The following is a 52,827-nucleotide window of genomic DNA, read 5'->3' on the forward strand; positions in this document are numbered from 1 at the left end:
ACAAGGAAGAGAGAGAAGGGCAAAAACTCAAAGTGAGGAGAACAACTTTGGGAAATGTACTACTATTACACTACTATACTAGTACTATTACACTATTATACCACTACTATTACACTATTATACCACTACTATTACACTACTACTAGACTATTATAGTTTATACTAATATTAGACTACTACTACTACTACTACTATTATTACTACACTATTATACTACTACCACTACACGATTATACTATTATTACTACTACTATTACACTATTATACTACTACCGTATTACTACACTATTAGTGAAGGTCTGGACAGTCAAATGGAAATACGATTAATAAGGCGACAATAAACAGGGAAGAGTCATTGGGGTTTGGCTTTATTCATTTGGAAGGCATTAATCACCAACAGCTTCAATACCCAATTTGTGGTCTATTATCAGTAGACAACGCATTGACATCACAAGTAACAAAAACACATTTCTCACCCACATGTGTAGCATCTTTCAAATAACAGCGAACTTTTGTGTACATGCTCAAAAGGTAGGGATTCAGTTAACCCCCGCCTTGGACTTCATTCCATTACCAGGTTTCTCTCTTAGTATGTTGTACTATACTGGTAATGGAATGAAGTCCAAGGCGGGGGTTAACTGAATCCCTACGTAGTTTTTGAATAGAGATGTTTTTAGACAGTGAATGTTATGTCTATAAAGCATACCTAAACTACTACGAGAATCTAATGATTTCACTATCCTTTCTCACATTTCCAGCACACGGTCACAATTTAATTTTCTATTTGTAGATGTACCAGCCAACTGTCTGTAAGCGAACTGGAAATAGTACTCAATAGTAAAAATAAGAATCCCCATCTCTGTTATCAGCCGTTTTCACCACTATATTACTTATGCTTAACTACTCATTCAGTGCTTGTCTTTCCTCCTCACTTAAATTACCCTGCTTAATTTTCGTAATATTTAATAGGGCAATTTAGCATCAGGCCCACAGCTTTCTACGTGATGACATAGGCGACCAGTGACACGCTGATGATGGCTCAGGATGTCCCCTCTATGGGATCCAAATCTCTTCGTCCATCTTTTGTAGGCGCCCAGAATGCTTGATGGGTTAGAGTGTCAACGTATCACGGTGCTTGAGAGCCCTAGAAGCCAGAATAACTTTGATAGAAACTAAATAAAGCATGTTTATAAATTAAACCGCGTAAATAACATTACTCTGTTAATACCTTTAATACAGTCACGTAAAAATAACGCCCTACAACCTAGCTACACCTGGTGACGTATTCACCTTGGGCACTGACCCAGGGCAGCGACTGCTCCACGCTCGCATATGACATCATATCTGGCGCTCCGCTACGTAAAAGTGTAAACACGCCAGTTGAGGAGAGCAGAGATCTCCCTTGTAACCGGTCCATTGAGCGGCGGCACCCCAGGCAACCCGACTGTCCAGGAGGGCGACCTGCTCTGTGCTTTTACGGTGGGGGGTTTGCCAGAATACGTCGCCGGCTACACCTCTAATCACATCTTAACCAAAAGTTTCCACAGTTCGATGAATAGTTTGATTAGTTGACCTGACAAACCCATTACATGCCAAACAATAAATAACTATTAATAAATACTATTATAAAAGTATAATGAATCCAATATAAACAATACAGCGGATACAAAACAAATACTTCAAACTCCATAGCGATTGCTTCGTTTGCTGTCCTCTAAAACCCACCAAATAAATCCCCCCCACCCACAATGCACTAAAGGGCGTTAATCCAGACCCTATTAACTCATTAAAATAACACAACTTTTCTTTTGCACTATTAATACTTTGTTAACGCTCCCGAGTAACAATAAGAGCGATCAGATATGAAAACCAGTCTAACTACACCCAGCAGACGGACGCATCACCTTCCCGTGGGGCAGACATCACTTCCCCGCTGATCGCTTTATCAGTCAGGTCCAGCGAAGCAGCAGATGCGGGCAATCTACACACCGCAGAGCGCTCTCTCAGCAAGGCGCCCCCTGCATGCAATTCAATCCCACGCACTTACTGCCGCCATCTTGAAAAAGGGCAAAGTGCCCTGCCTTGGCAAAGATTGGAGGTCCTTGTTTTTGTTCTGCCTAAATACCATTACTTTAAAACTTTAACGAATCTGTCGATTAAAATAATGTGAATAACAGAGAAATTTAGTGTCCGTTGTCTTTAAGATTACGTAGACATCACTAAATGACCAAATCAAATATGGCGGGTTCGAGCGCCGTGTTAGACCATGTGACCCGAGTTCTACTACCTGCCAACCATGTAAGCAGAGTGAGTAGCGAGTGTTGGGCCTCCGGTTTCTCATACACGGCTGTCGCAAAAAACAATTTTCAGCAAGCCGGCAGGCGAGGGAGGTGAGTCTGCGCGCCAAGACCCCGGCGTACTTTTTGAGGGAAAAAGGGGGTGAATATAACATTAAAACATTAAGCATGACTTTCGAAATCTCGTAGTTGAGACCACATGGCGGTGGTGGCATATATACTATTTGTAAAGTTCCGGTATCTGTAAGGAGCCCCTTGCGGCGTCACTGGGCGCTTATATGTGACACCCTCAAGTCCTTGGGGGCTTCTCCCCGGTCATACGGTGTTGCCCTCCGGGTCTTGGCAGTCCCGACATGCTCCGGATGTGCAGCACCCACTCGAGTCGCTGCCCACCGTCCATTGTTTACTTCTCACACATGACACCTCAGAGGCGCAGAGTTCAGTCATATGGGTGAGTGCCCGGGACATCCATGTACCCCGTACCACCAGCCAGGTAGAGGTATTAACCGTTTCCTGAATTACCCGCCTCGGGGTTAAGCTGGAGCACCGTGAGGTGCGTAGAGCTTCCCTTTAACGCAGGACACTCGTGTTTTCGTGCTCTCCGGGTTGGGATGCGGACACTTCCCACGCTGCACATAATGGACAGCATTGTAACGAATTCAAGTGAAACTATGGACACGCCCACTGCAGCCTTATTGTAATGTGCCAAATGCATGTGCATTCGTGTTGTAAAGGGTTAATACTCTGAGCGTTGTCCTTTAAACTTCACAAGTCACACTGCTTTTAAATACGGTACAACTATTTTAATGGTGCTTTTTTTTTTTAGGGCTCACGTATTTCCCCCAATATTATTACTTTAAGACGCAAAGTGTACCTTTTTTTTTTTTCCTGGATGTTTTTAGTTTTCCTTAAGCCGTGTGTATCACACGGGTTATTATGAGTCTCGGGCAACATACGCGTAACTCAATGAGCTTTATTCCGACCAAAACACCTTTTGGAGAAAGAAACAGAATAGGAAAAACTATAAAAGGAACACAGAAAGAACCCATCCATGGTGCAAGTGTGGCTTAAAGTAATTTAGAGACCCTGGTGGCTATATTTGGAATTGCAAGTAAAATGTGAACACACTACATGTAGTGTTGCCAAATCAAAAGCAGCCCAGGGGGTAATTGACCTCTCCTGTGCGTGTTATACCCGGGATTTTACAATATTTTAGTTACGGCAGTTCGGACCTATAATTACCTGCTTCTGGAGTTTGAATTCACTTTGATGACATTTTTGTCGCGCGCAGCTGTCGGCTATTAGGAGCAGGGCGCACTGACCTTTTGTTGTGTAGAAATTGTATATTGATGTGATTGTTGCCACTTTATAAATACCGTATTTGCTCGATTATAAGATGACCCCGCAAACCTTTGATCTTAAAGGAAAAAAGGCCTATTGGGAAGAAAAAATAAAACCACTTTTCTTGCTTTCATTGAGCTTCGCTTCTTCACTTGCCTCTTCTTTCTTCGTCCGCTTCTCCCCGCGTCTACTCCGTTATCCAGGTACTTCTGCGAAAAGGTGGAGCATCTGCGCTCACCCTCTCCTCCGATTGGAGGAACGGGGAGAGGCTGTCCCCGTGGAGAGCACTGTGGCTCCGCCCTTTTGTGGCAGTGCTCCAAGAGGCCGCAGTAATGCAGACAGATATTTGGAGAAAGAGAAGCGTTTCTGCACCTCTTTCTCCGCAAATCTGTCTGCGTTATTCTGGCCTCTTGGCTCACTTCCGCAAAAGGGCGGAGCCTCTGCGTACATACTCTGCGCCGATTGGAGGAACAAATGTGTGTTCTTCAGCTTTTTTCACCTAGCAATTGTACCTTTTTTTATATCCAAGGCCTGGTCATAGAACATTTTATTATTATTTTTTTTTATTTTAAACAAAATCTATGCTCTAAAAAAATATTCAGGAAAATTGTAAATAACGCTAGTGTTTTTTGTTTTTTTTTCTTCTCAGGCTTTGGAAACGTTATTTTTTTATGCATGGATCGTGACAGGATATATTATGGGTAAGGACTTTCTAAATACTGAATTTCCTCAGTAGAGAGCGCAAAGTCGATGTTGCTTTTCAACACCCTGGTCGCAAGGTATTACTGCTCTTTACCGGTTAGACAATTTGTTTGACAATTATTTTCTTTCCTTCCAGATGATGATATGAAAGAAATGATATGGGAAAGCGAACACAACTCCACGGTCAAAGCACATCGTAAAGATTCTTCTCGGGATTCCTCATGCGCTTATTCGTTTCAGGTTCGACTATACTTACGTACAACTCAAGCAAAATTGTACTTTTGTCAAGAGATGTGAAAGCCAGCTAAGCTTTTCCTGCAGCAAGCGCTTTCTGGTCTTGGACCTTCACAATGTAGCGTGAAGTCAGGGAGTTTGAATACAACTGTCCTGGAAACTCCCTTTGGTGATTTGAACCCCAAGGTTGCATCAGCATATGTGGCTTTACTTGACAATGAATAGCCTTATTTATTGTTATTATATTTTATTTAGAAAGCCCCGACAGATTCTGCAGCGCTGTACAAGATGAAAATGTTACAGATAACAAGTACAATACAGCAATTGACATACAGATACAAGAGGAATGAAGGGCCCTGTTCCCGCAAACATATATTTCCTAGCCCCATGAACATTGAGTACAGCTTATACCACTCATAAGATGCAAAATTAGTTAACATTAAAGTAAAAATACAAAAATCTGTTGGCAAATGTACAGTTAAAATAAGTCAAAAGAATAGTTATGACAAGTGATAGATATTCGATTATATTCATGCAACGTAAAAAAAAAAAAAAAAACTATATACAATAAAAAGTACAAAATCCTTAAAGTAAAAAAAAATGCAGAAACACCAAGAACTATAATTTCAGAAATTGTGCCACAATTCAGTTAAAATAATAAAACAAATCTTAAGACACGATGAACTAGAACATCTTTTCTACACCGTGAGACCTTGCAATCGGCTGCATGTGAGGGTCCATCAGCTGAGATTCGCTTAGCAGTGTCTGGTTTTTTAAATAAGTTCCTGACAATGTCTTGTTGAGCCTATATGAATGATGATGATTTCCACTTTTTTGTTACCTTTTAGCTTACTCCATTGAGATACAGACCTATGGAGAGACCAGCAATAAATTCTCTTTCAAAACCACATTTTTATAAAGGTGACGTATTAAATGCTGCCGCTGAAATCAGCTGAAGGTAAAATGATTACGGTGATAATACACAAAAAAAGGTGTTGCATATGAGAGTCGAGTGTTGCCTTTACATCACCCTTTCCCCCACCTTGCAAATGCATGGAAGGGACCTTTCAGACGCCCAGCTATGCATTTGCCTCTTTCCTCACCTCCCAGTTCCTGAGCTTGCAGGATATGTGTCCAGCTGAACGCATGCGCGATACTCTCTGCCAGCCAACTCAGGCCTGCAGGTGACTTCCAGGCCCCCAACCTGTATGAATGCAGGTGCTTTCCTATCACTGATTGGCTGCCAAAGTGCTATGAAAGCCAGACCGATAAAAGAGAGGTACCCTGGAGCTTTAGGGTCTCTTAATTGTAAGTGATTCATTTCCCCTAAAGGTACAAAATACTCATTACTTTGTTTTTCTCATCGGTGGCGCTGTAGGTGACTCTTGCACCGTTTGCTCTAAACAAACAATACACAATATAATAGGTGTTTGTAATACATTTACAGGGGATAAAGTAATATAAAAACATAGTTGATGAGAGAAGTACTCATTAAACTTGTAAACTATAATACTACATGATATTAAGATACTAGGAACTATCCCAAAACGTACTGAAATATAGCACACCAAGACTCTTCATTGGGCCGCGGGGTGTTTGACTCCCATATTTACAAAGTGTGATGTTTAAGATGTGAAAAACATACCGTTTTTTGTAAGCTGTATTCTTCCCTTTTCTCTCTTAGAGATATCAAAGCCTGGGAAGTCCATCGCTGCAGTGGACAAATCGATGTTCACGCCGTCTTTTGATCTCACGAAAGCGAAACAGAATGGCAGCAGTCATTCCTCTATATTTACAGCACAAAGCACGTCCTCTCGGAGTCCGAGACCCCCCAGGAATATTTACACAGACTCCACAAAAGTCAGGTAAGGCAGGATATATGGGAATGGCCACATTTCAGCAAATTCATAACCCTAATCTTTATTTTTCCTTTTCATTTTAAGGTTACTGTCCCAATTAGACAAAAACATTTTTTGGGCACAAGACAAGTGTTTCCAGCAAAAAAAAACAAAAAACGAGCGAGACAAAGCTTTACTTTTTTTTTTTTTAGTTTGTAAAAGGTTTAGGCAGCCAAGAGTAGTTGTGAATGATGTTTCTAATGATGCATTTAGTATTAAATGCAGGGCTTTCACTCATTTGACATTGAATTTAAAGTTAAAACCTGCTGTGCCATCTCTGTGGCATTAGCAAGGAAGCCCGTTAGGCTAGAGAGTCGGTAAGGATATAGTGAGGTGAAATCTGTCTTGATATTTTGAGGCAATAATATTTTTCCTAGCGTTAGTGTCTGCTTTAGATTGAGTCTCTTTGTGGTTGCCTTCATGTTTTGCTTCTATTTTGTAGCGGGCCCTTAAATACCGTTACTGGAAAGTGTTCTCCCACTTCTGGTTTCGAAAAGTTGTTTCCCATCAAAAGTGCTTCAGCTTCTTGGAGCGGAACGTGTCGGAGAAGTCCCAAAAAAGCTCATCGAAGACATGTCAGTACGGTGGAAGAAGTAAGTTTAAACAAATGAGACGCCCGCCGCAGTAAAGGCCTGAAGATCAGCCTAGAGGTCTATTAAGGAATGTCTCAGCTTGGTTCCTCAGCTGCAGATCTCCAAGTCAAGCAGCAGTTGAATTGGTCAACGTATTGCTGAGACTTTGACCGGTTCACCCTCAGGAGCCGAGTTCTTTTTGCCAATAACCATCAATGGCCAACTAATATTTATGAATAGAACAGATGGTTAGCTTTCTGGTACTTTTCACACCAAGTTGGCGGATGCGAGTTCCTTCAACTGCCCACTTGATCTCACACAACCTTTAGGGACTCCTGCTTCTCATTTTCTCCCATTTTTTAGTTTATAGAATATTCTGAAATAGTTTTAGCTTGTAGAAAAGCGAAGTTAAGCCTACAGTTCTGTCTGATTGTCCTGCCTATTGTTTGAATTACCTTCAACTCCATTTCAGACTGTCCGCGAGGAAGAAAAAGAAATTTATAGACAATTACTTCAAGTGGTGACGGGGAAAACGTATTTGTCCACAAAATCAACCTTCCTCCCTCCGCAAATGTAAGTCGCGATGCAATATTAACAGCTGCCTTCTTAAATATGTACCTGTAATCTGCTTTCAGCTTGTGTTAAGCACACAATCCATTTAAATATGTAACTAATGCTTTTTTAAAAGGCCGTTTTATCAAAGCAGTGCAGCATTTTTACTGTAAATGCGTTTTGTTGCAGATCGCGGTGCCTGAGTTCAAGTAACAGTATTTCAGGGCCGCCCGGCGCTTCGAGTCTCAGTTCTCTAGAACCTTCCAGTTTTGAGACAGAATCTGTATACCAGCCGTCGTTTAGTTTTTTGCAGCCACCAGCTATAGAACCACTGTTACACAGCAGCACAGACTTAATTCCTGCCTGTGAATCCGAAGCCTTTACTAATCATCAGCACTACGAAGAATACAATAACACCAGTCAACCGCAATCTGAAGGTGAATCAAACATTTACAATCCGCTTTACTTTAAATGGCAGAAGGCTACACCTTGGGGGTGACTCGTCTTCTCTCTGCCATGTCCTTGAAAGCTACTTCATCTAAGTTATGTTCTTTGAAACAATACAGGAGTATGATGTGCCAATCATGGCTTTGTGTTTGTTTTTAGGTTCTGGTTCCGATTCAGTGATTATAATTGATTCTGTTTCTCAAGAGAGAGACACTCCAAAGTAAGTTTGAAAGAAATACTCCATCGCTTTATATTCTGTGAGAAATGGCTCATCGCGGGTGTCTCGGTGACATGAAGGTTATTTATCTAATGCATCTCTTTGTCTGTCTGTCCGTTCTGGATTTGTCATACCCTTCGACTGTACGCGCTGTAAACTGTCAGATCATTAAAAGCTTTTACGGCATTGTGTGGTTAGTTACATTGTTTTATGGCTAAATTCTTGTTATGAAATTGTAGTTTTTTTTTTTTCTATACAAATAATTAAATGTACTGCAGTTTATAGCGTAAAAAAATGTTGGGTTCTTATGGAACAATCTACAGCTTTGTCAAATTCACACTTTTTTTTTTCTTTTTAATAGTCCATCAATTTTCCAAACATTACTCTGGATCAAAGAAATGTAAGTTAAAAACAACTATTTGTATACATATGTGCTTTATACAGATAGATAATGTATTCCTCTCTTGGTAATGGTCAATTTTTTGTCCATTAGCTCGAGCAACTATGATTCCAGAGCAAGGGAAAGAAGGCGACAGATAGAAAAGGAAAAGGCACGTGCGTTACAGTTGCAGAGTGAGGTGATTTTCTTTATTTTTTCATACAATTATACAGCACGTATATTATATATAAGTTTTTCTTAATATTTTTAACATCACTCTGCTGACTGGAGATTATGGTTTGGGTACTAGCATTGTTCCTGGTGAGTGGAACATGAGTGACTTGGACGCACCTAGAATTACTGTGGGGTATCTGCACGTTGCAGGGTTTGGTATCCGCACGTTGCAGCGTGTATTGCTGAACCCAGCAGCGCTGGTCTGAGACCTCCACAGTACCCTTGTTAGTCCCACGGGGCTGTCGGGGTCAGTAAAGTGGAGCGGTGTAATCTCAAAGGAGTGTGCTAGACCCCTCTACAGCAATAACTTCATAATGACTCCTAAAATGAGTTCTATAGTACATGATTCCCACTCTTCTCACATGAAGTATAAGCCATCATTTTAAAATTGACCTTGGCTTCCCAAATGACAGGGTGTCGCTTTAGTGGCCCCCCATCGGTCATCTTTACCAGTCCATATAGATATCATTCAATTTGTTTGCTGTCGTAGAGCTTGGGACCATGTCCGTGCTTGACTGGTCCTGGTGGGGTAACACGCTTTTCTTATACAGCACCTGTTTTACGTACTGTTATATTTTGCAGCAATCTATCTGAAGATTTGATATTTTATTTGCTGTTTGCTACTGTTTTCTTGAACATAGAGGTTGCAGGACAGCTCTGTACAACAGTCCATAGACTTACATCTGCGTGTGCCCCTTGAAAAAGAAATACCGGTCACGTTGCCTCCAAAGCAAGACGATGAGCAAGAAGTGGAATTTCCAGAACTCACGGAGGTAATTTAATAAAGGGCCATACCGCTAACCTTTGGGACGCGTCTGAAGCGTTCTCCAGAATCTTGCAGCAGAAAAGTGAACATGAGGTTCAACAAGGCAAAATAATATTGCCTTTTTCACATGCAACAAAATAATACACATCCGCTATTTTGCTTGCCTACCACATCAAATGGTTCAGTAAACCCACACACCCACGGGGCAGTTTTCCAGGGGTATTAAAACATATAAGATTGTGGAGTAATTTAAAGTTGGCTTGAGATGGGTCAATCCATTAAAATGGTACGGCTGTTCAGTATGCGACCAAACACTGCACAGCTGCCTGCACTTCTGCAGCAAGCCTTTTAAGTAATATGGTGTTTTCAAAATCTTTATTTTATTTTTTATTTTTTTCCAGAAATTGTTTTTTTTTTTTTTTTTTTCTTAACTGTATTTTTCCTTTCTAAGGAGATGGAGAAAGAAATTAAACGTGCCCTTTTTGGAGGCAGCCAAGATCAAATCTTAAGTGAGGGATTTCGTTTGACTATTACCCGTAAAGATATTATGACTCTCCATAATCTGAACTGGCTAAATGATGAGGTATGGATGATCGTGCGAGATGTAAGACCAGTAGATGTGTACCACATATAATATGAAAAGAGCGGTGGCTATTTCCCGGCTGCAGGAGAGAAGTTCTAACATGTTGAGAATTCCTTCTATTCTATTGCGATCGTTCTGTCTTTAAATGTGAATATAACTAAAGAATTACACTTGGCACTTTCGTTGCCAGAGGGAGTTGGTGCATGGAGCATGTTCAGATGTTTATTTTGGTCTAAGGCTCCCCTCTGCTTCAAAATGGGGTCAGGCTCCCCAGTGCAGCGATCAGTAGGCATGTTACAAGGGACACTGCCGATAAGGCCGCGGACATGGAAGCTTATATCCTGACGCTCAGCAGCACTATGCTCACTGCAAGGATACCCAACATGTTGGCAGCCAACGTGTGTATATGTATGTCGTAACAAAATAAGCACTATATATATATATATATATATATATATATAATATACACGCACTGTTTTGCATTTAATTGCTAGTTAACTAAAATAGGCGACTTTATTTGCTGAATTAACCTCACACCTGTTGTTTTTCTTCTCAATTCCTTGCTACAGGTTATTAATTTTTATATGAATCTCTTGGTGGAAAGGAGTAAGCGGAAGGGCTTGCCGAAAGTTCACACATTCAACACTTTCTTCTTCCCCAAGCTCAAAAGTACTGGCTACCAAGCAGTGAAACGATGGACAAAAAAAGTGGATATATTCTCTGTGGATATGTTGCTGGTGCCGATTCACCTCGGTGTGCACTGGTGTTTATCAGTAAGTAGATTTAACTATATATTAAAATGATCTATAATTGCTTCCGCTAGCACACACCTTTTATGCGATTTGTATTAGGGTTTACACAGTCATTGATCACTTTCATAAATCGCTGTCAGAATTTTCTCCATGAAGGTATTTGTATTAGGATGAGGATTTGTCTAAAAATGTTTTTATTTCTAGGTTATAGACTTCAGGAAAAAGTCCATCGCGTATTATGATTCCATGGGAGGTTTAAACAATGAAGCATGCAGGTTATTACAGTAAGTAATCAAGTAATATTGTCAAATATTCCCATTGGTTTTTTTAATATGATCTTATTTTTGTGATTTTATTTTTTCTGCTTAATTACTTTATGATCTAAGAATTTCCCAATTCCATTTTTGTTGTGGAACATTGCTGGATATTAAGCTGCGCTTAAAATAAGTGCTAACCGTATGTAGTTCCTTTCATGAATATATTACCTGGATGTTTAATAGATGTGCTAGCTTTCGGCAGCTCTGATGTCATTTGCTAACACTGCAAATTGAATTTAAATGCTAAGTATATTCACATGTTTTTCCCCAGTGGTTCATAAATGTGTTTGGTGTGTATGTGAATATTCCGACAACTAATGCAAAATTTGCCTCCATATAGACAGTATCTAAAACAAGAAAGTTTGGACAAAAAGGGAGTCAGTTTTGATACAAACGGCTGGGTTTTGACCAGCAAGAATAGTGAGGTATGTTTTTATGTGAACTCTGAATATATGTTCCTATGAAGAAGCGTGTGTGTATAAGCATCGTTTCCTACTGAAGAAGCTTTATTTTATTTTTAATTCAGGAAATCCCACAACAGATGAACGGCAGTGACTGTGGAATGTTTGCCTGCAAGTATGCGGATTACATTACCAAAGACAAATCAATCACCTTTACTCAGGTAATTAAAGATATCATGGGCAAAATTGTTTACCTTCACCTGGTTCAAGTGAAAAGAGGTGCTTTTTTGAAGGGAATAAGCTTGATGGACTAATTATTTGCGTGTTTACTCTCCTACACAAAGTGCCCCTTGGGACTTGATAAAGCTCCCTAAACATTTGTTTCATGGTAAGATGAACTTTGGATATGTGGTGGTTCTTGCGTCAGAAAATTGTTTATCCGTAGTAAGATCTTGTTACATCGTAAATACTTAGCTGTATGGTTGGATATATGTATATTCGATAAAAAAATAATTGCGATAAATTTAAAATCCTCCTAAGTATGGACCTCATTTCCCCAAATGTATGTATTGCAGCCGATAATCCTAAATTACCACGCCTGCTGTATCTGATTTATATTTCCAAAGACATTTAAATTGGGTCACTGCCACATTCTGGTCAATCTGCTAAGTATTTGTAGTACATTTCTTTCCATTCTATTTGGACCAGGATTGTCTTATGGCTCGTTCCGAAATGGGTTATTTGTGTAATTAGAGACTAGTCGTGGGCATTGCCACCGATGGGTCCACACTGCGTCAGGTAGCATCAGCAGGCCAACATGTATTTTTATGACCCTGTAATGTTAGATGAGTCGGTAATCTATCTGTTCCTCGCTGTCGTGGAAGTGGCACACTGAAGCAAAACTATTCCTGAGCTGATCTTGTTTTAAGTAGATTGCATTCAGAGTAGAACCCACATGGAATGGATTGAATTTGTGGTTAAACTAAAACATAAGAATATGTGCTAATGACATACAGCACTGTTCCAACACTTTAGGCAGGTGCAAAAACACCTACTGATGAAAAATCTAAATCAAATCAATATTTAACGTGACTGCTCTTTGCCTTCAAAACAGCGTCAGTTCTTCTAGGTACACTTGCGCAAAGCCAGGGATTTTGTTTGTATATACTTTGGTATGATTACTTAATTATACACCTAACAGAAACGAGGTACAGGGTGGTTATACTGCATCAGCGAGGTCTCTCCCAGGTGGAAATTTCAGGGCAGGCAGGCAGGCCTACAGGTTTTCTATCCAAGCTGTTTTGCCACCTGTTGTGTGGAGACAAGGCCAAGCGACTCAACTGTTCATGAAAACACAAGAAATGGAGTGCAGAAAATGGCAAGCTGACATATTGGGCTGTAGCAGAAGGCAGTTTATTCGCCGAAGGGCTGGAGAGCGACACAGGAATGAGTGTTTGCAGGCAACGTGGTGGAGGCTCCTTGCAAGTTTGGGGCTAAACCTGCAAATGGATTTGGTCACAATTAATGGTATCCTCAATGCTGAGAAGTGCAGACAGATCATGCAATACCATCATGGAGGCGCGTGACTGGCCCCAAATTTAATCTGCAGCCTGACAACGACCCCAAACATACAGCCAAAGTCACTATCTTCAGTGTAAAAAAAAACAAAACAAAAAAAAAAACCATGGAGCTCTTTATGTGATAGTATGGCCCCCACAGAGCCCTGATTTCAACATCATTGAGTCTGTCTGAGATTAAATTAACTGATGCTGCTTAAATCCACAAAAGAACCGTGGGTTTGGAACAACCTACCTGCCCAGATTCCTCACACTGTGTGCATTAGTACCTAGAAGAATTGATGATGTTTTGAAGTTAAAGGTGCTCACACCAATATTGATTTGATTTAGATCTTTATCATTTAACAAAATGCAAGCCATTAACGTTAAACATTCTTACTTTACTGCATTTGCACCATACTGCATGTTTTTAAATATATTTTTTTTGTAGATGTAAAAACAGTACACTGTACTTGCTGCTTTATTGGAGAAACCATTAACATGTTTTGTATGTTAACCCACACATTTATTACATAAAATTAATTAGGTGCCATCAAGGAAATATTCTCATAAGAATGTCTTTCTCCACAGCGTCACATGCCATACTTCAGAAAAAGAATGGTTTGGGAAATCATTCACCAGAAACTGCTTTAAAATGTCATAGGATTCAAGCAAGAATGGGGACAAATTGATGACGTTTCAGAACAGAATGTTAATTGGACCAAGAAATGTTTGATATTTTTCTCCACAAGTTTACAATTGTAAAGTAAATGAGAAATATTTATGGCTAGTCTCCATATTTTTAATCATGTTGCCAAATTTTCTGACCTTGTCTTTTTTTTGTAAATTCCTGTGTGAATATTGGCGGAGAACCGGTTTTTGTTTTGAGGAACATCAACGCCTACTAAAGGAATCCTTTTAGACCTGTCCTTCGGTGTTAATAAGTACATCTATTGGGATCCGAAGATGATAATTGACAGAATTACTATTCAAAGACTTGCCTTACAATTGTATTTCATGGTTATTGCAAAAGATATATTATTTAATTCGAAGGGTTCCATGTTTAAGTTAAAGGTTTCCAGCACTATTTGCTCTGTTAATGAGCATTCATTATTTGTATTTTGTATAAAAAAAGTTTATATTTCCACGATTGTAAACTACTACTGTTTTATAAAGTATTGTACTTAAGTGTTGTGGCGCAAACCGTTTTCTTATTTTTTGTATAAGGTTACATATACAGGATGTTGAGGGTTTTTTCGACTTGGTTTACTAAAGTAAAGTTTTACTACTTGGAACATGATTGTACTTATGTATATTACTAGTCAACTTTCTTTCGTAGTTTAGTTATAAAGTACCTGTAAACTTTATTTTTAACACTTAAGAAAATGATTAAACAATGCTTACCTGTGTAAAAAGCAACGTCTGCACACTTAAGTTTGAAGAAAAAAAATCTTACGCACAGTCAGTCACTTCCGATTACCATTTTTTTTCCTCTTGTCAGAGAAAGAAGATGGCAGGAAGTAATTGGTGGGGTAAGGGTTTTTTTTAATTATTATTTGTGTTTCTTAATATCACAATTGTGTAAACCTTCTTTTTCATGTGTTAAAAATAAAGTTACATGGTAGTTTAAGTTTCTGGCCTACCTCAATTCTGCTATCTGGAAAATTGCTGATTACCAAGTATAAACAGTAGGATAAACGTTTTGCTAGGTTATTTGGTGATATCAACTTGACATTGAGTGTGAGAGAGGAGCTGAAGGCTAAAGAGCATCTTTTGGGAAGAAAGTTATTTTTCTAATACTTTTTTTCCCCTGTGCGGGAAGTGTTTATTCTTTTTCATTATCAAAAACTTGTATAGCAACAATTTTGTGGTTTTGATCCCCAACGATCAGGATTTTTTTTTTTTTATACCTTTTCTTGTGATAATATTGGATGGCTATTTTATAACTTAATAAAACGTGAAACCTGTGTGCTTAAGTGTGTCAATGTTTTTAAATCGTGACAAACCAGGTAAGTACAAAGAGTAACAAACTAGAAAGGAACGACATGTTGCTGTGAGTAAATAAAATCAAATCAAAGGAACTTTATTATCCCAATATTTCTCGCAGACCTCTGTAGTGGATTTTTTCTGCCTATCCACCTGTATATTTATGAAATCTGTCAGAATGTGTTTTATATACGAGGACAAAAAGGCACAAATTCGTTTTTTATTGGCAAAGATTTCTACGGTCTCTGTTTTTTTCACCTTCAACACAGATGAGAACTGCAAGAGTTTTTCAGAGGCTTCTACTGCAATAAAATTATATAAAATGGTACATATTTTCAATATTTTATCCAATATCTGTGATGGAATTCTCAATAAAATCAACAAATTAGATTTTGTATCTTGATACAACTAGCATAAAGCTGCTTTTTAGCTTTAGTTATTTAATACAGAGGTATAGATACTTAGTCACAATAGTAGTAGTTTTGGGATAAAAGGTATTTTATATTTCCATTAGTACAGGCGAACATTTTGAAGTCCAGGCCGTTTTGCATTCACCAGTTCTCGGATTAACCTTAATAATAAAGAAACTATAGACTAGAGCTCTTTGTGTGTGGGTATGTGCATTACTCTCTGCATGAAACCGCTGTAAAAGAGCGATAATGTCTTACTGCTTGTTCTTGTACTTTTATATGCCCATTGTAATGTGTAAATCCAATAAAGGTGGCTCTTATACTTTTTAAGTGATTGTGTGCGCTGTTTTTACATTTGCTATTGGAATATGCGTGGGACTAATAGGAAAGGGGTATTAAATATATTTATCCTACTTTGGGTTGATTATATTACAGGTGTATTGTTTCTGAGAGATGAGTATGCTCCTTTTTTTTATATCACCCATGTGATCTTTAGCACTCTTAATATGGCACAAATCAGCACTTGGTATTTATGTTCTACACCCCATTATCATAGTCCTTCGGTGCACTTATATCAGATATAATTGTTTAGGGAGTCCTGAGCATCATTTATTACAACTAAATAAAGGTTTAGCAGCTAGTTTCCTAGACCCTTCGCATGTTATTGTTATTACGCGTTATTTAAAAAATGCCAGCAAATTAAGTAGCGCTGTTACATCATACCTAAATCATTTTGTCTGGCTTTCCTCAGAATGATTGGTATGAGTGTATCACAGGGTTTAACAACCCCGAGAGTCACAATAATGTGTTTATAAAGTAAGTGGAATACATTAATTTTATTTCAGATGCCCTGCTCAGATTCTAAATCCTCTCTTTTAAGTGCGCTTTTCATCTTGTACAGTAGGAGGCGATCACTACTGTTTGTCATAACCAAATCTGGTTTTGAAACGGAGCTGCTCCCCAGTCATCACATCTACACAGTCCACCCTGATGTAACCACTTGTAACAAGAATTCTAGAAGGTCTCATATGAGGTACGTCGAAGGTTCAAGAAGGATCTGTGAGTGTACATATGGACTTAAATAGCTGATCCTCCTAAATATCTCCTGCAGTCAGAATGCAGGATGAGTTATCCATGTTATCCAACTGGATCATACCATCCGATGCTGGTCCTGATTCAGCTAATTTGTCCTCATTTTGAGCCTTGGGAAGCCGTGCTAGGTGACGTTTAATTTCCAGCACCTTAGTGTCCACAACATGTCCTGTGCTAATAATGGGCACTCATAGGGCACATCTGTAGCTTGGAACTAATATAATTTGAAATATAATATTGTGAAAACTGTGAAACCATGTGCGATTGTCTCAAAACCCTTTCTGACCTCTGGGAATTTGAAAGTTTTTCAAATCATCAACTGCAAGACCGCTTACTTTAACCATATAATGTATAGATCAACAATTTAGCCACAGCTTCTCAAGGCAGATATCAAACACATTCAATTAGTTTCTTTTGAATTTTTTTCATAGCAATAAAGAATAATAGGTATGTGGCATCCATGTGCCAGAATACAAAGAAGGGATATCCATGGCTTAGTTTCGCCTGTTAAAACACAACTAAATTAGGCTATATTAAGGAAACACAGGATAGAGATATTGGGTTTGTAATTGTCTTAGTTCTTAAAACACAACTAAATTAGGCTATATTAAGGAAACGCAGGATAGAGATATTGGGTTTGTAATTGTCTTAGTTCTTACATTTTGTATTTTAGTTTACTCAATAATCTTTATAGATCGGGATCTCTTATAGAGATTGTAGTGTGACATCTTGTTTTCTTGCTTTGTATCGTGAACTTGTCTATTAATTTGTCCCTACCTTGTTGAATCAGAGATAACATTACAAGGAGCAGAGTGGAGAAGGTGGCTTGTTCAGCTAGATGTGCCAGTTTTCCCATTATCTGTGTCATGGCTGCAGGTACCAGGTCAGGTTGGAATCACTCTGCAGATACACATGGTTGTTTCCAACCCTGAGCTGAGCTGGTGACTCCCTGACTGCAGATGGGGTCTGACACATAGTCTTCTGGGAAAAGTTTAGAGAGTTGAGGTAGGAGTACACAGCAGACTGCAGGAGTATTTGACAGAGTGATATCCGTCTGGAATTGGAGTACTGTAAAGGGGACTCGACTGACCAGACTCGAGGTTACGGGCCCTAGCATGCTAACACTCACAAAACAACTCAAAGATTCAGTATTTTTTTAGGTAAGGGCATGTAAAGTTCAATGAAAATTATCCGCTGCAACACATTAAGTAAATAAATAAAAATAAACCTGGAATAAGTTGTTCATAAGTTAAACCAGGGGGTATATTTTCCACAAATAGACCTCACTTTAACCACCCCCTCAGGGTGCCTCCCTCTCACTCCAAATCCCATTGTCGGTGGCATGTGGGGTTTAAAGTAAAGATTTGTCGTTAGAGCCAACAGGAGTTAAATGTACTAAAAATCCCCTTGGAAAGGTATGAACTCCATCTGTGCTCACCTCCAGCGCTGCCTTGTGAGATGGAGAGGTTTAAGTCACAAAAAACCTTGAGACAATTTTGTACCTGAACCCCTTTCCTTATTCTCGCAGGAAGGGGTTACATACATCTAAGCACCCTTTTGGTGCCATGAAGGTAACACTCAAAGGGTGCTTCAGGTGAAAAAAAAAGTCCCTTAGCATTTAAGCCTTTCAGTGCCAACTATGTATATGATACCATGTTGACAATGTGGATCCCATGAGCCAACCTCATACGTGGTGGAACACTAAGGTCTCAACTCTGTAGTACAGAAGGAGGCTGCTGATTGGCTCATGAGTTGATTATGGCAGCCATCTTACCTTACTCCTAAACTAAGAGGACTGCTGCATGTTGGTCATATATAGATAAGAAGACTTATCTTACACTGAAAAGGGGAAAACTAATATCCAAACCCAATATGGCTGCTTGCTACAATGGTGGCAGACACTTCAGACAAGTGGTGGCATGCTGGCAGCTGATCTACTGTGAGATCAGCTTGCTAGTATGCTGGTTGAATGCATGATCCCTGCTACCATCCAACATCCCATTATAACAGATTAGTCTGCAATTTACACAATCTGTCACACATTCACTCCCTGTGCACGCAACCCAACTATATATATATATATATATATATATGTGTGAAAAAGAAGTGTAAATGAGCCATGAGTTTAACTCTCAGATGTAACAATAAGTCAAACATCAACTGCACTTGTGAAGCACAAATAGCTCAGAGACCTCAAACGAACACGGTGCTGAGCGCATACCCATTCTCCCCGAAGATCTCACTGTAAATATAAAGCTGAGCGAAGCCGTCAAAATCATTTGTGAAGAAAGTGGCTGAGAGGAAGTCTGTGGAAAGTACCAATATTATCTAGATTGGCCTTTTCGTGTTGTGTACTTTTTTCGCGTTGACGCATTTAGATAATGCAAGTTTTCTTCAATAAATGAATGGTAAGAAATCTACCGTAATATATTTCTTGCATGAGATGCTGAGCATTATTATGTTATTACCTGTGTAGGAGATTAATAAGGTATGTTGGGAAATGACTCATTTAGTATTTCCTTTAAGAATATTCAGAAATAATTATTAATTATTGTTTACAAGAAGAAGCTTTGCATTTTCTATAAAGAAAGCTGTTATTGTGATCTTAATGGGTCTTGGAAACATAGAAAGTGTTGGCAGATAAGAACCATCTAGTCTGCCCAATTTCTGAATACTTTCCTTAGTCTCTGGCCTTATCTTATATCTAGGATAGCCTTATGCCTATCCCATGCATGGTTAAACTCCTTCACTGTATTGGCCTTTTCCACTTCTACTGGAAGGCTATTCCATGCATCCACCACCCTCCCAGTAAAGCAAAACTCTCATTTAAGACTAGGTCCTCTTGTTGTGTTTTTCTTCTCTTAAATATACTCTCCTCCTTTATCATGTTGATTCCCTGTATCATGTATTTAAATGTTTCTACCCCCCCTGTCACTTCTTTCTTCCAGGCTATATAGGTTAAGATCCTTTAACCTGTCCTGGTAAGGTTTATCTTGTAATCCATAAACCATTTTAGTAGCCCTTCTCTGAACTTTCTCCAACATATCTATATCGTTCTGGAGATGCGGTCTCCAGTACTGTACACAATACTCCAAGTGAGGTCTCACCAGCGATCTGTACAACGGCATGAGCTCTTCCCTTATTACAGTTACAGAAAGGATGCATTAAATAATATGGGATCGACATAAATACATTTACAATCTTAGAACATCAGGGAATTATCACAATAAATAGGTCAGTTTACTATTTTCTGATAATGCTCTATTCGATGTTCTTATAACACACCCAACTAATTATAATTCTTTCCTCTATGCATATTATAATACTCTTTTAAACAGCAAATTCATTTTGCTAATTTAAATGTTAAAACTTATTTTTGACCTAATAATACCATCTGAGATCCAAATTATAGAATTTAGTAAATGTTAGGTACACACACCATTTACTTTTATGTAATTAGATATATTTTTTGTAAAGGCTCACTAACATGTCTAATTGAGAAATGTATTAAATATACATCTGTTTGCAAAAAAACAAAAACCCAATAATCATATAGAGCTTTTAGGTTCTCATATAATACATATGATACCTGCTCATGTTTAGAACACAAATATTACTGGGAAAAATTGTTTTAACTTTATCAAGTGAAATAAAATGCTAACATTTGAATTTGTTCTGTTACCCCTCTGTGCCAATAAGACTAACAGTAAAACAGTCTAAAATATGTTCGTCACTTTTATTCTCTGGTCTTCTTTACAGTTTTTCCGCAATAGAGCTGACATATGGAAGGAAGTAATCAGTCCGCTATACGTGAATTCATCTTTATGGGAGTCACCAATGAACCAAATATAGAAGTATTCCTTTTCACATTTTTCTCATTGATTTACATCGTTACTGTTTTCGGTAATATTGCAATCATATTTCTGGTCTTGATCACTTTACGCAGCCCAATGTATTTTTTTCTAGGTAACTTGTCCCTTTCTGATCTATGTTATTCTACAGTTGTTACCCCAAAAATGCTGAATGATATTTTGTCGGAGAGGAAATCTATCACTTTTATTGGCTGTGCTCTCCAGCTATACTTCTTTGCATTATTTGCAAGCACTGAATGTTATATTTTGTCTACTATGGGTTATGACCGCTATGTAGCAATATGTCACCCCCTCCAATATGTAGTCATAATGAATAAAACAAAATGTATACTTCTGATGAGCGCTGTGTATGGTGGCGGATTGCTCACTGCGGGGATTCACACCTCTTCTACATTAACTTTATCTTTCTGCGGACCTAATGTCATCAACCATTTCTATTGCGACATCCCTCCTCTGATGGAACTCTCATGCTCTGATACATATATCAACAAAACCATTATATCCTCTGTGGTTTTTGTTCTGGGATTTGTTTCAGTAATAGTTACGGTGGCTTCGTATGTTTATATTTTTTTTACTATCATTAAGATTCAGTCTTCAGAAGGGAGACACAAAGCCTGTTCTACATGCACCTCTCATCTTTTGTGTGTCTCCTTGTTTTACGGGACTGTTTTCTTCATGTATCTACGTCCAGCTTCTGGTTATTCCGTTACACAAGATAAAGTGGTCTCTGTTTTTTACACGATGATCATACCAATGCTGAACCCTATTATCTACAGCTTTAGAAACACAGAAGTAAAGGAAGCAATAAAAAGACTTTGTTCATAAATGCCTGTTATCATTAACCATGAGACCAGGCTGCCGGTGTGAGTTTTGCAATTTAATATGTTAGATATAATGCGTGTTAGTTACCCAAAACATGTCGAATGTAGTAAATTAGGATTTTTTAGCAGCTCTTCTAAAAAAAATTCTAAAAGGAGAAAGTGTAAAAATCAACTGAACTCTGTAAAACAGGTAGAAATGGCAATTTACATTTTGTAGAAAAACGCTCCGATTTTTGTCTAAACTGGGAGTCAGGAAAATTAATTATTTAGGCAAAAAACAAATGCAGTAAAAACAAATAAAAATCTTTTTCTAATCAATTCTCTATTATTTATCTGATATTATATATCTAATTTTTTGGGGGTTTTGTGGATGCTTATTGACTCACTGGGTCTTCCTAACAGTTCTATGATTATAAGTATTGTCAATATTGGTGTATGTGTCGAAGGTCTTTTACAAGGGGAAAATAAAATATGCTTTAACGCCTAAAAGTATATATTTGCTATTTTTTCTTAATAAAAATATATAATATTACCAACTTCTATTGCATCAGATATAAAATAAATGAACAACAAAATGGACGACTGTCATGATCATCAATAAAAATGATGTACCAGCACTAAAAAGAGCCGGTTATTAGTGACCAGTTTCACCGGAAACCCTGATGCCAGATAAGGTGATAAGGGTTAGGCAGGGGCATAACCGAACGTCCTGCAACCTGGAGGATACAGGTCTTGACCCGGAGATCCCGAGGAGCAGCGCTCACCCGGCAACCTCCGGGTCAAACCCAGAGAGTTCCCAGGTATGGGGACCGCCCACCGATGTCAGCGGGAAGGCAGTGTGAGAAGGGGGAGAGGGGTAGATAGTGTGAGAAGGGGGGGGAGAGTGATATATAGTGTGAGAAGGGGGGAGAGGGGGTAGCTAGTGCGAGAAGAGGGGATGGATAGTATGAGAAGGGGGGAGAGGGGTAGATAGCGTGAGAAGCGGGGAGAGGGGATAGATAGTGTGAGAAGGGGGAAAGGGGTATAAAGTGTGAGAAGGGGAGAGAGGAGTAGATAGCATGAGAAGAGGGGGTAGATAGTATGAGAAGGGGGAGAGGGGGTAGATAGTGTGAGAAGAGGGGGTAGATAGTGTGAGAAGGGGGAAAGGGGTAGATAGTGTGAGAAGGGGAGAGGGGTAGATAGTGTGAGAAGGGGGAGGGGCAGATAGTGTAAGAAGGGGGTAGAGGGGGTACATAGTATGAGAAGGGGGAGAGGGGATAGATAGTGTGAGAAGGGAGGGAGAGGGGGTACATAGTGTGAGAAGGGGGAAAGGGGTAGATAGTGTGAGAAGGGGGAGAGGGGGTAGATAGTGTGAGAAGCGGGGAGAGGGGTAGATAGTGTGAGAAGGGGAGGGGTAGATAGTGTGAGAAGGGAGGAGAGGGGGTAGATAGTGTGAGAAGCGGGAGAGGGGGTAGATAGTGTGAGAAGGGGGAAAGGGTGTAGTTAGTGTGAGAAGAGGGGGTAGATAGTACAAGAAGGGAAGAGGGGGTAGATATTATGAGAAGGGGAGCGGGGGTACATAGTGTGAGAAGGGGGAAGAGGGGTAGATGGTATGAGAAGGGGTAGATAGTGTGAGAAGGGAGGGAGAGGGGGTAGATAGTGTGAGAAGGGGGAGAGGGGGTAGATAGTGTGAGAAGCGGGGAGAGGGGTAGATAGTGTGAGAAGCGGGGAGAGGGGTAGATAGTGTGAGAAGGGGAGAGGGGTAGATAGTGTGAGAAGGGAGGAGAGGGGGTAGATAGTGTGAGAAGCGGGGAGAGGGGGTAGATAGTGTGAGAAGGGGGAAAGGGTGTAGTTAGTGTGAGAAGAGTGGGTAGATAGTACAAGAAGGGAAGAGGGGGTAGATATTATGAGAAGGGGAGAGGGGGTACATAGTGTGAGAAGGGGGAAGAGGGGTAGATGGTATGAGAAGGGGTAGATAGTGTGAGAAGGGGGCAGAGGGGATAGATAGTGTGAGAAGCGGGGAGAGGGATGGGTAGATAGTGTGAGAAGGGGGAAAGGGGTAGATAGTGTGAGAAGGAGGAAAGAGGTAGATAGTGTGAAAAGTGGGAGAGGGGTAGATAGTTTGAGAAGGGGGAGAGGGGGTAGATAGTATGAGAAAGGGAGAGAGGGGTAGATAGTGTGAGACGTGGCAGAGGGGTAGATAGTGTGAGAAGGGGGAGAGGGTTAGATAGTGTGAGAAGGGGAAGAGGGGTAGATAGTGTGAGAAGGGGGAGAGGGGGTAGATAGTGTAAGAAGAGGGGGTAGATAGTGTCAGAAGAGGGGGTAGATAGTATGAGAAGGGGAGCAAAGGGGGGATAAAAGTAAGAAAGGGGGTAGTAAGCATATTGAAATAAAGAGTGAGATTGAATGAATTAATATGTGGATGAATTGTGTGATTTATTTGTGAGCTGGGCTGTTTGGGGACAAAGCCAGGGCTGACCTTTGGGGTGCGTAACCAGTGATCTATGCTGTAATTTAGGGGGTTTCTATCTATACCTTTAATGCTGAGTTTTTATGTGAATTCCAGTTGATTTATACCTGCAAAGCTGGGTTTGTGTGCTAATGTGTAGATCAATACCTGCTATGCTATGTTTCCATACATTATTTATATACCTGCAAATATAGGGTTTGTATGTCTTATTCAGTTGATCTATACCTGCAGTGCTGTTTCCATGTGTTGCTTATTTGATCTATACCTGAACTACAGGCAGTAAGTAAAAGAGAGGTGTGGCTTAGTGAATGAGGGACAAAGGGACTCTGGGGATGATTACGGGGGTGGGGAGTAAGGACCTTTCAATGTCACGGAGTAGACAGAAGGAGGGAAGACTGCAGTGCCTGTCACTGTCTTCCCCTCATCTATGGTCAGTGTGGCAAATATATATATTTTTTGGTGTGGGAGTGGAGGGAGTGATTGCATATAGGGAGCGGGGCCAAAGGAAATGCTTGCCTAGGGTCCAATTTTTCAATATTTAAAAAAATGTTTTTGTTACAAAGATTAGCAGTTTTTTTCCTATATTTAATGTATTAAATGTTCATTATTTTTGCCAGTGTTTCAAGTTATATATTACTGTACGTGTTTGCAAATAAAGAGATGGGGAGAAAGTGGGGATCTGATGGGTGAAATGCTACCCCCCCAGATTTTTAGGGGTTCCTACACCCATGCCTCAACCCCATTAAACACATTTGGAATGAACTGGTACAGAGATTGCGAGCTAGGCCTTCTCATCCAACATCAGTGCCTGACCTCACAAATGCTCTACTGGATAAATTGGCAAAAATTCCCACAGAAACTCTCCAGAATCATGTGGAAATCCTTCCCAGAATAATGGAAGCTGTTATAGCTGCAAAGGGGGGGACCAACTACATATTAATGTCTATGTATTGAGAATGCAATGTCATAAAAGTCACTTTTTAGTAATGGTCAGTTGTCCCAATACTTTTAACCATATAGTGAACAATTGTACTATTTTTTCCAAGTATTTGGAAATATCCTATTGTAATATTTTAATTTGCCTTTGTGATTTTGTGATCCTGTTTGAGTATTGGATTCTCTTCTGTGTTTAACATAGTTATTCCCAGAAGAAATGCCACTGTTATACCCATTTCCTATATAATAACAGCAGCATACACACACAATGTTCTTCGCTGACAGATATTAACCATGCAACCAGATAATTTCAGCTGAGGTTGATTGCAGAGACTGTGTAAATACAGTGCAGCGGAATGGCAATACACAAAAAAAGGTATGTGCTCCTTGCAAAGCTTTATTATGTCTGTCGCACCAAAAATATCCACACTAAACTCAAAATTCTGGCAAATTCTGGCAAATCTGGGTTTTGGACATTCTTGGATCATTAAAAAACATCTTCTTATATCCTTCAATATGAAACTGTGAAGAACATAACACATTAGTTAAACATCACTTAAAGTGAACCATAGTAGCAAAAAATAAAATACACATGAATACATTTTACTCTGTATTAGTAATGCTGAGTAATTGTTCTTTGTTACCTTGCCCCCCCCTTATTATACACTATGCATTTCAATCTCCTTTTCTCAAATTCAATGATGATATAATTTATTTGTTATTTAAATGTTACATTTTACGTTGGTTTAATCTTAGATATTAACGATGAATGTTAACGGCCAGCCTGAAAGATGAAGTACTTTACAGTTCTTATCTTTTGTGTGTTTAATCATTTTTCCTTTCTCCAGCAGAAAATATGAATAATTACCCCACTCAAAGAACAAACTCAAGTGTTGTTACTGAATTTGTCCTCTTAGGTCTTACAGAGGTTCCAGCGTTAAAGCTTTTACTTTTTAGCATATTCCTGTTGATCTATTGCACTGCTGTAATGGCCAATGTGGGAGTAATTCTAGCCATATGGATTGAGCCACGTCTTCATACACCCATGTATTTTTTTGTCAGCCACTTATCAGCAAATGACCTTTTCCTCATTTCCATTATAGTACCCAGCACCTTGGCAAATCTTACCAGAAGAAGGAGATCTATATCTATACTTGGTTGTTCTATACAGATGCTCTTATTTGGAACTACAGCCACTACAGAGAGTTATATATTGGCCGTAATGGCCTATGATCGCTTGGTGGCAATAAGAATGCCTTTGCTCTATGCAACTATAATATCTAAAGCATTGTGTGATCTTCTTGCTGCTGGGGCATATATTGCAGGATTTCTTAATTCGCTAATCCAGACGTGTTTTACCTTCAGACTGACTTACTGCAAGTCTGTTATTGACCATTTTTATTGCGATATTCCTCCCATAGTCAAGCTTTCCTGTTCGGATTTAATTGCGAATAAGGTAGTTATATTCCTCTTTGGCGGCTTTGCCTCTGTTAGCTGTCTCTCGATCATTTTGTACTCGTACGTCAATATTGTGGCTACCATTTCAAATATCAGATCAGAGAAGGGCAGGAGAAAAGCCTTCTCCACCTGTGCCTCTCATCTAACGTGTGTGTCCTTATTTTATGGGACAGTGATGTCCGTGTACTTAAGGACGCCATCGGCGTATATGCAAAGTAATAATAAATTTGTCTCTGTCATCTATACTGTGCTCATACCCTTGATAAATCCGATGATTTACAGTTTAAAAAATAATGAGATGAAAGGTGCTATGAGAAAAATAGTAAGAAAATATTGTCTATACATCTAGATATTCTATTCTATTTATTGTGATTAAAATGTTTTATGACATGAAATATAACATTGTTTTTAAATCATCATATAATTTTGCAAAGGGGTACTTTTGTGTAAAATGATAATCCATAGTACTTTATATATGTTTTTTTTATTGTATGTTTCATAAACACATGTAATATATGTGGAAATGTTTATAAAAACAAATATCATAAAAATATATATGAGGTACACATTATATTATCTTTCCTTATGTATCTGTAACCACTATGACAATTCCTGCTGGTATGCTTAAATACAATGGTGTCCATAGCTGCAATAACTTTTAACCCCTTCACATCACTTGTCACATTTACATACTTACTTGTACAATAAATAGATGCCCCAATAAAAGTGACCCATTTTACAAGGATAAACTTTCTCTAAGATGCTTATATTTTGGTTAATAATTAGTGCTCCCCATGTATGGAATTCCCTGCTATGGTTCTGAACTGTACAATTAGAAAACATAGATTAGAATATATTATGATATTTGTATTCAGCTTTGTCATTTGGTTGGCTTGAATTGAACTCTTAAAGCACAGAGTTATATACACATATCCAATATAACCATACAACTAATAATACGCAATGTTGATTCACTAGAGGTGGTTAAACCTATAAAACAGCAATAATTATTCAAGTAGTCTAAATATATTTCTGGCATCCCATTTATTCACTTGGCTGCCAGTGCCTCCCTGTTCCTCAACAATACATTTTAATGAGGTTTACTAGAAACACAGCTTTTATACATATTTGTCAACTGTTTTATTGAAAGAATAAAATACCACTCACATGACACGAGCTTTCTATACAAAAACAGAAATTTTGTGCAAACAAGTATGCAAATGGATAATACCATATAAAATATTTTAGCACCAAAGACAGAAAAATAATGGGTGAAACTGAAGGGTGTTAAATAAGAGACCTTACAGGGGCATGGACTCCCTGATTCTGTCACCGGGTCCAATGTGCAAAAAAATAAAGCTAACTTGATGATGCACAAAGCCCTCAGTCCTCAATTTGTCCCTAAGGCAAGCACCTATCAAAAAAGTAATAATCACAGTGGTAACATAGTGTGTGAAGGTGTAGGTGTATAGTGTTAGTATGAATGTGTGCTTTACTGAATGCTATTGGAAAGTATTTGTATAAGTATATGGTGATATTGTGAGTTTGTGTTACTGAATGGTGTTAGGCTAAGTGTGTGTTACTCAGGGCTGCTTGTAATATTGACTGGACCCTGGGCAAGCATTTGCTTGGGCCTCCTACATGCTCCCTAGCAGCATAGATTGATGGACCAGGCTTGGTTGCTTTCTGGTAGTGGCGGACTGGTTAGCCAAATGTATGACACTTGACAAACTACACTTCTGGAGGCAAGTATTTATATACTGTATATCAGGGGAGGGCTGGCAGCCTAAGGCCTGGGGGGCAAGTCAAGTGACGTGGCTCCGCCCCCTCACACTCACCTTTCACCCCTCACGCTGCTCCCATCACTATGCAGCCATCAGACTGCTGGAAAACGTATCTAAACGGCCGCTGGGTGCTGATGCCGGCAGCATCAGCACCCAGCGGCCGTTTAGATTCGATTTCCAACAATCTGACGGCCGCATAGTGATGGGAGCAGCGTGAGGGGTGAAAGGTGAGTGTGAGGGGGCGGAGCTTTCACCCTTCACGCTGCTCCCATCGCTTGGCAGCCATCGCATACGGCCGCTGGGTGCTGATGCCGCCGGCCGGCTCTGCTTTAATACTATTTTTTTTTTCATTTAATACCCGATCCGACTTGCCATATTCAATTTTAAAAAAAGTATTAAAGTAGCGCCGGCCGGCGGCATCAGCACCCAGCGGCCGTTTAGATTAGATTTCGGGCGGCCTGGGGGGCAATTGCCCCCCTGCCCCCCGGCCCAGCCCGCCCCTGCTGTATATATATATATAAAACATGTTGGGTGACGCTGTATATGTGGCTGTGAGGCACTGTATACGTGGCTGAGGAGCTCAGTTAAGGGGTCACCTGTGCTTGTAGCACTGACTCTCCAGATTAGAAGGTGATCGTCAGAGTCTGCGAGGTCTTCCCAGGGCAGAGGAGTACAATACTAGCCGATTGCATAGTAAATGAATGGTGCGGGTCCAGTGAGTGATCCGAAAAGGATGTGCTTGTCGCAATCCTCTCAGGTGTTGTTACGGGCTCAAGGGGCAGCTGCCCAAGAGATTGTGCTGCATGGGTCAAAGAATGAAATGCTTCCCCTCAATATATTTAAAAATAAAAGTAAATATGTCAGCCTCAAAGTCACACAAATAAATTAAATCAAGTATTTTTATCCCATCTCTCCTCTTTATCTCTCCTCCTCTTTCTCAATAGCTCCCTCTTTTTTCATTATCTCTCCCATTTCTCATCATCTATCCCATTTCTCATCATCTCTGAATATCTCTCTCGTGTACATACATATACATAATACTTGGTCATTCAACATGGGAAGCCTGAAGCCACAATTTAGTAAAACTAATCCTTTAATTAAATATTATAGAGTAAATAACACAATACCTTATCTTTTCCACTAAATGATTTCAGGGCCTTGAATGTTTTGTCCCCTGAAGTCACTACAAATTCAGGAGGGCATTTTATCTCTGGATAAGTAAAAATTAAATAGTTCCTACTGTAAATTAAGGAAACAGATAACCAAAAACACACACCAGGACAGGCTTTTCCACACCGACACCCAGACACACACACCAGGACAGGCTCTGCCACACCGACACTCAAACACACACCAGGACAGGCTTTGCCACACCGACATCCAAACACAGACACCAGGACAGTTAAAAAAATAAGAAATGGTTCAGCACTCAACTCCCAGGAAGCTAGGAGCTAGCAGGAAAAAAACGCAAAACAAAAACAGAAAGCGTAACAAAAATAGCAACGTTTGGCCGAAACGTTGCTTTTTTGTTTGGCTTTCTTTGAAAAAAGTAACCTAAGGATTGGAAGCTGATTGGAGTGCTGGGGTTCTTTTCTGTGTTCCTACACACACCAGGCTAGGCTCTGCCACACCAACACCCAAACACACACCCCAGGACAGGCTCTGCCACACTGACACACGAACACACACACACTAGGACAGGCTCTGCCACACTGACACCGACACACACACACCAGGACAGGCTCTGCCACACTGACACCGACACACACACACCAGGACAGGCTCTGCCACACCGACACCCAAAAACACACACACACACACACCAGGAAAGGCTCTGCCACACCGACACCCATACACACACACAACAGGACAGGCTCTGCCACACTGACACCCAATCACAAACACCAGGACAGGCTTTGCCACACTGACACCCGCATCCGGAGGGTTTCCACGGACAGCTACTGTATGGTGTTAGTATGTATGAGTGTATGCTGTAAGTGTGTGCATACATGTTAGTGTATGTATTAGAGTATAGTCAGTATGTGTGTGTATCTGTATATGATTTTAGAGTGTGTGTGTATGTTTGTTTTTGGTCATTTTTACCTCTCCTGAACTGAGGGCAATATGGTGGGGCTTGCAATGACATCCCCTCCTCCGATTGGATGATCGGGAGAGGAGATCACCACAAGCACCCTCATATTGTCCTCAGTTGGCTCTCTCAGCGACGTCCTCTTCCCCAATTGGAAGATTGGGGAGGACAACACCACAAGCGCCGCCATTTTAGTGGAAGTTACTGTCGGGTTATGTCTGCGGGGATGTGGCCGAAAAAATTAAGATAGCAGATTAAAGACATAATGGAGAAGAGAAGGGAGAAGATAGAAGACGAAGGAGAAGAAGATGAGGAATCAGAAGTGGTCAGCAGAAGCAGCAGTGGTCGGCAGAAGTGGAAGTGGTCAGCAGAGAAGATAGGGAAACATTTAGAGACGTTTCCCTATTTCTTTGGACGGAAATTCAGAGCTTTTTGCTTTGTTTTCATCCAATTCGTGGGGGTCTGGCCTCGTTTTCAGGGCTTTGTACAAATCGACAGATTTACCAAAATGCGGTAAATTTGCAATTCATACAAATCTGAATTCACAAGTCTACTTAATAATTACTGGCAGCTGGTATCATTTATGAAATGTGTTTGCAACAACTAATGAGGGTGACTACAATCAACAGACAAGTGTCAGTTTAAATATATAAATATATACCGTATTGCCTCGAATATAGGCCGCACTTTTTCCCCCCCACTTTAAGTCTTTAAAGAGGGGGTGCAGCCTATATTCGGGGTCTAGTGCCCGACGCCCGGGACATGCAGTCCGCACCGCTGCGAGGGATCTGTATCCTACTCTCTGATATGCTCAGACAGCCTCCCCTGCCAGCACTTTCCACGGGGGGGGGATACCGGCATGGGAGGTTGTCTAAGCCTCTGCACGATTTGCTTTAACAATCTCCCTTGGCGGGAATTCCCACGGTGACCGCCCGCACGATGCGTTTTACCTCTGCCCCCAAGACTTCCGCTGAGTGCCGGCACCGGAAGTTGTATACGCGTATTGCGTAGATGTCCCCCGCCGGCCCCGCAAGACACCCGGGAGTCTGCTCTGGTAAGTCGAGGGGTGCAGAGTGGCAGCATATCTCGGGGGGGGGGAGGAGGACAGTGGCAGCATATCTCGGGGGTGCTATTTTTTACTTTTAGGGTGCGGCCTATATACGGGGGCGGCCTATATCCGAGCCAATACGGTATATGTGTGAAAACAGAAATAAAAAAAAACTAAGGAGAATTAAGGCTCTCCATTGATATTTTATATGTCCTCATTCAATAAACTTGTTTCATCTTACAGCACGGTCTAAAAATAAATACTTGTTTTTGTTAATGTCATAAATCTCTGCTGTATCTCTACAGAGATTAATTTGTTTCTAATTACAAATCAAATGCTCTGGGACATTAATAAGCCTGGGGGAAATATGTTCTATTGTACCTCAATAAAATCTTAATTATATAAATATATATATATATATATATATATATATATATATATATATGTGTGTGTGTGTGCCTACATATATTTCCATTGCTAATGAAGACTCCCATTGTCAAGGTAGGTGTAACAATGAGAAAGGATCAGTTAAGGCCATTGAGTTACAAATACATATTTTGGAATTTTAGGTTACTACTAGGCCTAATACATGAATAGTTATAAAATAAAATTGTTGCCATTGTATGATTTGATACTTTACAATAATCAATGGTATAATTAATGTAGAAATCCATGGTAGTTTACTAAACGATGTTACATTTATTTCTAACAGAATTGGTCTAGTTATCCATTTGAATTCTAAATGCATTTCACATGCATGATAGACACAGTAATTTAAATAATTTCAAACATAATTCACAGTCAATATATATCCCTGTATGTGGTAATTATTATTTTTATTTTTTTATTAGTTTTGTTTTAGAATTTATTGCATTAAAAAATAGAAGCACTTATAAAAAGAGATGCACTTATATCTAAAATGGCTTACTAACGCCAATTATGTGCCTTGACTCAATAAATTGCCTGCTGGCCTTAAAGTGCCAAGGCTGATTTTACTGTCTAGACAGGCTTTTATTAAAATGTTTGAATAACCCCATACTTGGTAGAATGTGAACAATGGTTTTTCTTGTTATATGTTCCTTTTAAATTTGAATATAGTTACACAGAGTTATACAGTCATGAATGCACATATGTCTATACAGAAAGCTTACAATATGAGAATATTAATTCCATAAAATTAACCATCAGGCATAGCATTTAAAGGTTGCCACTGTTTAATATAGTATGACCCCCCCCGATATCTTCATTTTCCACAAAAGAGTAATCTCAACTAAACGAGTGATCGTGATACAGTGCGGTTTAGTGATACCTCTCACATGAACAATTAACAATTATACAACCTTGAAAATGTGTCTCTTTGATGTAGGGTGTTTTTCCAAATATCTCAATACATGTAGTAAAAAGAAGAACAAAACACAAGAATAGGAAACCATACACAGTGTAGTATTGTTATTAAAATAGTGCCCTTTTTTCCTTTTACGCTTTGCACTCTTGTCCACTTTTGTTGGAGTGTACAATACCATGGGTCCTTGCTTCAAACCTCCAGGACAACCAATGAGCTCAAAGGTAAAGAAACCATAGCATCAACAGATAGTAGAAAAAACAAATTCTTAATCAACAAATATTCTTATATTTTTTAATTAGAAGTCTTCCGTGTATCATTCCTCATAAATACATAGGTTAAATCTGCTAAGAAAAGCTTTATCAAACGGGTGAAATTGTCTTTTACTCGTACCAAAATGATAAATCTGCTAAGAAACATTAAAACTTACATACAAAGTCCACAAAAAAACAAAGCAAAGTCCCATTTGTAATGCAACCTCTCCATGCTGCGTGTTTCACCCTTCTATTGTTTCTACCATATCTACAATATAGATTTATATATCTCCTTGTCTCTCTGCATGTGTGTAAATTGTTAATTTGTAAGATCTGGACTAGATTGTGTAACACTAGTTGCAAAGGGCCCTGTAATGTCGCTTTTTGTTTGCTCATCTTTTTGTCTCCTTACAGCCGATAACTTAAAAAGATTTAACAATATGAACTAAAATGTGGAATAACACAGAATTCAAGGAATTTGTTCTCTTAGGGCTGACAGATAGTCCTACGCTTCAGATATGTCTATTTATTCTGTTTATAATAATTTATATCATCACACTTCTTGCAAACTTTGGGATCATATTGACTGTCACATACGATTCTCATCTCCATACTCCCATGTACTTCTTCATCAATAACCTGTCTTTCTTAGACATTTGTTATTCTACCATCATAACGCCAAAGACGCTGGCCAACTTCTTGTCAGATAAAAAAACCATAAGCTACGTTGAATGTATCCTGCAGATGTATTTTTTTGTGGCGTCAGTTACAACTGAGTGTTTTTTACTTGGGATAATGGCCTATGACCGTTGCATTGCAATTTGTAACCCGTTATTGTACTTGATGGTCATGAACAAGAGGTTTTGTGTGCAACTTGTTGGATTTGCTTACGTTGGAGGGTATCTTAATGCTACAATCCATACAACCTGTACCTTTCATTTACCATTCTGTAAAAGCAATCAAATTGATCACTTCTACTGTGATGTGCCCCCTCTGCTAAAGATCTCTTGCACAGATACAACAATGAATGAACTTGTTATGTTCATATTTGGTGGGCTTGCAGAAATGAGCTCACTCACAACTATCACTGTATGGTATACCTACATTATATCTACTATAGTGAGGATTCGTTCCCAACAGGTAAGGAGAAAAGGATTTTCCACATGTGCATCTCACCTTACGGCCGTCACCATATTTTATGGGACAATAGTCTTTATGTATATGAGACCTTCCTCAACATATTCCATGAGTAAAGACCAGGTTGCTTCTGTGTTCTACACAGTAATTATCCCAATGCTCAACCCACTAATATATACTTTAAGGAATAAAGATGTAGCAAGATCATTGGAAAAAACTTGGAAAAAATGTTTACCTACATTGGTATTCTAACCAAATGATTCTGGATGGTACCCAAATAGACATCTAAAGGGATGGATGAAAAAAGGACTTTTGATAGATATCAAGGATTGCTTTAAGAACTACTATAATAATTGCAAAGTCTGTGCATATTTGTTTAAAGAGATCCCAGATTTTGAAAAAATAGTTATCAACTATTTGAATTGCTATTTCCAAATATTTAACCATATTACTGTAATCTTCTGAAGAAACCACAGAAGCAAATGAAATTAAAATAAATGCATTTAGAGGATGATTTGTGGCTTGATCATTTCGTGTTGCATTAATGTGAAAATTACTGCCTGCATTGCAGTATGATTGGATGTTTTACCTTTCTTTTGCCACAGTATTATATGATGGTGTTCAAGCAAATATATTTATACTATCCTTCAAACTGAACTGTTTTATTACAAAGGGTTTGCTTTTGATGAGTTTCTGCTATTATATTTTATTATACTGTGTGATGTTATTCAGGAGATTTTTTAAAGGATTTTACAGAGAATGAGTTTATGAAATGAATAGGGTTTTGTATAAATGCCAATTCTTGTGCCAAATGATAAAAGAGGTGCAATCTTCATGACAATGTAAAGAATGAACCACAATTACGAGTTAATACCAGCATAATTGTTAATGTGTAACCCCCTACTGTTCACACGCCTGTCCAGCTCAGCAAGTTCCAGGTGTTTTACTAGTTTTTAATGCTTTATTTCATGTGGTATATCAGAAACATGTGTTTCTTGTGTGCTTTATCAAAGACATCCTGGTAAATGGCAGAGAAAGATAAAACTTTGAATAAACTTGGGGTCTTTCAGGTATACAGAGGTGATTTTCAGTGTTGTGATGCACAAGCCATATCATACAAATATCTGGTAACAAAAAGAAAGTCTAATTATTATTGTGGTATACTGTTGCTTTGAGAAAGGACACTCTGGACTGTTTGTGGAGAACTCTATGGTCAGTGGCCATTTTTAAGTTTGAGTTCAGTTGACAGTTTGAAATGTTATATTTTGGATCTGAGCTGAATAAAGAACTGCTCTGTATAACTACTATCAAGTAGTGCTGGCTCCTGCTCTCCATGTTAAATACTACATACAGAAAACACTACATGGTGTCAGAAGTGCTGAACAAGTCACTTGCCTGAGGATTTTGCTACAAGGACTTTATTTACAGCTTATACAGCATCAGCATGGAGTTTTTTCAAACCACCAGACCCTCTGCAGTTCACAGGAAATGTAAGTGAAAACTGGAGGAGATGGGAGCAGAGATTTTTAATTTATGCTGAAGCAGTTGAACTTTATAAGAAGGAGCAGAAGACTCAGATTGCCATAGCCCTACATGTTGTGGGTGGGGAAGGACAAGAGGTTTACAACACACTGGAATCAGCCTTGCCTGTTGAAAGAACCTTAAATTCAGTGCTGAAGTTGTTCAGGGACCACTGTAATCCAAAGAAAAATGTTGTGTTTGAGCGTCACCAATTTTGGACACATCCACATCTGGAGGGGCAAGGTATTGAAAGATATATGACAGAACTAAGAGTGAAGGCAAGAGACTGTGAATTTGGGACTATACTTGATGACATGTTAAAAGACAAATTGGTTTTTAGTGTTACTGATGCCAGACTTAAAGAACGTCTGCTCAGAGAGACTGAACTCACACTTCAAAATGCAGTAGAGATGTGTCAGGCTGCTGAAGCCACAAAAGCCCAGGTTCAAGTTATGGCTGCAAACATGTCAGCAAGCGCTTACCAGCCTATTCACTCATTGGAGTACAAATCTACTCTCTCTAAGCCAGCAGAGGCTACTAGAGGCAGCAAGTACAAACCTCACTGTGCTACAAGGGCTGAGCATCAACATAATGTGTGCCCTAAGTGTGGCAGGGTTCACCCACCTCAAAGATGCCCAGCATTTGGGTGTGTTTGTTACACATGCAACAAAAATAATCACTTTGCAAAATGCTGTAAATCCAGGAGCCAGAAGGGTGAGATAGTAAACACAGTTGAGACTTTATTTATTTTGGGGCAATACTGAGAGATAAGACTTTTAACCAAGGAAAAGGACACAAACTAAACCACTCAGCATGGTTCTCTGAGGTGCAAATCAATGGTGCACCCATTAACTTCAAGTTAGATACTGGTGCTGAGGCAAATGTGTTACCTCTCACTCTCTTCAAAAGGATTCCTGGACAGCTACCCATCAAAAAGACAAACACTACTTTAGTAGCCTATGGGGGATCCCGGATCCACCCAAAAGGCATTGTGTATCTAACCGCAGCCACTCCCACGCACACAGCAGAGCTAGAATTCTTTATCACACAATGCTCCACACTTCCATTGTTGGGAAAAGCTGCATGTCAGGAACTGGATTTGCTTCGTAAGGTCCACACAGTCTCTACAACAACCATCCGCACAAAAGATGAATTGATAAAATGTTACCCTGATGCATTTCGGGGAATTGGGCAATTTAAAGGAACTTACCACATCTACTTAGACCCAAATGTGGCTCCAGTCGTACATGGCTGCAGGAAAATCCCATTTGCAATACTGGGAAGGCTTAAAGAGACCCTCATGCAGTTAGAAAAGGATCAGATCTTTGCTAAGGTACACACGCCCACCGACTGGGTCAACAGCCTTGTTGTCACAGAAAAGAAGAATGGCACTCTGAGGGTATGTTTGGACCCCCGTGACCTTGACAAAGCTATAAAGCGCCACCACTTCAATATCCCTACTGCTGAGGATGTACAGAGCCAGCTTGCTGGCAAAACCATATTTACCATCCTTGATGAAAAGGATGGTTACTGGCAGGTCAAATTAGACACAGAGTCATCAGAACTGTGTACTTTCAATTCCCCATGGGGACGCTTCAGATTTTGCAGGATGCCATTTGGGATAAAGTCAGCCAGTGAAGTATTTCAGCAGAAGAATATGGAGATTTTTGGGGACATCCCAGGTGTGCATATAATAGCTGATGACATGATCATTGCTGCATCATCACATGAGGAACATGATCGAATCCTGAGCCAGGTGATGAACCGAGCATTAAACGAGAACATCAAGTTTAATCCGGACAAAATCCAATTCAAAGTATCAGAAGTCCGATATATGGGACATGTCATCACACCTGCAGGAGTTCAGCCTGATGCTGAGAAAGTCCAAGCAATTAGCAAAATGCCTTACCCTTGAGGATAAAAAAGGTCTCCAAAGATTTTTGGGCATGGTCCGGTATCTTGCACAATATATACCGGGGGAGGCAGAGATTACAGCACCATTTAGGAAGTTACTCTGTAAAGACATTGTTTGGCAGTGGGGCCCAGAGCATGCTAAAGCAGTACAGTTCTTAAAACAGGCACTGATTGAGGCTCCAATATTGAAATTTTTTGACCCAACAAAAGCAGTGGTGATTCAGGCAGATGCATCTAAATCCGGCCTGGGGGCTTGCTTACTTCAAGATAACTGCCCCATAGCATATGCATCTAGAGCGATGACTACCACAGAGCAGAATTATGCCCAGATAGAGAAAGAACTCTTGGCAATTGTTTACGCTACTAAAAAGTTCCATCAGTTCATATTTGGCAAAACCATTACAGTGCAGTCTGACCATAAGCCTCTTGAAGCTATACTTACTAAACCACTAAGCAAAGCGCCAGCAAGACTCCAAAGAATGCTCTTACAACTGCAGAGATATGACCTGGTGATTTCTTACACTGCTGGGCGTGACATGCTTATTGCTGACACCCTTTCCAGGGCCACTGTGGATCCCATAGATTCAGAAAAGGATATGTTATATGAAGAAAAGGTAATTTATACACTTTCAGCATCAGAAACTATTGGGACTGAGATGTTATCTTATTTACAGAAGGCCACAGCAGAAGATAAATGCTTATCGGAAATTAAACATCTTCTATATCATGGTTGGCCACAAAGAAAAAGGCAACTTCATCCAAGTCTGCAGCCATTTTGGCAATTTAAGCACTTGCTGCGCAAGGAGGATGATCTCCTTTTGCTTGGTGAAAAGATTGTGGTTCCTCAGAATGCTCGCAGAACAATCCTGGAGAGTCTGCACGAGTGCCATCAAGGTATACAGAAAACCAAAATGCGGGGTCGGATGATCCTATTCTGGCCCAGCATGTCCAAGGACATTCATCAGATGGTAGAGACTTGCAAGATTTGTGCTACTTATCTACCTGTGAACCAAAAAGAGCCATTACTCTCGCACAAAATTCCTCATCTTCCTTGGCAAAAACTGGCAATGGACATTTTTGATTGGAAAGGGTGCTCTTTCCTTGTGATAGTGGACTATTTTTCCAAATACCCTGAAGTGTTAAAGATGTCTGATAAGTCATCAACAACCGTTATTGGCAAACTGAAAGCCACCTTTGCTAGACATGGCATCCCAACAGAAGTAATCAGTGATCATGTACCCTTCGCCAGTGCCGAGATGAAGGCATTTGCTGCAGCATGGGGGATAAAGTTTACTCACTCTAGTCCTCGGTACCCACAATCTAATGGACTAGCAGAAAGGACAGTAAAAACTATTAAACTCATGCTCCAAAAGACATGGGAATCGGGGGTGGATCCTCATATTAAGCTTTTAGAGCTACGCAACACTCCAATCACTGGAATGGCCTATTCCCCCGCACAGCTCTTAATGGGTCGGACTCTTCGAACCAAGTTACCTGTTGTGGCTGATGCATTAAAGCCCCAGATTCCAAAGAATGCACACCATTTTTAAGTTTGAGTTCAGTTGACAGTTTGAAATGTTATGTTTTGGATCTGAGCTGAATAAAGAACTGCTCTGTATAACTACTATCAAGTAGTGCTGGCTCCTGCTCTCCATGTTAAATACTACATACAGAAAACACTACAATTATAGAAGCAAAATTAAAAAATTACATAGCAAACACTTTTTAACGCAATGAAAATATAAGAGAATATTAGTATTTTTGGCAATATGCCTCCCAAAAATCCCATCCTATGTTTTCTTAACCAATCTCTGCATAACCCTTAATACCTAATTGCCATGTGAACACCAGCTGCCAGGAGTAGACCTGTCTTCGCTCTACATGTGTAAGAATAGAGCAACCAGGCAGCCACAAGCCGTAAATTGAATTTAATCTTACTTGTGATACATAAAATATTTCCCTTTTATATTAATTTCAAAACAAAATAGGGTTACAGCACAGCTAGGTTAGAATTCTAAACGAAAAATGTGTGAATTGAACAGTCCCACTTACAGTGTAAACATCCCTTGCATCATACAGTTATATAAAAAGGAGAACATTTCAAAACAGTTGATTCCTCACCCCCTATAAGATACAAAAATATTAGGAGGTACAGTTATTTCCACTTTAATTGATCAGTTTCAACCATCCTGTTACCACCCATTGACTGTTTTAGTAATCATCTGCCAGTTGTTGCCCTCTCACCCTGTACATCTACCCATTGCCAGTGTTTTTGTCTTGATTGCTTATAGTGGTCTTCCTCCTGCAACTTTCGAATGGGAGGAGTACCCTTAAATACCTGTGAAATATACCAAGAGATATACTTAAATTTGTGGAAAATTTACGTTTGCAGCAATGGGTCTCCCGTCCTAATACATGTAGACCACATCTTCAAAAATGTTCTTATGCTCTCTTGTTTGGTGAGGTCTGTGCTTATCTAGTCCATACAAAACATATGGTACAATTATTCGTAAAATCTGCAATGGATGGATGGTTAGAGTCATCAGAGATGGTCGTTCTAGCCACTGATGTTTTGATGTGTATCATACTTTTACTCAAATTGTGTTCCATAGCAAATACTCCTAAAATAAACATTGGTAGATCTAAAGAGAATCTACAAATGTGTGAGTTGTCGTAAACCTATGCATCTCCCTCTAGAATTTTAAACAAAACCAAAACAATGGAGTAAATTAGCATTGGGCTTTGGATATTTTGGACAATTGAAGCTATTATACAGATCCTTATTCTAAAAGTATGCGTCATGGGATCCCCAAACCAGCGCTGGAGCTGACTGGAGGTGATTGTATAAGTTACAGGAAGATTTATTTGGCTGAACACATCTTTTACATGGTGTCCCCCTGACCTCTTTTATGCCTGCTGGCATACACAATTCTAGTACTCTGCATTACAGCCTACTTTGAGGATGCCCAAAAAAGCACATGGTTGTTGATACTTGAAATATCTTCGTCTATATAGTTCCCGCAATGCCTCCCAATGAGGTTTAAAGTCTTTCATGGAGGTATATTGAGAAGGAAGATGCCTGGCTCTGATAGTAAGAGTAGCTGGTAAGGGCAGCATTTAAATCAAAATAGGGGCGTTAAAAGAAATGATCACATTTTCAATTTTGTCTCTGGTAATAGTAGGCATCGTCTGGGGACACGTGAGAAATTGTTGATTGTTGATGCAGAGCAGTGGACTCTAGTGATATGTGTATAGTCTCAAGTGGTCAGGTAAAGAGTCATCCGTGGCTCCACTAGGTGTAAGGTGTGTACAAGTATTGTAATACCTTCTAGTACCAGGAGCATCACCTGTGTCAAAGGTACATATCTGTCAAGCCTGTGGCACAATACTGCGTTAAAGTCCCCACCTACTATTTGTATTGAACAAATTTATCCACTGGGAGAGAGTCAAAGTTGTTGGTGTTTATAAAAAATGAGTTAATTGTGGTATTGTGAAGCGGTGTCTGAACCTCTGCTGCAGGCGTTGTAAAGGTCACTCCAGTGAGCTCTGACTTGGGCTGTCTCCATGTCAGATACCCTTTCCCTAAAGGCCCTTTCCCCCAAAACGGTGGTTAAGTCTGGGCCTGATTATGATAGCTGGGGAATAATCGCCCACCTTTGCCAGGAAGCGTTGGTGAGGGGATTGGTGAACACTGTGCGACTGTATCTTTTAGGCATAAACGTATTTCCTGTCCTATCAGGGAGGGAGGAGCTAATCAGGCATAAAGGAAAATATGGTAAGTATGAGAACAATTTCATCCACAAAAAATGGATCATAATCAACAAGTGTTCTCTTTTCGTTGTAATTAATTGTCGTTTGATTTTTTACTAGTAAACATTTGTTTCACATTTTTGAAATGGAAAAGTAAACAATTATCTGCCAAGAAAGCAAAAATCAAGGAGAATGGGGGGCATATTTACTATGGGATATTTGAGGCATATTTACTACATCCTCTTTGTTTTATTTACAGCAAGGTGTGATTAAATTAGTGTACTTGTCATGGCATAAAATCATAAATCTCACCTGTATCTCTACAGGGATTAATTTGCTTCTAATTACAAATAAATTGCTTCAATTTATAAATATACATATCTCAAGTTTCTGTGGGAAGTTTTGCCCATTCATCCAGTAGAGCATTTGTGAGGTCGGGCACTGATGTTGGATGAGAAGGCCTGGCTTGCAATCTCCGTTTCAATTCATCCCAAATGTGTTGAGGTCAGCACTCTGTGGGGCCGGTCAAGTTCTTCCACGCCAAACTTATCCAACCATGTCTTTATAGACCTTGCTTTTTGTACTGGGGCACAGTCAGGCTGGAACAGAAAAGGACTATCGCCAAACTGTTCCCACAAATGTCTTGATATGCTGAAGCATTAAGATTTCTCTTCACTTAATTGAAAGTAAGGGGCCCAAACACTTAAAAACAGCCCAGACCATTATCCCTCCTCCACCAAACTTTACAGTTGGCCTGATGCAGTCAGACAGGAAATGTTCTCCTGGCATTCACTAAACCCAGACTAACCCATCAGACAGCCAAACAGAGAAGATTGATTAGTCACTCCACAGAACACTTTACACCACTTAATCCGACGCTTGGCATTGTATTTGGTGATGTGATGCAGCTGCTCGACCATGGAAACGTATTTCATGAAGCTCCTGCAACAAAGTTTTTATTATTATTTATTGTTTCATATAGCACCATCAAATTCCACAGCGCTGTACAATGGGTAGACAGGACATAACAAGTAGTATATAACAAATTGACTTACAGAAACAAGAGGTGAGGGCCCTGCTCAAATGAATATACATATAAATGAGGCATTTCCACATATCAAGACACTCTAATGTATTGTGTGGTATTTTTATCAGTACTGCATCATACTGATGAAACATGTTAGAGGTGCTGACCTATAGACACGTATATCGCTACCTTGCTGATATGCGGTATGTCATTCTTTTGTATTTTTAAAAATAATTCTGGATTAATTTACGATTTAGTGTAAATGTTACTTTTCTTTATCGAAAAATTTTGTATAAAATGCCAATGAGTAGCCACAAGATGGCGGTGCAAATATAAAAATTAAAAAACTGGACCAATACATAGACTTAGGACTTTCAAGGACTTTGTGACCAGGGAGTTTTTTTTTTAACACTAAAGGCTTTGTTTTTTTTGGCTGGCCAACTTTAACAACATGTTTGTTTAACAATAGCTTCCCTTTTTTGTGGTTAATCATATATATTTTTTCCAACTAGAGCTTTGATATGTGTAGTACATCATTCAGAATTAAAACCTTTTGCCAGGATATAGAGGAAAAACGAGCCTTTTGGTTTGTCTGGTGTCTGTAGATGAGTGTTTAATAATGCTTCTACTACCCCCTTAAGAGGTGGAAGGGTTTTCCATCACCTTTACCCACCATAACAATTTGGCTGTTTTTAAAAATTTACTTTGGGTTTCTAGCCCAGATTAGATGCTGCTGAAAAATATCCTTCAACCCCATGCACAGTAATACCTGAATATATATAAGTTTTTTTTAATGTTTTGGCTCTGTTACACTTTTTTTTTTTTTTTACATATTTTTAGAATATCACTACTTTTAAGAATACCAGATGTAATTGTAGAGTAGTATTTATTGTTATGTATAGTTAATCCCATGTTTTAGAGTCATTATGGCTTTCTTTATTCACTTTTTTGCAACAATTTTACTACATTAGGGTGGTTTACACACACACACATACATTTGTTCACTGTTCATTGATTTTGCATATATTTTCATACAATGTAATATTGGTTGTATAATATGCTACATCCATGTATCAACATTTTTAGCTAAAAGCTGTATGCAATGGACATATCAGCAAGAAAGGTAACTAAAAAAGCCTTTGTGTCCCGGCTTGACAGTTGCTCGCCTCTCAGCTTACATTTACTCAACTCAGAGCAACGCACAAGCTGTGAGTTCAATTCCTGTGAGTGGTTATTGGAAACTCAGGGACCAGAACTGTAATTAGGGCTCTTGGCACCTGGGGGAGGGTCAAAAGTCTTCCGGACTACTGGAAGCAGAAGGAGTCCCAATTGCCCCTCTTGTCCAATGCATGTTTTGGTATGTGGGATGCATTCTATACACTTCACGCAAACTCCTCTCCAGTATGGTGGATGCTAGTATGAGCAAATGGTTTTTTTTTTGCACAATGGCCTTTGACAAAAATTCTAAAAAGTTACACAACCACATTCATTCTTCTTAGAATTTTTGTAAGGGCACTTTTCAGTTCCCTGTTCCTCATGCTGTAGATTATAGGGTTTAATACAGGTATTACCACAGTATAAAATACAGCCACCACTTTGTCTTGATCAGAAAAATATTTGCCACCAGGACGGAGATACATAAATAAAATAGTCCCATAGAACACGGAAACAACAATAAGATGGGATGAACAGGTGTAGAACGCTTTTTGCCTTCCCACTTTAGAACGAAGTCTCAGCACAGTAAATATAATGTATCCATAGGAAACTAGAATGGTGATCACAGATACACCACTGACGCAAGACACTGAGGCTAACAGTACCAGTTCATTCACAGATGTATCTGAGCAGGACAGCTTTAACAGAGGGGGGTAGTCACAATAAAAATGATGGATTTGTATAGCGCTGCAGAAGGAGAGCTGCAGAGCGTAAGCGGCATTTAACATAGAAGTTGTTATGGAAACCATATAACAACTTGCTATTAATCGTTCGCATACGGAATCTGTCATAATGAGGTGGTAGAACAGTGGCTTGCACACTGCTACACTTCGATCACAGGCCATCAGTCCAAGTATCAGGCACTCCAAACTTCCAAAGATGCTGAATACGACAAGCTGGGTCATGCACGCAGCATAAAGGATTGAACTATCTCCAATAATCAAACTCTCCAATAACTTTGGCGTGATCACTGAAGAATAACAGAGGTCAGAAAATGACAGGTGGCGAAGGAAAAAGTACATGGGTGTTTGTAGATTGGGAGTAGTCCAACATAACATTATGATACCTGTATTTCCCACAACAGAAACAATGTACATGACAAAGAACAAAAAAAAGAGATAGAGTTGAAGATAAACATGCGAGGTTAGTCCTAGTAGAAAAAATATTCCTTGGAAAGTTTCATTGGTTTTCTCTGAATATCCGGTGTAGGAAGTGAAGCGGGATATCATACTATGAACTATGTTCAAAATGAAACACAGATGTACCTAATCTGCAGGTGGTGAGATTACAAGTATAATGACAGTGGCCGGATTTATCAAAACTGTGACTGGATCAAAGGACCCTAAAAGCAGGAAAATATTGAATTCTACTTTGTTCTGTAATGACATTTATTTACTGCCAAAGAACTTAACTTGATACTGAAGGTCATCTTAGACATTTTGTGCATGTGAACGCTTTTCACATCCTGATCCGTGTGATCTTCCATGCAGTGTATCGGAAGTGTTTTTGTTATTACTTGTACCACAAGTATCGAGTTTCCTCCTTTAAAGCGAAGACTCAGTCAGCCGAATCATTTAATCGTCTTCAAAGAGTTTAAATTTTGTAGCATCTTCCTCCCAACACATTCTATTATATCTCCTAAAACAAAACCAAAAAAAAAGAATTATACAGGTGCATGTGTGTGTAATGAATCCTATATTATAATGTACCAGGGTATGTATCTAAACATTATTTGAAGAAATTGATATTTGAATGTGTACTTATGGAAACATTTAAAATCATTTTAAAGATTATTGAAAGCTGCGCAGAAACTTCTCATGGTTTACTAAAGTCATATTTTTAGGCCATTGATAACATTTTTTATCTTGTATTTTGAATATCTAAAGACATATTAATTACATATATTGTACTCTTTGAAATCCAAATGACTTCAATATTGGAAGACTAAAACTATTACTATTCTTTATAAAAGAGCGATTAGATTGGATCTCTCATTACACAATGTCAATGAGTATTTAATCACTTGCTTTTGCCACAATTCTATTCAATCAAGTTTTGGAATATCTGTTTAATATGTCTGCTTTACTTACTTCTCAATTAATTCCACTTAAAGGTGTACTCACTTTTTTTTGCCAAGGTTTAGACATTAATGGCTGTGTGTTGAGTTATTTTGAGGGGACAGCAAATTTACCCTGTTATACAGGCTGCACACTCACTACTTTACATTGTAGCAGAGTGTCATTTCTGCAGTGTTATCACATGAAAAGATATAAAATATTTACAAAAATGTGAGTGGTGTACTCACTTCTGTGAGATACTGTATGTTCCTTCTTTGATTTAAGTTTGTCATTATAGCACATTTAAAAATTGTATTGTTATAAGGTTTTTTTTTACAAAGCTCAAAGACAACCCAAATATATGCATAGGTAATGCTAAAAAAGAAATGACGATGAAGAAGCTTACCCTTAGGCAAAATGATGACTAGTCACCTTTTTTTTATTTTGTTTTTTTTTCTTCCCCTAGATAAGAAAAAAAGATCATAATGAGCAATTTGAAAAATTAATCCTGATCAGTACAATGAATTACTTGATTAGTGGATTACTTATCTAAATGGCTAACAAACAAATTGAAGCCTCATCTCCCAAAATTCAAATACGCCTCCTATGAAAAAATATAGATATTAGCAATTATTATATATTGTTTTATATAGTGCCATCATATTCTGCATCTCTGTACGATGGGAATATGAAACAATAATAATATACAATACTATATATATATATATAAAACAGAAGCAAAAAAGTGCCTTAACCTTCAAAGGACTTCTACATACCCACTGCTTACTGAAGAACCATTGTTTAAATAGGAAGATGAGAAACACAAAATATTTATATCTTTAACCATGGAGAGTAAGAAATCCCTTGGTTTTAAGTAATTGAAGAGAGATGTGAACACAGTTAGAATGCCCCTAAGGTAATTAATTCAAATCTGAGTACTTTAATCAGATGCTGTACTATAGCTACCAACTATTCTGATGGCCAAAGAGTCAAATACTGTGTTTAGAGGAAAAAGGTATATTTTAGTTTTCCTCAATATGCTCTTTTAGCATATTTTATGCTGTTTGTATACTTGACTGTTTGAGCTTTAGAACACAACGATACCCTCATGTCAAGCTAACATTGTGTCCAAATGTGAGAATGTCCCTGCTAAAAAGGATGGACCAAGTGGGGAAGGGTAGGATGGTTCTAATTTCCTGGTGGAGAAGAAATGTTGTCTGCCTCACCCTTTGCAGTTGTCTTGTTATCAGTTTAGTAGTATTCTTGGCCAGCACTTCCTCATTTGGGTTTTGAACACACACAATTAGCCAGTTTAGGTTTTACTGAGGAACCTAGTAGGAAGACAGATGTAATGCATTATTTGGGTTATAGATATGTCTCTACCTTGTGGTTAAACTCATTGGATGTTCTTCGATCACCTCAGACTGGAAGAAGCTGTGAGAAGCCTTGCACGCTTAATTTACTTTTGGTTGCCTGGTTTAGTTGAGGAGGTCTTCGAGGTTTATCCTGATCCATGACCTGATCCAATGATAAGGCCAAAATTCTTGGGGGTAGGAACTATACCAAACAGAATTTGCCAGCGTAATTAGTCTTATGAGAAGAGATTTAGTTGAATTGTTATCTTCAGTTAATATGGTCTGTAGTTGTATCCCAGACACAATGGAAAGGTACTTGTTGGTATTGTGGTTAGAGATTAAAAGTTGGAAGGGTATAACTCTGGTTTGTAATGCAAGGAGGGAGTTAGTTTCATATCCCAACCCTGGAGATGATGTAATAGTAGAAAAGATGGTGGCTGCAGAGGGGATTGTGTCTGATAAAAATGTACCACTGATTATAGCACTGTGCTTATTCCCAGAGTAATACATATTCTGATCGATTTGACTATAAGGTGCTGTGAAAAAGTATTTCCAGTTTCTTTTATTTTTGCATGTTTGTCACAAATATAACCAGAGTTACCACAAAATGCAGCTTTGAAATTATGATTTTATGTATAGAAGGAAAAAGCTATCCAACCCAACCTGGCCCTATGTGAAAAAGTAATTGCCCCCTTAGTTACTAAATAAACCAATTAACCAAATGTAATTGATAATTGGGCTCAATTTCACTAGACACACCCAGGTATGATTACTGCCAGCCCTGTTGAATCTAAACATCAATGAAATAGAACCAGTCTTGAAAGTGAAGTAGGCCAAAAGGTCTCATAACAGGATGCCGCAATCTAAAGAAATTCAAGAACCGATGAGAAACAAAGTTTTTGACATCTATCAGTCTGGAACATGTCACAAAGCTATTTCTAAGGCTCTGGGACTCCACTATCTTCAAATGTAAAGATTTGTTATTTGTTTTATTCCTAATATTCTGAAGCATCATATATAACCATTTGCATAAAAAAGGTACAATGTGGATGAAGAAATGCCTCTATTATCAATCCAGATAAGTAAACAATTAAATACATAGTTAATAAAAACTACTTTGTATAATCCATTTATTGTGAGCCAAATCATTTAGTCCCTCTCATTCATTGGTCATGTTAACAACGTTGTATCATTCAGGTGTATAAACAGAGATGGCACTTTTTTACCTCCTTTTTTAACCAGGATCAGGCAGGGAGCAGATCTGGAACTTTCCCACCCTCCTGCCTGGAACGCATTGCTAAGAAGACTAATATTGGTATTTCTGCAACAGCGGAAATTGGGAGAGATCAAGCCAGGGTGTGCTGATGTGTAATACTGGTTTGAAGCTCTTGGTGTAGTCGTTGGATGCATCTGCCTGGCGTGCTAACTTGGTCGTCAGCTGGCAGTGGTTTATTCCCCAATTTCTCTAGTGATTAACATGGATTAATATTCTGTTTAGTTACGGCTGCGGTTTGTGGTCACCTTGCCAGCGCCTAAAAGGACTATATGGCATCCGCAACTGCGGAAATTGGGAGAGACAAAGCCAGTGTGGGCTGAGGTGCAATACTGGTTTGAAGCTCTTGGTGTATTCGTTTAGTATAACTGCCTGATGTACTAAATCAGCCATCAGCTGGCAGGTAGATAATGTCCTCAAGTGGGCCTGGCGGTGAATATGTGTTCAATGAAGCTGTGGCCAAGCCCTTGACAAGCGCATAGTTGAGATTGTGCCCCAGGAAGATCGTACCCCTATACCCAAATAATGACTCAGACACTTTACTTGGGTGCAAAATATTTTGTCCACAGCTTTATTAACATATATACAATATTTAGAGGTCATTGTCAACCCAGCCACCCCGGTTAACATTATTAACAGTTTACGTCTTATTAACACTGACAATGACCTCACATAACCAATAAATTAACCATATAATGGCACCAACACATACCAGGTGCCTCCACATTAACATATTAACATATTAACATATTGACCACAATAGGGATGTACCGAGACACCCCTACCAGACCGTTTAACCAAATTATAATTATGTAGGGGCATACCGAGACACCCCTACACCACCGATTTAACCAAATTACCACTGCAGGGGCATACCGAGACACCCCCACACCACCAATTTAACCACACACCAATGCAGGGGCATACCGAGACACCCCTACACCACCCCAGGTTCTGAGCCACAGGCCAGCTCGAAACCTACACCAATAACTTGAACCAAGTCAAATTATTAACCAAAAACATAACAAAACGCCGTATTAGGCAATAATCCCCAACTAACCCCGCCGCTGTGACAAAACGGGGTAGTCACCCCCCACAACCCACCTTAAAGGGAGGGAGGGTGGGACAACCAGGATTTGGATAAGCAGTTAAGTGACAGTTACAAAATGGTTGCCACTTATATACCCTCTTAATAACCCCACCCATAACAACTCTAAGCCAATTAAATTAAAATCCTTCCTTTTTGCACACCACCTAGCTCTGTCAAGGCCCACTCCGCCTAAGCTGCGCTGCTCCATGGGCTTCATGACAAGCGCATAGTTGAGATTGTGCCCCAGGAAGATCGTACCCCTATACCCAAATAATGACTCAGACACTTTACTTGGGTGCAAAATATTTTGTCCACAGCTTTATTAACATATATACAATATTTAGAGGTCATTGTCAACCCAGCCACCCCGGTTAACATTATTAACAGTTTACGTCTTATTAACACTGACAATGACCTCACATAACCAATAAATTAACCATATAATGGCACCAACACATACCAGGTGCCTCCACATTAACATATTAACATATTAACATATTGACCACAATAGGGATGTACCGAGACACCCCTACCAGACCGTTTAACCAAATTATAATTATGTAGGGGCATACCGAGACACCCCTACACCACCGATTTAACCAAATTACCACTGCAGGGGCATACCGAGACACCCCCACACCACCAATTTAACCACACACCAATGCAGGGGCATACCGAGACACCCCTACACCACCCCAGGTTCTGAGCCACAGGCCAGCTCGAAACCTACACCAATAACTTGAACCAAGTCAAATTATTAACCAAAAACATAACAAAACGCCGTATTAGGCAATAATCCCCAACTAACCCCGCCACAGGCCAGACCTTGAACCCCTCAAGCCGTCTGAGCCCCGCCAAACCGAAAAAACAAAGCTTGGGTTAACGCGTCCTGAAAACCCAAATTCAAAAAGTCCAAGCCCACATCAGATAAGTGGACACCATCCTCCCTAAAATAACCAGGCAACAGGGACTCAAACTCCCAATGCCGTATCACCAGGCCACCACATCGCCTAATAAAGCTCGCCATGAGCTTATTCACCTTACCCTTGCACCGCGCAAGGGCATCCGCATCACGTGCATGCCTCCAGTGTAACCTCGGAACAATCTCCGACCATATCACCAAAACCCGAGGAACTAAAGCCCTCAACCTCTCAACATCCCGTTTCATCCGCCAAACTAATTCCTTCTGGGGAACCACACCTAAATCATTACCTCCCGCATGGAACAAAACAATGTCCGGAACCCCCTCTTCCCTCAAGAGTCGCCAAAGTTCCGCACACACATCATTCCATCCCGCACCGCGAAGGCCGATCCATCGCAGCAGCAGCCGATCCTCCTGAAAGCCCAGTTGCGAACACGTCCCACGAACTGCAGCTCTCTGACCAGCCCAATAGACGTAGGAATGGCCCATGATCCAGGCCACCAAACCTGAAAAACAAAAACAACAGTAAAGAACAAACCCCCCAGCCGAGCAGAGCTCACAACAGACCTTCAGGCCGGACATACGACCTGAAACGAACCGACTCCCAACGCCCCAACTTCTTGACCAGATCATCACCGAACCCCATCTGGGCTGCAACCGTAGCCGCCCCGATACGAAAAGAGTGTGTACCAAATTGACGCGGATCCAAACCCACGCGCTCCAGGCATACACGAAAGATCCGTAAAAATTGAAACCGAGATAAAGCCGACCCGTTCTCATGTAAGAGAAAAGGTCCCACCACAGCAGGGCGATGAGCCAAGTATTCAAAACAACCCCGAACTGGACACATCATGGACCCAGGCCACGGATACAATACGACATCACACCCCTTCCCAAGCACATCCGTCTTGGACCGCCGTAAACGAATAGACACCATGTCCTCGCTGACCAGCACGTCAGACCTCTGAAGACCCCCACCTCCAGTCCGACTCCTACTCACCAGCTCCCCTATCCGGAAAGCTCCGAAAAACGCCAAAATAAACGCCAACCCAAACAACCTGGACTCATAAACTGAAAAACACACCATTGGCAAAACATCCAACACCTTCTGCAACACCTGCACAGAAACCGGGCGCCTAGTGTCACCAACACCAACCCGCCTCCGAAATCCCTTTAAAGCCTGGCGAACCAAAAATTCCTTAGTATGATCCTTCCAACCCTTAAGTTTGAACAAAAACGCCAAGGCAGACATATTCCTTCCCAAGACCGCGGGGGAAGCCCCCTTTGAAACCAAATCAAACAGAAACCACAACAGCACATCCAGCTGTTCCGCCGCCGTACTTACAGACCCCACACAGGAAACCATCCTGTCCCAATCGGCCCAAACCTTACCATAAGCCGACCACGTTACCGGCGCCAACGATGCCCTCACGCCTCCAGCAAGCAACTCGTCCCTAATTGCCACATCTCGTCCGGACAAACCAGACCCGAATCCTGAGCCCCGGGCGCCACCTCGCGGAACCGATCCCACTGAAAACGAGACAGGGAATCCGCTATAACATTTAAAAAGCCCGGAACATGCTCCGCCCGAAACACCACATTAAGAGACATACAGAGCAGAACAAACCTCCGCAACAACCGAACCACTGCAATAGAAGAAGCCGACAGCCGATTTACGGCATGAACCACTGCCATATTATCCGAGAAAAACACCACCTTCTTATCACGAAACGAATCGCCCCACAAGGACAAGGCGACCACCAAAGGAAAAAACTCCAAAAACGCTAAGTTGCGCATGAGCGGACTAACCCTCCAAGAATCCGGCCAACGTTCCGCACACCAATGGCCCTGAAAATACGCCCCAAAACCAACACTCCCCGAAGCGTCAGTATAAAGTTCCAACTCATCGGCGGACACCGACTCCCTGCGAAAAAACACCGTACCATTAAAGTGTCGCAGAAACACCTCCCACACCTCCAAATCAGCTCTCATAGCTGCCGAAACCCGTACAAAATGATGTGCCAACTGGACGCCCGAAGTGGCCCTTGACAAACTCCGAATGAAAATCCTGCCCATGGGTATGGCCCTACACGCAAAGTTCAAACGACCAATCAAGGATTGTAACTGCCGCAGGGTTACCTTCCGAACACCACGAAACTCGTGAACCACCTCCCTAAGCGCCCGCAGCTTATCTTGCGGCAGCCTACATTCACCCGCAACCGAATCAATTTCCAAGCCCAAAAAACTCAAACAGGTAGTGGGACCCTCGGTTTTGTCCGCAGCCAGCGGGACACCAAACGACCCGGCCACCCACTCCAACATCCGTAACAAGTAACCACACTCCCCAGATCCGCACGGACCCACACAAAGAAAGTCATCCAGATAGTGAACCAAAAACCGACTCCCTGCCTCCATCCTGACCACCCATTCAATGAACGAACTGAACTTCTCAAAATAAGAACAAGAGATGGAGCAACCCATAGGGAGACACAAGTCGACAAAGTACTGACCCTCAAAATAACAACCCAACAAATGATGACAATCCGGATGAATCGGCAACAAACGAAATGCCGATTCAATATCTGCCTTAGCCATAAGGGCATTAGGGCCCGCCTTCCTAACCAACTCGACAGCCTGGTCAAATGATGCATAGGAAACGGAACACAACACCTCATCAATGTCATCGTTCACCGACAAACCCTTCGGGTATGACAGGTGATGGATCAACCTGTACTTCCCAACCTCCTTCTTAGGAACCACCCCCAATGGTGACAAAC

General features: G+C 40.0%; 4 protein-coding genes across 4 annotated transcripts; 3 read left to right on the forward strand and 1 right to left on the reverse strand.

Moving 5' to 3' along the window:
- Positions 1–2,283: 2,283 nt before the first annotated feature.
- SENP1 (SUMO specific peptidase 1) lies at positions 2,284–15,215 on the forward strand. Its single transcript, XM_053455822.1, has 18 exons — positions 2,284–2,390; positions 4,288–4,339; positions 4,477–4,580; positions 5,423–5,495; positions 6,259–6,439; positions 6,915–7,065; positions 7,517–7,617; positions 7,786–8,033; positions 8,203–8,263; positions 8,622–8,660; positions 8,754–8,838; positions 9,515–9,646; positions 10,091–10,222; positions 10,792–10,995; positions 11,179–11,258; positions 11,632–11,716; positions 11,818–11,913; positions 13,840–15,215. Exons 2-18 carry the CDS (start codon positions 4,336–4,338, stop codon positions 13,900–13,902), a joined length of 1,839 nt encoding a protein of 612 aa, XP_053311797.1. The 5' UTR covers positions 2,284–2,390; positions 4,288–4,335; the 3' UTR covers positions 13,903–15,215.
- A 5,303-nt stretch (positions 15,216–20,518) lies between these two features.
- LOC128473812 (olfactory receptor 1019-like) lies at positions 20,519–21,433 on the forward strand. Its single transcript, XM_053456042.1, has one exon. The coding sequence runs from the start codon at positions 20,519–20,521 to the stop codon at positions 21,431–21,433; it is 915 nt and encodes a 304-aa protein (XP_053312017.1).
- An 11,806-nt stretch (positions 21,434–33,239) lies between these two features.
- On the forward strand, positions 33,240–34,178 carry LOC128473813 (olfactory receptor 5F1-like). The gene has a single exon (XM_053456043.1). The coding sequence runs from the start codon at positions 33,240–33,242 to the stop codon at positions 34,176–34,178; it is 939 nt and encodes a 312-aa protein (XP_053312018.1).
- Positions 34,179–43,610: 9,432 nt separating this feature from the next.
- Positions 43,611–44,411, reverse strand: LOC128473814 (olfactory receptor 8U9-like). The gene has a single exon (XM_053456044.1). The coding sequence runs from the start codon at positions 44,409–44,411 to the stop codon at positions 43,611–43,613; it is 801 nt and encodes a 266-aa protein (XP_053312019.1).
- Between the last annotated feature and the right edge of the window lie 8,416 nt (positions 44,412–52,827).

This window comes from Spea bombifrons, chromosome 2 (assembly GCF_027358695.1).
Source record: "Spea bombifrons isolate aSpeBom1 chromosome 2, aSpeBom1.2.pri, whole genome shotgun sequence".
In the NCBI taxonomy this organism is placed as follows: Eukaryota; Metazoa; Chordata; class Amphibia; order Anura; family Pelobatidae; genus Spea; species Spea bombifrons.

What these genes read in the sequence shown, in the direction of transcription:
- SENP1 (XM_053455822.1), top strand. An exon ending in AAAACCACATTTTTATAAAG is followed by an intron (nt 5,496 to 6,258) that starts GTGACGTATTAA and finishes TTTCTCTCTTAG; the next exon opens with AGATATCAAAGCCTGGGAAG. An exon ending in GAAGCATGCAGGTTATTACA is followed by an intron (nt 11,259 to 11,631) that starts GTAAGTAATCAA and finishes GCCTCCATATAG; the next exon opens with ACAGTATCTAAAACAAGAAA.
- LOC128473812 (XM_053456042.1), top strand. Translation starts at nt 20,519, where the DNA reads ATGGAAGGAAGTAATCAGTCCGCTATACGTGAATTCATCTTTATGGGA.
- LOC128473813 (XM_053456043.1), top strand. Translation starts at nt 33,240, where the DNA reads ATGTGGAATAACACAGAATTCAAGGAATTTGTTCTCTTAGGGCTGACA.
- LOC128473814 (XM_053456044.1), bottom strand. Translation starts at nt 44,411, where the DNA reads ATGTTATGTTGGACTACTCCCAATCTACAAACACCCATGTACTTTTTC.